This window comes from Cricetulus griseus, chromosome 7, assembly GCF_003668045.3.
Source record: "Cricetulus griseus strain 17A/GY chromosome 7, alternate assembly CriGri-PICRH-1.0, whole genome shotgun sequence".
Lineage (NCBI taxonomy): Eukaryota > Metazoa > Chordata > Mammalia > Rodentia > Cricetidae > Cricetulus > Cricetulus griseus.
The window spans coordinates 36373342-36445430 of NC_048600.1; the positions used below are offsets into that span (position 1 = coordinate 36373342).

Sequence of the window (72089 nt, forward strand, 5' to 3'; positions counted from 1 at the left end):
GCTCTCCAGCCCAAGTTTAATTATCTTAAACACCATTTTCCTCATCCAAAAATGGAGGCAGTGGGAACCAGAAAATAGGATTGCTAACGGGCAGATTATGAAATTCACATAAAAACATATAGGGGGCTGGAAACATGGCTCAGAGGTTAAGAGCAGTGACTGCTCATCCAGAGGTCCTGAATTCAATTCCCAGCAATTACATGGTGACTCACAACCATCTATAATGAGATCTGGCGCCCTCTTCTGGCCTACAAGGATACATGCAGACAGACACTGTATGCCTAATAAATAAATCTTAAAAAAAAACAAAAAAAAAACAAAAAACAAAAACATACAACAGCCAGCAAATCTATGTTCAGTAAAATGCTGGTAATGGTAGAGATAGGCTGTTTATAAAATTAGGTTTTTATAGCCTTAGTGCCTGAGCAGGCTGAAGGTAACCTAGACTCCATTGCCAGTGCCAAATTAACCAGGATGTAGCAAGACAATCTCAAAACAAAACAAAAGGGCTGGAGAGATCAGTGACTCAAGGGTTAAGAGCACTTGCTCCTCTTTCAGAAGACCAGGGCTCTGTTCTCAGCACCCTTGTCAGGCAGCTCACAGCTGCCTATAACTCCAGCTCCAGTGATCCAATTCCTTCCTCTGACCTCCATGGACACACACATACACAAGCACAGGTGCAGGCACAGACACACTTATGTCAGATATACATACAAATAAATATAAAATATTGTCAGGCCCCACCAGGTAACAACCTAGATGCCCCTCAACCAAAAAATAGATAAGGAAAATGTGCATTTACACAATGAAGTACTACTCTGCAGTAAAAAAGACAATGACATCTTGAAATTTGCAGGCAAATGGACAGAACTAGAGAACACCATCCTGAGTGAGGTAACCCAGACCCAGAAAGACAAATACGGTATGTACTCACTCAAGTGGATATTAGGCATAAAGCAAAAGATAACCAGCCTACAGTCCACAAACCCAGAGAAGCTAGGTTAGCAAAGAGGACCCAAAGAGAGACATACATGGATCCACCTAGGAAGGGGAAAAAGACAAGATCTGAGTAAATTGAGAGTGTGAGAGGAAGGGGGGATAAAAGAGGAGAGGGTAGGAAAGAAGAGGAGTGGGGAGGTGAACATGAGGGAATGGGATGGTTGAGTTTGGGGAAGGACAGAGAGAAAGAGCAAGGAAAGAGGTACCTTGATAGGGGGAGCCATTATGGGATTAGCTGGAAACCTGGCACTAGGGAAATTCCAGGAATACACAAGGATGACCCCAGATAAGCAATAGTGGAGAGGGTGCCTGAACTGGCCTTCCCCTGCAATCAGATTGAGAACTACCATATTGTCATCATCAGAACCTTCATCCAGTAACTGATGGAAGTAGATGCAGAGATCCATAATTAGCTACTAGGCCGAGCTCCTAGAGTCCAGTCAAAGAGAGGGAAGATCAATAATAGGAGCAAAGGAGTCAAGACCAGGTTCGGGAAACCCACAGAAACAGCTGACCAGAGCTAGTGGGAGCTCAATAACTCTGGACTGACAGCTGGGGAACCTGTGTAGGACCAAACTAACCCCCCTGAATGCAGGTAACAGTGGCTTGGGCAGTTTGTGGGGTCACTGGCAGTGGGACTAGGATCTATCCCTAGTGCATGAACTGGCTTTTTGGAGCCCATTTCCTATGGAGAGATACCTAGACACAGTGGGGAGGGCCTTGGTCCTGCCTCAACGTGGTGATAGGACAGACTTCGTTGATTCCCCATGGATGGTCTTACCCTCTCTGAGGAGCAAAGGGTGGGTGGGGTGAGGGGAAGGTTGGGGGAGTGGGACGAGGGGAGAGAGGGGAACTGTGATTAGTAGAAAAGCTTTACTATCACACAAAACAGTACTATCACGCTCCAAAGAAATCCAGGACAAGTCTCACTCACTACCTCCCAGCACTTCTCACCCCACCACTACCCTAAACCTCTTCAACCCAGAAACTGGTCTTCACTTCCTTTCCCCCAGCTTTGGATTCCTATATAACTCAGCCATTTTGGCTACAGGCTCTTTGTTCCCATTTTCTCTCTTGGTCCTCTTGGCCCCATATTTCTTCTCTCTTCTTCCCCAACCCTCATGGTCAGGTTCAGTCTGGACACTCTCAGAGGCCTCTAGTTATACTCTCCCTCATATCTACAATAAAACCCTTCTCAACCGTGCCTAGGAGCTGTCACGTCCTTATTTTCATTCAAATACAACCAAACACACTTACTCCCTTAGGTCACAAGACTAACAGGGTCACTACTTCTCAAACTGAGTAAAGAGTTGGATGCAGTCACTTTTACAACACGGCATGAGGTAGGACCACGGCTGGTCCCTCGGAGGGTGAGGGACAAACAGAGACCTACAGACAGAACTTAAGTGGAGTTTTATTGGGGAGGGAAGGGAGTGAGGGAAGGGAAAGAGAAGGGGAGAGAGAAGAAAGAGAAAGAGACAGAAAAGAGAGGGAGGAGAGACAGAACAGATCTGTCTGCCTCAGCGAGATGGTAGAAAGAGAAAGAGCAGGTGGGTGGAGTCTTAAGAAACAGTTGCACCTTCGTGCAGACTATATAGTGATGTAGCAGCTATAGGATCCTGGGCTGGCCAGAGTTCTGCCTGAGTGCATCCTGCCAGGTGACAGGGGGCAGGCCAGAATAATGCCTGAATCCTAACAGTCACCATGACAATTGTGTGACTGCAGCATGACAAATGCTATGACAGAAAGGACCGGGGTGTTGGGAGCAGGGAAAAGTTCCTGGAGGAATCAGGGTGGTTAATACACATTATATTAGTATACTGTTGCATGCTGTTGGAGCTGCAGAAGCTGGCTCTGCAAGTACCTTTGCCTCCACCACTCACTGTAGCCATGATGTGTGGCCTTCTCAGGGTACCACTTGTTGGGGACCCAAAGGAATGGGATACTTAATCATCTACTGGAAGCTACAGAACTATGAGCCCAAATAAACCTTTTATGATCCACTCACAGTCTCTGGTGTTTTGGTGTAGTCCCTGGAAGCTGATTGATACACCTGTTAGCCAGAACCACTGAGGTTCATGTTCCTCTTCTACGTTCCCAGAGAGGGTAAGGCATAACCCCTCAGCAGTCTTCCCATTCTAGGCTCAGAACTATGTTGTTGTTACATTCAATAGTTAAGAGTGGAGGAGGTTTCTTGATGGGACAAGATTGTCATAGAATAGAATTAAACACATCCCAGAGAAGTGAGGGTCTTGTTTTAGATGGTTGATAGTATGCACGATGCTGGGGATTTAATCATAAAGAAAACAAGCATAGCTCCAGAGTCTTGGGGCTCAAAGTCCTTCCTCCATGTTTTAAAATTGAAGTATAGTTTATGTACAATTCACTGAAAAATTTAAAATGACGTGTGTGTGTGTGTGTGTGTGTGTGTGTGTGTGTGTGTGTGTGTGTGTGTGTAGGGGGTGAGAACACATGCCACAAAACTTGTGCAGAGGTCAGAGGACAACTTGCAGAAGTTGCTTTCCCCTTCCCATCATGTAGGTCCTGGAAACTGAAAGTGGGTTGTCAGGCTTGATGGCAAGTGTTTGTATCCATTGAGCCACCTCACTGGCCCTAATTCAGTTTTACTAGAGTGCTCTCTGGGACTTGACAGACATGAATAACTGTACACTCTCCTCCACAATCAGACACAGAGCACTCGATCACTCCATTCCATCTCCACTTTCTCACCCTCCTGACCATTTTTAATCCACCTTCTCCTATTCGCCATGTCAGCAAGACTGACAAAAGGCCTTTTTTATTCATTCTTAAAACTGTGGGTTGTGAGAGTTTGACTTCTTCCTTTCCGATTTGTATTCCCTTGATCTCCTTTTGTTGTCTTATTGCTCTAGCTAGAACTTCAAGGACAAGAGGTATGGAGAGAGTGGACAGCCTTGTCTTGTACCTGATTTTATGATAGTCTACATAAGTTACCCAAAAAACTCAACCAGGGAACTCCTACAGCTGATAAACACCTTCAGCAAAGTGGCAGGATACAAGATTAACTCAAAAAAATCTGTAGCCCTACTATATACAGATGACACATTGGTGGAGAAAGAAATCAGAGAAGCATCACCCTTTACAATTGCCACAAACAACATAAAATACCTTAGAGTAACACTAACCAAAAAAGTGAAAGACCTGTACAGTAAGAATTTTGAGTCTCTAAAAAAAGAAATTGAAGAAGATACCCGAAAATGGAAAGATCTCCCATGCTCTTGGATAGGCAGGATCAACATAGTAAAAATGGCAATCTTACCAAAAGCAATCTACAGATTCAATGCAATCCCCATCAAAATCCCAAAACATTTCTTCACTGACCTTGAAAGAACAATTCTCAACTTTATATGGAGAAACAAAAGACCCAGGATAGCCAAAACAACACTGCACAATAGAGGAACTTCTGGAGGCATCACCATCCCTAACTTTAAGCTCTATTACAGAGCTATAGTCCTGAAAACAGCTTGGTATTGGCACAAAAATAGACAGGTAGACCAATGGAATAGAGTTGAAAACCCTGAAATTAACCCACACACCTACGAACACCTGATTTTTGACAAACAATCCAAATATATACGCTGGAACAAAGAGAACATCTTCAACAAATGGGGCTGGCATAACTGGATGCAAACATGTGTGACTACAGATAGACCCAAGCCTTTTGCCCTGCACAAAACTTAAGTCAAAATGGATCAAAGACCTCAACATAAACCCAGCCACACTGAACCTACTAGAAGATAAAGTGGGAAGTACCCAATGAATTAATCGGTACAGGAGACCGCTTCCTGAACTTAACACCAGTAACACAGACACTGAGATCAACAATTAATAAATGGGACCTCCTGAAACTGAGAAGCTTCTGTAAGGCAAAGGACATAGTCAGCAAGACAAAACGACAGCCCACAGACTGGGAAAAGATATTCACCAACACCACATCTGACAGAGGGCTGATCTCCAAAATATACAAAGAACTCATGAAGCTATTCTCGAAAACACCAAAAAATCCAATTAAAAAAATGGGGTACAGAACTATATAGGCAATTCTCAATAGAGGAATCTAAAATGGCTGAAAGACACATAAGAAAGTGTTCAACATCTTTAGCCATCAGGGAAATGCAAACCAAAACAACTCTGAGATACCATCTTACTCCTGTCAGAATGGCTAAAATCAAAAATACCAATGACAGTTTATGCTGGAGAGGATGTGGAGAAAGGGGAACACTTCTCCACTGCTGGTGGGAGTGCCAACTTGTACAGCCACTTTGGAAATCAGTATGGCGACTCCTCAAGAAAATGGGAATGAGTCTACCACAAGATCCAGCAATTCCACTCCTAGGCATATACCCAAAAGAAGCACATTCATATAACAAGGACATCTGTTCAACCATGTTCATACCAGCATTATTTGTAATAGCCAGAAACTGGAAGCAGCCTAGATGCCCCTCAACTGAAGAATGGATACAGAAAATGTGGTACATTTACACAATAGAGTACTACTCAGCAGAAAAAAAACAATGGAATCTTGAAATTTGCAGGAAAATGGATGGAACTAGAAGAAACCATTCTGAGAGAGGTAACCCAATCACAAAAAGACAAACATGATATGTACTCACTCATATGTGGACCTGCTTTATGATACGTAGTAGTGACTGTGCTTTATCAGAGCTGTTTTTAATGATGTTGCTCAGAACGGTTTCCTTCCAAATGATGATTGAGAAGCTAATTAAAAAAAAATGGTGCCAGGTACCACAAGAGTAACAGAACTGTGCTGTTTTTCTGGGATTTTGTTTTTTACTTTTTTTTTTAAATGGAGAGTGCTGGATGTCTCTACAATTTTGTTCAAGTGACTGCAGAACCTGGAAAAGCTGTTGCTGCTATTGATGCATAACATACTGCCATTATTGGTCATTTTATATAAATATAAATATATATATATACATATATAATTTGAATTTTTGGAAACTTTAGCTGTGCTGTCAACTTTGGAGAAAAGTATCCCAGTTTACCGTGTTGAGTTGGCATTGTACAAAAATTAACAGCCATATTGGTCTAGAAATGTTGAACTTAATTTTTTTTCATTTGTACAGAGGTAACGCACTGTATTAAATATATAAGGTCTTAAAAAAAAGAAGGGATTTTGAGGGCCCATCCCTTGTGAAGGGATGCTCTCTTGACCTGGACACATGGGGTAGGGCCTAGCCCTGGCCCAAGATGATGTGGTAGACTTTGGGGAGCCCCTTTTGAGGGCCTTACCCTGCCTGGGGAGTGGAGGGGGGATGGCTAAGGGCAGGTGGGGTGTTGGGGGAGAGGGGAGGGAGAGGGAGAAGGGATTGATGTCTGAAGCAAGCTTGTTCCTAATTTGAACTAATAAAATAAAGTAAAATAAAACTGTGGATTGTGAAACTGGCTTGTCTTTGATGACCTGTTTTACCTTCCCCACTCCACGTTAGGTTTTGTAATCTAAATGCTCACACTTAGTCCAGTGCCACCAAGATGCTTCCCGATGTGTAAACACACCTGCTGAGCAACACTCTGTGCTATGTACAGGCCATTTTAAAATATGTGATGCTCAAGCTATTCTTATGTCGCTTGTAGAATGCTTGCCTAGAATGCATGAAGCCCTGAGCTCAAACTTTAGCACAAAATGCAATAGCATAGGCTCAACATTTAGGACAGCCACAGAGGAGAATCACAAGTTCAAGGTCATCCTCAGCCACATAGGCAGTTTGAGGCCAGCCGGGGTACATGGAACCTTGTCTCAAAACAAAACAAAAACGCATATAGCTGAAGTGACTTTATGTTCACCTTCCTGCCTCGACCTCCGAAGTGCTGGATTGCAGGTCTGATTGAGCCATTTTGATGTTATCTTGGGAAAAATGAAAGAAGTTGGCTCAGCTGATTCAGCTCTAGAAAGGCCGACTTCGTTGTTCCAGAATGACAGACACCCACCATTTCTTTCAACCCCAAACCTTTGGGCTGTCAAACAAAAACAAACAAAAAAAAGGAAGAAAAAAAAGTCCATATTTGTATTTTCTGTTTGATTATGTGCATCTGTGTTTGTGTGCGTGGGTTCCAGTGGAGGACAGAGGAATCAGATCTCCTTGAGCTAGAATTACATGCAGTTGTGACTTGGGTACTGGGAACTCGGGCCCTTTGGAAGGGTACTATGTGCTCTTAATCGCTAAGCAGTCTTTTCAGACCCTAAACGCACTTCCCTTTTTGTTGATTGCTTTTTATTTGGATCAGGGCCTCCAACCACCTGGAGAAAGAGGACTTGGCACCAAGACCCTCTCCCCCGCTTTATGACACCAGCATTGAGTCACAGAGGCCCTGTGGCTCCTGGCTTCTGGGATGCCCTGGCCATTTGGGCGGAGTTTTGCCCGCGTGGGGCTGATGGGTAAAGATGGAATTTCTTGGAACCACTCAGACAGCCAGTTACTGTGCCCCCAAAAAAGAATGTGGTTTGCAGGTGCTGCCTCCTGCTGGGCAGAGCCCTGTGGTACAGGAGTGCTACCAACCCTATTATCTGCCCGGGTACCGCTACCTGAATGCGTGGAGGCCCAGCATCTTCTACAAGATCGCCACCAACCAGTCATGCCCAGAGGAATGCCAAGGTGTCCGGCGTCCACCCACCATCCTGCCCTCGCTCCGCTCCGCGCTCTTCTGTCGCTACACCGCTCGTGACTGGGATCGCGCCAACGAGCTGCAACTCAGGGGCGCAGAGGCCTCAAGGCTCTGGGCCGGCCGGCTGACAGAAGACACCATGCGGATCATTCAGGAAAAGGAACAGCTGACACACCAGATGCAGGATGGGACCTCTCGGAACCTGAGCCAGAGGGTAGCCGACATCGGTTTCTGGAAGTCGGAGTTGGGCTTTGAGCTGGAAAGGCTTCTGAAAGAGAACAGCGGCATGGACACCCTCAAGAGGCGCTTGGAATGCGCAGCCCAGGAGATGAACTGCCCCCTGGAGGTGAGTAGGAGAAGGAGACACTGCTTCCCCTGTTGTCAATGAGTCAAGGTGATAGGCACCATGCAGGTGGATTGAGTTGCATTGTCTTTTATGATATGATTTTTAAGGTGAAAATGATTGGAGCCTGGATAGATGGCTCAGGGGTAAGAGCATAGGTTATTCTTGCTGAGGACCTACAGATTCAGTTCCTAGCACCCACGTGGCAGCAGCTCACAGTGGCCTATAACTGTAGTTCCAGTGGATCAGTCACCCTCTTCTGGCCTCCCAAGGCACCGTGTGGCTTGTGGCATACAGACATGGAAGCTACAAAATATGGGAGTTTCCCATATGAATGAATTTCTCTTCTTCTTAGGTGCGTTAGTCAGTGTTCTCTAGTGGAGCAGACCATTAGAATGAATATAGACCACAAAGGGATTTATTGGATTGGCTTACACAATTCATGCTGGGAGCTAAAGCAATGGCTGCCTGAGGGAGCTGAGAGCCCCGTGGCTGTCCAGTGCAATCGGTTGGATATCTTAGCAACCCCAAGCTGGTGGATGCCCTGGGGAGTTGCAGGCCTCCAGTCCATGTTGGAAGGCTGAAGAAGCTGAGTTCTGATGCCGGCAAAGGACAGTAGCAACAGCAGCTACAAAGACATAGATGGACTTACCAGCAAGGAGTGAAGGCAGGCAGGCAAAAGCTGTCCTGCTTTCTTCCCAACCCTCTTTGTATGTGGGCTTTCAGCCAGGTGCTGCCCACTCTGGGGGAAGGGTTCCCCTTCTGTTAATATTCTCACACACCTTTCCAGAGCCTCTCAATTGATGACAGAGCCAGCTGACAAGCAGCATCAATCACTAGGGGTCCCATCAAGATGCCGTGTGCCTGCATATGCTTACACGTGCACAGACACACACAAACACACCACACACAAACACACCACACACACACACACACACAGAGACACACACACACACACTGTGGCCATTAGGACATTTACGATAACATCTCCCAACCGACGTCATAATTGTCTTTTAATGCTGTGTATATGTGTGTACATGCGTATGTTTGGTTGTGTGTACAACACATGGAGACCAGAGGTCTCCATCAGAAGCCAGACATCAGGTCTCTTCTCCAATTGCTCCCCCCTCCCATTTATTTTCTGAGGGGGTGGCTCACCTGCTGGCCTCTTTGGATCTTCATCTTTGCCTCCACAGCTTTGAGATTATAGCATTGCGACTGTGCCAGGCTGAATTCTGATCAGAACCTGTGTCTTCTGGCTTGCACAGTAACCTCGTGACTACCCTGTCTCCTCAGCCTCTAGTGCCTGGTTTTCTGTGTCTCCAGGGATTAGGCTCCACCAGGACAGAGAACCTCTGCCTTCTCATTGATGTGTTCAGAAGTGGTACCTACCTTCTGCTTGCCCAGGTGTCTGTTTGTGTCCTCAGCTACCTATATCTGTACCAACTGACTGCTGTCTAGCCAATGCTTTGGATACACTCCCATGCTAAGATTGAGTATGGTACTTAGCACTCATATGAGTGTGTGTGTGTGTGTGTGTGTGTGTGTGTGTGTGTGTGTGTGTTGCTATTGGTGATTGAACTCAGGGATTCATATGTACTGGTCAAGTATAGCTACCACTGAGCTGTGGTCTCTTGTCTTTGCTACTTACTATTCAATTGCTGTGAAGAAATACCATGATCAAGGCAACTCTTACTTTAAAAAAAAAAACAGTTATTTGGGGCTTGCTTACAGTTACATGATCATCATGGTGGAAGGCAGACAGGCATAGATAGCACTGGGACAGTAGCTGAGAGCTTTACATCCTTATTTGTAGGCAGCAGGTAGAGTGTGACATTGGACCTGGTGTGGGCTTTTGAAACCTCAAAGCCCACTCCAGTGACATACATCCTCCAACAAGGACACACTTCCTAACCCTAAACCATCATTCTAGTCTTCCTGTAAACCACCTGCCCTCATGCCTCCTCTCCCAAGTCTCAGGACATAGTAGAAATACAGATCACACACACACACACACACACACACACACACACGCAAATCTAGCATATAACAGAGAACATCTATTTGAGTCTTGCTTATTTCACTTACCATGATTTCTAGTCCCATCCATAATTTTATTTTTTCTTTAGGCTGCATAAAATTCCACTGTGGAATATACCACATTTTCTTTATCTAGGCTAGTTCCATTTCTTAGCTGTTGTGAACAATGCAGCTGTAAACATGGAGATGTGGGTATCTCTGTGGGATGCTAACTTAAAAGTCCTCCAAGTACATACTAAGTGTCGTATAGCTGGATCACATGTTAGTTCCATTTTCAGGTTTTGTTATGTTGTTGTTGGTGTGTGTGTGTGTGTGTGTGTGTGTATGCACGTGCGCGTGCGCGCAGGAGTCAATGAACACTTTTGAATACGTATCCTCATGTGAAGATTCCTGCCTTCTCCTTGGCCTCCGAGACTCCTAGTCCTGCATAGGTTAGGATGACTTTGGGCTGCATGTAATAGATGCTCTGCAGCTGTGGTCGAGCCACAGTTTGTGTTTCTGTCATGATGGCTACAAAGACAAATGTAGACCCAGCGCTCTGCCAGGGACAAGGCTCTTCTCTCTCTACTCTGCCATCCACAGCATGTGGCTCTTGGTCCTAATGCTTAAAAGGAGGGGTCAGATTTTGGGTGACAAGCTCCTGCATGCAGGGAACATTTGATATTCTCATTTGAGGCAGCAAGAGGGGGTAGGACAAAGAACAAGCTGTCAACTGGGTCTCATACTAGCAAGGAATAGCTGTATTTCCAGAATCCCATGTTTTCCTTTTTAGCCTATTTACTGGAACTCACAGAAACCTCCTGGCTGCAGAGGAGTCTTGGTCAGAGAATGTTTCTCTCTAGACCCTGGAGAGAGTTTGAAAGGGATTAAGTGGTTGTTGGGTAGGGACTATGCCTGCCTCCTGCTGTGGGTAGTAATAGCATGCAGGAGGCTGCTGCCCCTGACAGCTGTGTCTGTACCAATGTTGAGACATGGACAGAAAAGGTTATAGCATAGTTTACCACTCTGGAACTCAAAAATACATTTGGGGTGTGTTCTGCTGACCACCTCCCCCATTGCTCTTTACCAAGAAGTTGGTCAGAGATACTTCATTCTCTCCACTCGTCTGGTAGCCAGCTCTGCCTGTGCACAGGTGAGTCAGGAACCAGACACACCCGAATTCTACATGCTTCTTCCTGTCACCTGGGCTACCACAGTCCAGGTTGTGTCTCAGCAGCAGAAATGGTCTTTTTCCAGACTCCTTACCCCCAGCAGCCAAATATCAAACTAGATTGCACCCTTTTCTACTGGTTCCTAGATGGCTTCCTTAAATTTAATGTCTTTGGGGGGGATATTTTATGGGGTGCTTTCTTAGTTAGTTAGGGTTTCTATTGCTGTGAAGAGACACCATGACCATGGAAACTCTCATAAAGGAAAATATTAATGAGATTGGCTTATAGTTCAGAGTTTTAGTGCATTATCATGGCAAGAAGCATGGCAGCATGCAGGTAGACATGGTGCTGGAGAAGGAACTGAGAGTTCTATATCTTGGTTTGCAGGCAGCAGGAAAAAAACTGTCAGCCACTGAGCCTGGGCCTGAGTATCTGAGACCTCAAAGCCCACCCCCACAGTGACATGCTTCCTCCAAGTCCACACCTCCTGATTAGTATATGAGGGCCATTCCTTTTCAAACCACCACATTTCACTCCCTGGCCCCCAAAGCCTTGTAGCCATATCATAATGCAAAAATGCATTCAGTCCAACTTCTAAAGTCCCCACAGTCTATAACAGTTTCAACCCTGTTAAAAAGTCCAAAGTCCAATATCTCTTCTGAGACTCGTGGCAATCTTTTACCGTAATTCCCTATAAAATTGAAAATCAGATCACATACTTTCAACATACAATGGCACAGGATGTACATTACTGTTCCAAATAGGAGGAAAGGAGTATAGCAAGGAAGACAAAAACAAAACAAAACAAAACAAAACAAACAAAAAAAAACAGTTGGGTAAATTGCAAACTCTGTATCTCCATGCCTGATGTCAAAATCCTCTTCAGATCTCAAATTCCCTTCAGCTTTGTTGACGGCAACACACTTCTTTCTCTTGGGCTGGTTACCCTGGCTGTTAACAGCTCTCTTTAGCAGGTATCCCATGGCTCTGGCATCTCCAATATTTTTGGTTCCCCAAGGCAATCCATGCTTCACCTTTGCAGCTTCATGCAATGACTTCTCTAGGGTTCCATGCAAGGACACCTCTGACACATGCCTAACCTCAGCAGCTTTCCTTAGTTGAAGAGGAATATTCTATAAACCCTTTCTTCTATACTTGACTCTAAAGCCAGAACCACATGGCTGAAGTTGCCAAGTTCAACTACTTGCTGGGGCTGGAACATGGTGGGATCTTGTTCAATTACACCTTCATCAGTTTTCTGTCCTTCACTGCCTAAGCTTGGTCATCCTGGAACTCACTCTGTAGACAAGGCTGTCCTTGAACTCAGAAATTTTCATGTCTCTGTCTCCTGAGTGCAGGGATTAAAGTTGTGTATGGCATGTCTGAACCTAAACTTTCCTCTAATTTCTTTTCACAAGTTGGAAGCTTTGCTGGGTAGGATCTTGCCCTGAGGTCACCACTCCCTTTATTCCATTTAACATCAAGGTTTGTCTTAATCTGTTTATCTCCTTGAACACAGGATTTAGCTCCATTGCACTTCCTGGTGCCCCTTTTCTCCTCAATTGGTACATTTTTGTTGTTATTTTTGCTTACTCAGCTTGCTCCTTTTCATTGTAGATATGCATAAGAATGAACCCTAATAACCACGTGAGATTTTCTCTGTCAAAGCAATTAATCCAAAACTCTTCAGTTTAGCCTCAGACAGACTTTTTGGACAACAGTAGAAAGCAGTCATAGTATTCACAAGTACATAGTATCACAAGAACAGTCTCTAGCCTACATACTAATATTCTTCTCCTCTGAAACCTCTTGAGCCAGCCCCTCATAGTCTAAATCACACTCAGCACCACTGTCTTGCATATTCCTCCTAATATGGCCCATTAAACAGTGCTTAAAGCATTCCACTGCCTTTCTAATCCAAAGTCCCAAGCTCCATATTCCTTCCAGCAAAACCATGGTTAGGCCTCTCACAGCGATACCCCAGTCCCTGATACCAACTTCTGTCTTAGAGTTTCTATTGCTGTGAAGAGACACTATGACCACAGCAACTCTTATAAAGGAAAACAGTTCATTGGGCCAGCTTACAGTTCAGAGGTTTAGTCCATTATCATCATGGCAAGAAGCATGGCAGTGTGCAAGCAGACATGATGCAGGAGACGGAGCTGAGAGTTCTACATCTTGATTCTCAGGTGACAGGAAAAGAACTGTCAGCCACTGAGCCTGGGCTTGAGCATCTGACCTCAAAGCCCACCCCCCACAGTGACACACTTCCTCTAACAAGGCCATATCTCCTAAGTGTGCCACTTCCTATGGGCCAAGCATTCAAACACATGAGTCTATGGGGAGGGGGCATTCTTATTCTAACCACCACAGGTGCTATTTCATGTAGCCTAGGCTGACCTCAAAATCACTATGTAGCCCAGGATGACCTTGAACACTTGATTTCCCTGCCTTCACCTCTTAAGCACTGAGATTATAGACGTTCACCACCATATTAGGTTTATGCTGTAATTGGGAACTGTGAACTCTACAATGGAACTATATCCCCAGGCCCATTTTAACATCTTAACTCCTGAATCCCCTTCCTTCAAAACTTGTATTAAAATCTGGCATTCTTCTCTCCATTCCAACCCAATTTTCTTGTTCCTCTGACCTCAGGGCCTTTGCACCTGCAGATGTCTCTTCATCGCTCCTGTTCATCATCCTTTTCACCTTTCATGTCACTACCTGCCTTTTCCTTCCTGACCGCCCACTGGGTATGCCCCACCCACTAAGGTCACCTTATTATCATTGCATCCCCCATCGAAGTCTCTGTGTACACATGCACATGTGTGTATTCATGAATGTGCATGCGGAGGTTAAAGGACAACTTGCAAGGGTTGCCTCTATCCTTCCACTACACGGTTCCTGGGGATTACATCTGGTCATTAGCCTTGGCAGTAAGTGTCTTTATCCACTGAACCATCTCAGATTTCTTTAGGACTGTTCTCTTTGCTCTCCAGAGTGCTGACTGTTTTGTGGAAGGACTGTCAGTGTAGTCACTGTTCTCAATCGAGCAGAGCTCAGACGAGGACCTCCAAGTTCCTGGGCAGCAAGGCTGTATCTCCCTCCTTTCTGAGATTTTTGGTGCCTTGCTCCTGGAAACCTCTGTTCCCTACTTGGGCCTGTTGGCCTTTATGATGTCACAGGCATGCTGGTGGCGGATCACCACTGTTCCTCAGTCCCATAAGATCATCCATAAGCAAACAGTTCATTCTCCTACCTTCTCTTGTGCTCAGATCCCCAAGATAGCTGGAAAGAATGCCAAGGACTGTGGCAATACTGTCTCTGTCTCACAGGGCCCCTCCCCCTTGCTGAAGCTTGCCTTTTACTTGAACAGCACCAAAGAAAGATGTACACAGGTAGTTGCAGGGACTATCTTAGTTACTGTTCTACTGTTCTGTAGAGATACCATGACCAAAGCAACTCTTATGAAAGAAAGAATTTAATTGGGAGCTTGCTTACAGTCTCACAGGGGTAGTCCATGATCTTCATGGTGGCAAGCAGACAGGCATGGTGCAAAAGCAGTAGCTGGGAGTTTTACATCCTGATCCACGGGCAGCATCTGAGAGAGTGTCAGCCTGGGGAGGGCTTTTGAAACCCACCCCTAGTGACTCTCCAACAAGGCCACACTTCCTAATCTTTCCTAAATAGTTCACCAACTGGAGACTAAGCAAGCACATATATGAACCTGGAAGTGGGGGGGGCATTCTCATTCAAACCAACATAGGGCCCATTGACAAATTATATTCGCAAGCTATGACACAATTCCTTCTAAGAGTAGCTGAGGAAGGGGTTTGTTTTGGCTCACAGTTTGAGGGTGCAGTCCATTGTGGTGGGGAGGGCAGGTGGCAGGAGCGTGAGGCAGCTGGTCACATGGCATCCACAGTCAGGATGCTGAGATGATGAGCGCTGGTGCTCAGCTCCCTTCTCCTTTTTATTCAGTCTGAGACCTCAGCTCAGGAGATGGTAATATCTGCTCTCAGAGCTGACAGTGATGATGATCCATCACAGACAGGGTTCTACATGAGGTCTTCACACTTGTTGGTAGACATAATCTGCTAACCAACCTGACTGGTGAGATAATGCACCAACACAGAGGATCTGAGAGGTTACCCACCCTGACCAAGTACACACAATAAGAAGTGGCTAAGCCTGAATTTGACCCAAAGAAATAGCCTAACAAGGAGGATAACAGCTGACACATCGTATCTTAAATGATAGCTTTGCTTTATTATAGAGACTGTAGGAAGGGGTGTTACTCCTGTGATCAAACACCCATCAATATCAGCTCATGGTGTCATTGGGTTTTAACCATGATTGATTGGCCCCGTGTACCTGATCCAAATACCATAGCAGTGGGAATGTGTGGCAGAGACTGTTCACTTCCTAGCAGACAGGAAGTAAAGAAAAAACACAGGAAGAGACCAGGGCTTGAGAGAGATATTTCTTGAGGTGGTTTGAAAGAAAATAGCCCCAAAGGGAGGGGCACTATTAGGAGTAGGTGTGGTCTTGTTGGAGGAAGTGTATTACTCTGGAGGTGGGCTTTGAGGTTTCATATATGCTCAAGATACCACCCACTGTCTGAATTCACTTCTTGTTGCCTGTGAAAGATGTAGAACTCTCAGCTACCTCTCCAGCATCATGTCTGCTTGCATGGCACCATACTCCCAGCCACTATGTTCCCCTCCATGATGATAATGGACTAAACTTCTGAAACTGTAAGCTGCCACCTCAATTAAATGTTTTCCTTGTCATAGTTGCCATGGTGATGTTTTTTCACAGCAATAGAAACTCTAAGATAGAAGTTGGTACCAGGGACTAGGTATTGCTGTGATAGGCCTGACCATGTTTTGTTTGAAGGGATTTGGACTTTGGGAATTTGGGCTTGGAAAGCAGTGGAATGCTTTAACTGCTGCTTAATGGACCATCCTAGTAGGAGCATAGAAGACAGGGATGCTATGAGTGATTTGATGAACTGTGGCAGGCTGGCTCTAGAAGTTTTAGAGAAGAATTGTAATTTGTGGCCTAGAGATCAATTTTGTGATATTTTGGTGAAGAAAATGGCTGATTTTTAGCCCTTGTCCAAAGAGTCTGTCTGAGGCAAAAGGCAGAGGAAATCTCAAAACAGCCTAGTATACACTGTCATGTGGTTGTTACTGGTCACTCGATAATACAAATTTATAATGAAAAGAAGCAAGAAAATGTAAAATTTGAAGAGAGAAGAAGCATCAGAAAGTGGAATGGAGCTAAGGCCTGTATTCAAGGAGATAAACAGATTAAGAAATAGAATAAAGGGAGTGGTGACCTCAAGGCAAAATCCCACCCAGCTAAATTTCCAACTTGTGAAAAAGAATTAAAGAAAGTTTAGAGCCAAGTGTGGTGGTGTTTGCCTTTAATCCCAGCACTGGGAAGGCAGAGGCTGGTGGATCCCTGAGTTTGAGGAAAGCATGGTCTACAGAACAAGCTTCAGGACAGCCAAGCTTGGGCAGTGAAGGTAACCATCAAAAGCAGAAAGTTGGTGAAGATGTAATTGAATGAGGAGACCATGTTCCAGCCCCAGCAAGCAGCAGAACTTGGCAGCTTCAGCCATGTGATTCTGGCTTTAAAGATAGAAGAAAGGGATTGTGGAATTTATTTCCACAACCAAGAAAAACCTCGGAGGCCAGGCATGTGTCAGAGGTATGCCTGAATGAAGGCCTAGAGAGGCCATTGCATGAAGCTGTGAAGGTGAAGCCTGGATTGCCTTGGAGACCCCAAGATGTTAGAGATGCCAGAGTCATGCTGAGGAGAGCTGCTAACAGGAAGTGGAACCAGCCCAACACAAAGAAGTGTTGCAGTCAACAAAGCTGAGAGGAGTTGGAGATCTGAAGAGCATTTTGACATGAGACATGGAGATGCAGAGTTTAGAGTTTGCCCAGCTGGTTTTTGGTCTTACTTTGTTCCAGTATTTCCTTTCTATGCTCCCTTCCCTATGTTTTGGAACAGTAATGTATATCCTGTGCCATTATATGTTGAAAGTATGTGATCTGTGTTTTGATTTTACAAGTTACTTACGAGTTTGTGCGAATCTCAGTAGAGACTTTGGACTGTAGACTTTTAAATAAGTTTGGGACTGTTATAGACTTTGGGGGCTTTTGAAGTTTACTGAATGCATTTTTGCATTATGATTTGGCTACAAACCTTTGGGGGTCAGGGAATGGAATGTGGTGATTTGAAAGAAAATGGCCCCCAAAGGGAGGGGCATTATTAGGAGGTGTGGCCTTGTTGGAGTAGCCCTGGCCTTGTTGGAGGAAGTGTGTCACTGTGGAGGTGGACTTTATGGTCTCATATATGCTCAAGATACTGCCCAGTGTCTGAGTTCACTTCTTGTTGCCTGTGAAAAATGTAGAACTCTCAGCTACCTCTCCAGCACTATGTCTGCCTGCACACTGCCATACTCCTAGCCACCATTCTCCTTGCCATGATAATAATGGACTAAACCTCTGAAACTGTAAGCTGCCATTTCAATTAAGTGTTTTCCTTTATAAGAGTCGTTGTGGTCATCATGTCTCTTCGTAGCAATAGAAATCCTAACTAAGACATTCCTGGTGACTTACTTCCTCCCCCTAGACCTCACATCTGACCTGATGAGGTCCATGTCCTCCTGAGCTAATCACCTCTGGAATTACTTTCAAGGGCACATCCAGAGGGATCTCCTGTATCTATTATCTATCTATCTATCTATCTTTCTATCTATCTATCTATCTTCTATCTATCATCTACCTACTATCTATCATCTATACCTACCATCTATTATCTAGCTATCTATCATCTGTCTATCTAGATACCGCACCTAGTTTTTAGGTGTTTCTTGGTCATGGGCATGCAGTGGCCCTGGCACACAATAACAGTGATGAGGTCCCATGCACACGCATGTACCTCATAGAACAGAGCTGATGAGGCATAGGTTCTGACTCACCTACACTCAGGTTCTACTCAGGTCTCCACAAGACACTTTCCCATTGTTCTAATAGGTGGCCCTGGAGTGTCTGTACAATCGGGAGAAAAGGATTGGAATTGACCTGGTCCATGACAACGTGGAGAAAAACCTTCTCCAGGTAAGGTGTCACCTGGGAGTGGGTGAGGGAACAGCTGGGAGTGGGTGAGGGGCAGCTGGGAGTGTGGGGGGGGACAGCTGACTAAATCAGAAGGCTCTGGGTGGCCTGTCTGGAGCAAAAGTTACATGTGATGCCCATGGAGTTGGGGCTCAGAGAAGACTAGTGGGGCACTTAGGAATGGGAGAAGTAGAACTAGAATGGGCTTATTTAGTCTCAGTCTTATTATTTTCAAAATGACCATATGGATGGCACAATGATGATAAAAGTAAAGGTCCATGTATATTTACTTTTGCTCATTTATGCAGGATCTCATGTATCCCAGGATATTCTCAAATTCACTAAGTAGCTGAGGATGACTTTGAACCCCTGATCCTCCTGCTTCTACCTTCTGAGTGCTAGAATTACAGACATGCACCATCACATCCAGTTTATACAGTACTGGAATCCAACTGAAGGCTTCATGTATGCTAGGCAAGCCCGACTCCAGATCCTAAAGACAGTGTTTATTAAGCACGTACTATATACTGTATGTGTATACCACTTCAGGTGCACCGTTTAACTTAATGATAAAGTAATCTGTGAGCACACTGCACGTAGTCGGGCAATAAATTTTATTTTAATTTTTAAGTACATGAAAAGAAAAGAATCCAGGTACAGTGTCGCATGTCTGTAGTACCAGCTACTCAGAGGGTTGAGGCTGAGGGATCACTAAACCAAGGCCTGCATGGGCTGTAAAATGGGTTCAAGGCTAGTCTGGGAAAACCAGTGAACTCTTGTTTCAAAATAAGAAGAGGGGATGAAATAGCTCAGTGGTAGAATTGTCTGCCTAGCTCATGAGAAAGGGGAATGGGAGGAAGAGAGAAAAGAGGGAGGAGAGAGAGGATGGAAGGGGAGAAAGGAAAAAAGAAAGACAAGGAATGAGGAAAGAGATGGGGAAGGAGGAGGAGAGAGGAAAGAGAGGAAAGCAGAAGAGAAGAAGAAAAAAACTAGGCATGGTGGCTCATGCCTGCAACCTCAGCACTGGGGAGGTTGAGGCAGGAGGATCTTAAATTCAAAGCCTCTGGCATCTACTTTTAGCATCAGTGGTCTAGGGATCCCCACTCTGGCATTTCCTGCATGAGGGCTCTGACCCACGAATTTCCAACCTTGTCAGCTCTTTCTGACTTTTTTTTTTTTTTTTCATTTTAGGAAGTGGATTTACTTAAGTGTTGCCAAGAGCAGATGAGAAAACTAGCCAAACGAATCGATTTCCAGATACGGTAAGGAAGCCTTTTCCCTTTGGGATTGCCTGTAGGTTCCCAGGTTTCTGGAAGACAGCCAGATGGATCCACTTGTCCCTGAGTAGCTTATGGTGTGCTGTTAGATGTTCAACACCAGCTCTGTGGGGTGGTAAGGGGGCGGGGTCTTGATTTGTCAGTGCTCCTGTCAATGGATCGGTCTATCAGGGATGCTCATCTGCTCTCTGGAGCTAGCTCATCCTCGGTGGTTGTTGGCACTGACAGAAGGCATCAGCCTCCCGACACCCAAGCTTAGCTATGGCTTCCCCAGGCCAGGTCTGAACTTTGGAAGAGCAGCCCGTGGTGACATTAGGCAATAAGGCAAGGGACTGGGACATCTCCAGAAGGGTGCTCGTGGACGCCTGAGCAGCGTCTTCAAAAGGCACCAGCTTTTGTTCTTAGATCATGATGTAAACAGGTTTCATGCCAAGCCGGGGGCTCCTCTGGTAATTAAAGGGAGGTCTGTGCTTTGCCAGGCTTGGGGCCCCTAGCTGAGCCCCTGGGCCCCTTGGCTCCCATGAGACAGCTTCTCCCCATGGCGCTGGAGCTTGGTGTTTACCCTTCCTTGTCCCGGGGCACGCCGTTCTGCTGGTTTTTCTTCTTTGCTCGTTCTTGTCACAGAGGGCACAGCCGGGGCTGCCTTTTTTAATATGGCCAGCAGGGTGGCCTGTAGTGTGGGAATGCTCAGACCTAGTTTGCTGGGAGGCTCCACAGCTGACCAGACCTGCTCAGGTGGCCACAGGTGAGGGCTTGTGGTTTTCTGGGCACAACTGAGATTTGCTTCTGGAAAGAGGGGTGTTCTCATGGCATGGGAACCCCAAAAGAATATGAAAGGTTCCTCTTGACTGGGGAGGAGCCAAGCTTCGGCCCTTCTGGTGGCCTCTCCCTCCTCCTCAGACCTTGTCAGCACCAGGCGGTGGTGCTAGCTGCACCCTGAGGTTCCACTGACCCTGATGCTCTGAGCTTCTGGCTTTTGTTACACCCCAGTTTATCAGCTAAGACAGAGTCCTATTTGGTTATCCTGGCTCAATGTGGAAGGCCCCAGCGTGGATCCTGGTGAGGTGTACTGACTGACAGGATTTTCTGTGTGTCCTCACCAGTGACCACCCACTATTGGGGACTTCTATTTTCTTCCTTGAGTCATTAGAGGACCACCACCACCCCCTCCAACAGCAACCATATCCACAGGGGAGGGGGAAAGGAGAGAAGGGGAGGAGGAAGGAGAGGAGGGAAACCAAGGAGAGAGGAGACACAGAAGGTTCTAGATGGAGAAACCAGAAGAGACAATGATTAAGATGAGAGAGAGAGACACACGGGGAGGGGGAAGAAAGGGATGGAGGAGAGCCCTTCTTCGTAGCTGGTCTCTGGATGAAGGCTTAAGTGAAGTCATTGCCTTACCAAGACACATGTGCTGACCCTGCCTGAGTATTATTAGCAAGAACTCACCTTCTCCCAACAGAGAACATAGGGAGAGAGGTTCAGGCTTAGAGGCTTCTTAGATGCGAGCTAGCAATTAGTGTCTACTTGGTATATTTAGCTCTGAAACAGCCTTCTATTAATAGCCAAGAATTTTTAAAGACCAGAATCTGAATTCCCCTTTCAAAATGCATTCATTCTTATTTTAGATGTCATTTGAAAGGAAGGAAAATAGTAAATAAGGGATCAGGTACTTGGTATTTGATGAGAATTGTGAAACTGTGGCCTTGGCTGATCGTCTTAGCTTTGATTCCAGTAGTCCAGGCTCAAGTCCCTGTCTCACCCCTTGTCCTCTTCACCTGATCCTGTCTCTGACTCCACCCAGCTCCCCCTCTACCCACACCCTTCCTCCCCCAAAATACTGACTCTGAGCTGGTCCTTGGTCCCCCAAAACCTCGTTATTTCTACCTTTTCTGATTTTGTGTTAACTTGAAATTATAAATCATGTCTATAGCTTTGTCCATAGTAACTATTCGTACTTGATAGGATGAGCACACCTGGCTCAGAAGCCTCCATATCTATTCTCTCTACCTGCTTTAATGATTCCCTCCACTGTATTACCTCCTGTCCTTTTAAAGCTCCCTTACCATGTTCATCATGTTTCGTTTTTTTGCTGTACCTAGTTATATAAATTTTAGCTACTTGAAGGCAGTGAGTGGTTTTCTCTGCACTTTAACCCTTGTGTTCAGAACTGCCTTCCATGTCACAGTGATGTGTTTGTGAGGGAAGGGACTCCATCTAGACTTTGTCTAAAGATGGTTTGGTATCTTCTAAATCTGCTCTGCCATCTGTTCTTATAAATGCAGGGCTTTTTAAAGACTTATTTTTATTTTGTGTATATGAGTGTTTGCCCGAATGTACATACGTGTACCAGGTGTGTGCCTGGTGTCTGCAGAGGCAGAAGGCGGCATCAGATCCCATGGAACTGGAACTACAGGTCATTGTGAGCTGCCATGTGGGTGCCGGGAACTGAACTCATTCTTTGGTGAGTGTTTTTTACTGCCAGGAAGCTCCATATTCTCTGTGACTGGTTGATGGGTGCAACTGAGATGCCATGTCATTCAGAGTCTGAGGTAGTGACTACTTTCCTTTTATAATAAGTGCTGGCCCATCCTATTTCTTTCCAATTTGTATTGTGTGTGTGTGTGCGCGCGTGCGTGCGTGTGTGTGTGTGTGTGTGTGTGTGTGTGTGTGTGTGTATGTGTGTGTGTGTGAAAGCGTGCATGTCATTTGGACATCAGAGGACGGCTTTCAGGAAGCAGTTCTCTACTTCCATTGTGACTTCAGGGTCAAACTCAGGCCATCATGCTTGAGTGGCAAGCTCCTCTACCTCCTGAGCCATCTTGTTGGCCTGGCACATCTCTGTTTTACAGACAACAGGTGTGTTTGTCCTGGAGTGAGCCCTAGTGGCTCTGAGTAGGAGGTGTTGATGCCAAGTGGAAATAGAGCAGCCTCTGGGTGTGTACAGAGCACTGTCCTGGGACTCTGTGGACTGGGCTTGCAGCCTGGGCTTTGCCTTTACCTGATGCATGATGATGACCATGGGTGGAGGATGCGGGGTGACCACACATTGCTTCTCCCCACAGAGATAACCGAGATGCTCAGCATGCCCTCGAGCGGGACGTCGAGGACAAGTGCTCTGCCCAGTGTATTGACGAGAAGTGCTATAATCTAAGGAACACATCTGATAGCATCAGCTTCTACCACGGCATGGAGAAGCTTGATGGAACGTAAGTACCCAGCTCTCCTTGTCTTTGGTCAGGTCCAATGGGAGTAAAGGGCAAGGGGTATAAAGGGTGTTGTGTGCCAGTCAAGTGGTGTTTGCATAGGATCCTCTGTTGCAAGGGCAAGAGTCAAGCAGAGACTGCAAGGGAAGGTTCTGGCAGTAAGAGGGAGGCAGGGAGTGGGAGCTAGACACTGGTCTGTGTCTAGGGGGTCTGTGCACTTGCCTTGCAGCTCTGGCTCTGCATCCACCGGCTGTGTGGCCTTGTGACAAAGGCACTGAGTACAAGTCCACATTGCCATCTTTTAATCCTTTTTCCACCCTTCTCAAGATCCAAATCATGTGATTGGCTTAGCTGGGAGTCCCAGGGCCACTGCCACAGTGCTAGGGCATGCTGTGAATACTTCCATTGGCAGTTAGACCAAAGCGTAAAACATAATCGCTGTCACCAATAGGAGCAGGAATTCCATTCAGTAGTGCTACAGACCAGCTGCAGCCTGTGTTCAGGTCCTAAGACAGGGAAGGGGCATCACCAGATGAATTTTATACAAGTGGCTGGTCCAGAATAGTTCCAGATGTCTTTATTTATACATCAAAAAAGCATGTTTTTCCATATTAACAAACAAGTTTTTCCCATCCTCAAATGTTAACCTCCCAGCAAAAACAAACATATCAAGTATGTTTTTTCTCAACTTTTACATCAAATCATCTTTGAACTCAAAACAACACTTAACATTTTGCTACCTTGGCCAAATACTGAGCCAGGTACACCCTTTCTTTACAAAGCTAAAGGTGATAAACATAGGCACACATTTTCAAGAACAATAATCTCATTCAAAACATATTTACAGAAATAGGAGTGATCTGATCCTGTCAGCACTGAATTAGAACATCTTCCAGGGTCTGAAGTGACAGCTGGAATCCCCAGACAAGAAACCTGAGAAGCATCAGCTCCCAAAGAATTTAGGGGAAAATATTAGAGAAAAAATAGGGTTTCCAGGAATGATCACATTTTTCCCATGCATAATTGACAATGACACTAAAAACACCAAGAGGATCATCAATATTACTAGAGAAAAGAGAATGTGCAAGCCACGCAGTCCCAGCAATATTCTGCGTGGTCCCAAAGTCCACTGGTCCTTGCCAAGTGAGACTGTCTCTGAGGGCTTTTGTCCCATCTGGAGACCCATTAGAAAAGCAATGATATATTGGCCTGATACTAGGCCACACAGCTCCCAACATAGTAGTGTCCACCAGCACTGGGATTTGTAGGAGAGAGTAGGTTTTGGGGGCCTGTAAATAAGTTTCAGAACTTAACTAGCAGGTATGAAGCCCAACTTTAGTTCTCAGCACTAACACACACACGCACATTCTCTCTCTCTCTCTCCCTCTCCCTCTCCCTCTCTCTCTCTCTCTCTCTCTCTCTCTCTCTCTCTCTCTCTCTCTCTCTTCCTCCCTCCCTCCTCCCCCCCTCTCATGCACACACATGTGTGAGTGTGTTAATTTTGTGGCCAGGCTGGCTGTGCTTGCTGCGTTCCAGCCTCCACGGGCACACTGTGGTAAGTTAAGGCAGGTTAAACTCTTTGGTACACATTTCTGTATCAATGCCATGGTGGAAAATAGTGTCTACTCCCTTGAGTGTCTGTGAGGAAGAAAAGATGGACACAGGATGTGGGGAACACAGAACACAGTGTTTGATGGGAACAGATGACACTGATTGGAGGATGCAGCCGTACAGCATATTTTTTTTCACCCTGGCAGCTATGAATAGCACAGGTGCCTATAGTATTCGTGGCACTCTGGAGGGCATGCCACCATATCACGGAGGGTCAGATAGAATGAAACATGCTTTCCTTATCCACAGGCTGGGGTCTGAGGAGAAGAGGGTCGGGAGAGACGCTTCTGGGTCTATCTTGGTTCTAACCCTACACTATTTTTCATCTCTAGCAGATAGAATTGTATTGGGCATTATTGTAGATACTGAGTTATTTACAGAAGAAAAATAAAAGGATGAAAGGAAGGGAGGGAAGGAAGAGGGAAGAGAGAGAGGAAGGGAAAAAGCCCCTGGATAGGCTCTCTGGACCAAACTGACATCATCTTCTGCCCAATGGTAAGGAGCTTTTTTAGGATGTCTGGTTGTGTTACTTCTTAGGGACTTCCCTCCTCTTTCCAGCAAGGTTGAGGCCTTGGAATAGTGAGGCAGGAATTTAGGCTCTGCACCTGTAGCCACAGTTGCCTGTCTGTACAGGGAGACCAAGGGGGTCCCTCCACCTGTACAAACTTCTCCCCTTAAACCTGGCTGCCAAGCTGCTCACTGCTGGGAGAGGCTGCTTTATCTTCATCCCTCTGGACTCTCAGAGTTGTTCCTTGTGACCAATAATTGCTCCCCAGATGTGCAAACTCGGGACTTTGTTTTCCAGGTTTGAGGCATAGTGAAGAGAGGACATTCAGTGACTGAATGGATTGTAGTGTCTGTTCCGTGCGGTTCACGGCAGCTTGGGTTAACAGATGATGATGGTTATGATGATGACAATGACGGTGGTGCTAACCACAGTGCTACTGGTGATGATGGTGGTGGTGGTGACCTTTGCTATGTTTGAGTTTGTGTCAAGAGCTTGACATACTACATCTTATGAATAATAATCACTTGACAAGTGCTTGCCGTGTGTCTGGTTGTTTGATATCGATTTCACCCTGGGCATAGGCACTATAATTATCCCCATTTTATGAAACAAATGCTCAGAGAGATGAAGCAATTGACCTAAACTTGCACAGCAGCTGGCAGAACTGAGCTTTGAGTCCACCTTGGACATGAAGTCTAGATGTTGCGCCAGTGATGATTTCCTGCCTCTGCATCGAAGCCCGCCCTCCCTTCTGCCTTTATAGGATATGGGCTCCAGGGAAGGACGTCCCTGCTACTGAGGCACACCAGCTATGAGGAGGCAAGCCACCTTTTGTGACTTCCCCCAGGGAGAGGGGGATGAAGCTGCTGTTTTGTCTGGGGATAGCTCAGCTGCCTGCTACGGGGGAAGGCAGGGGCATGGCATGGCATTTGCTGGTGACAGTGATTAAGATTCATTTGGCAGGAGTGCATTCTCTTAGTATACACTCACAGGGAGTTTTGTTGTTTGGTTGGTTCATGGAGACAGGATCTCCCAGTCCAGCCCTTGAAGATTCACGGGTTATTTTCTCACACACCCCTCCTCGTGTGTGGAAACGTAGGGAGACCAGGTGCTACATATCATAGGCTCTTGTTTAGTCTTCAGTTTTGGTCTTTTTGAGACAACAATTCCCCTGCCTCAGTCTCCTAGGATTCCAGGGTGTTTTAAGACAAGAGTTTCTCTGTGTAGCCCTGGTTGTCCTAGAGCTCATTCTGTAAACCAGGCTGGCCTTGAACACACAGAGATCTGCCTGACTCTGTCTCAATTGAACTGGGATTAAAGTTGTGCACTACCTAACACCTGGCTAGACAGCTGTTTTTCAAATACATTTGTACATACTTACAATAAGAATTGGCTTATAAATGAGGCACAAGCATAAAGATATTAACAATAACTAATGAAATAGAATAATCACAACAATATGGTATAGTGAGTATACTGAATTTGGGCTATTGAGGTGGCTCAGGGGTGAGACTCCTGCCTGCAAGCCTGATGACCCGAGTTTGACCTCCGGGACCCACACTGTGGAAGGAGAGAATCAGTTTCCTCAGACTGTGCCCTGACTCCACACGCACATGCTCACACTAAATAAATATAAATAAATAAATAAATGTAATTAAAAAGTGTTAATAAATAAAATAAAGCTTATGACTTGTTTATTTCTGGAAGTTTCCACGTGATGATGTTTCAGACCTGACTATCTCACCATCACCTGTTTCTAACTCCCTTCCAGGCTCACACCTGAGTGTGTGAGCATCCACTCTGTTTACTGTCCTTTTTATCCTCTGGACAGGAGTTGACCCAGGGACCTGGATGCTGTCATTTTTATTCACAGCTCCATTGCTGATGCCTAGAAAAGTCCTGGCCCATGGTGGACTTTGAAAACACAATGCTTAGAACAGAGGTGTGGCTCAGCAGCAGAATGCTTGCCTAGCATGTGTGATGCTCTGGGCTTTGTCCTGGCACTGCAAAACAAAAACCAGAAAGCAACAAAAATAAACCAAAACAAGAAATCCACCAACTAAACCCCATACGTGTGGAGAGAATGGTTAGTTAGTGGCATAGTGGGTGCTTATCATTGAGTTGGGGGCACTTGAGCCAGTCTGGGCCCTACTGCCTACTTCTTAGATTGGTTATGTCTTTGGTGGAGGTGGGAGGGCAAACCACCACTTGCCCTACCCACTCTTGAGTGCCTTATTGAAAATGTTGTAGCCCCTCCTGGCTTCATTTGGTGCCCTATAAAATGAGGGATGGATTGGGGCAGCTCAACATGTTCCTCTGGCCTCAGGGACATTTGTGGTCATTGAGGCTGTGTGTGGGAGCTCCTGGAAGGGCAAGAGTGAAGGTCAGGTTTACCCCCAGTGCTTGGGAACATGAAAGAATCACACACCAGGATTGAGGATGCCCCGGATGCAGAAAGCTCCAAGACCTGTTAGCATCTCCTCAGCTCCCCACCTGACTTCAGCTTGCCTTTGGACTTTTGCAGGGTCACTGTTCCTGAAACTTGGGCCAAATACAGCAACAACAACATCAGGCACGCTCAGAACATGCGGGCCAACTCCATCCGACTTCGAGAGGAGGCAGAGCACCTGTTCGAGTCCTTGTCAGACCAGATGTGGAGGCAATTCACTAACACCAACCTAGCCTTCAATGCCCGCATTGCCGAGGAGACAGAGGTGAAGAACAAGCTGCAGATGCAGCTGGCTAAGGTAAGCAGGTGCTGCATCCAGGTGCACTGCCCACCAAAGGTGCAGAAACAGTCCCATCTCTCTTGTAGGCTGCAGCCTGTGAACTTCCCATGTGGTTGTAGTATCCTGAGTCATTGATGATGGAATTGGAGTTTGGCCTGGCTGTTGGCATGGCACCTAAGACACTGCTATGGCTCCTGCACCCTTCCTTCCCGATCTGAATACCATGTAGCTGAGTTTGACTGGAACAACATTGTCCCTGTGGGTCCCAACACATCCTGTCTGCCATAGCAGCACCTTTGAAAAGACAACGTTGGGCTTTCAGTAGCATGACATCCCCCTGTAGAGGGGTGGGGTGCTTTCTGAGTTAAAGTTTTTCCCAGTTTTGTCCACTACCTCCTCCTCTTCCAAGATAGCACTCTAATTGGGGCACAACATGTCGGTTCACACCTCTGGGGTATCCTTCCTGCATGGACTTGATTTCCCCTTCACACAACTGCAGGCTGTACACTGGCTGCTGGAGGCCACACTGGGCATTAGGAATGAAGTGGGTAGCACTTCCAAACATGCTGCTATCTGCAGGTGACTTACAGGCAATTTGGGGAGCAGTGGGATCTACACAGAGTGATTTAGGGGTGTCAGTCTTGTTGCAGGGTGCAGGGAAGTCAGAGGGATGAGCCTTGAATTTGTTTGCAAAGTGGCCCTTTTGTTGTGTACCTCTTTGCTGGTGGTGTAGGGGGCTACAGACAGAGCTTGGTGGGAGTTACTAGAGCAATTTATGCCAACCCACATCTGAATGTTTTTGGCCCAGGTGTGCAGACAAAATGAGTTTCTAGAAAATAATTGCAAGTGGTAATGAGGGAAGCATCAGGGAATGAGTCTGAAGTGGGGGCCCTCCATGAATGCAAGAGACAGGTAGGGATGTTTACAGCAAAAACAGACTGAGGGGTTAAGGGGACGGCCCAGTTGGCAAAGCATTTGCTGTGTAAGTGAGAGTCTGAGTTTAGTCTCCAGGACCACATGGAAAGACAGACTCAGCAGTGTGTGGCTGCGATGTCAACACTAGGAAAGCAGAGAGAGGGTATCTGGGTTCACTAGCCAACCAGTGTGGCCAAATTATTTAGCTCTGGGTTCAGTGAGAGACCCTGCCTCAAAAGTTAATGTGCAGAGCGATTGGGGACAACACCTGACATCCACCTCTGGCCTCCATATGTGGTTGAATTCAACAGGACGTTGCAAAAGGGAAGCCATTGGTGTCGGGTTTTGTACTCACTTGGGAATGATCCACTGCTCTGACACTGCTTTGGCTCCCTGTGTCACTCAAGACCATCTGGATGTTAGCACACAGGCCTGCCACATTCTGCCTCCCATCATCTCTCTGACCTCATTCCCTGCTGTTATCAACTGCAGCCCCTCCCAAGTCCCCAGTGTTCTCCAGACACATTTGCTTACCACCTGCCTCAGGACCTTTGCATGTTCTGTCCTCTGCCTGGAGTACTCCTCTCCAGGTATTCTCTTGGCCAACCTCCTAAAATGCCCTTTAACTCTTGCCTCAAATATCACTTATCATCAAAACCTACCCTGAACATACAAATCCCTCCCTGCTGTAACCCCCTGCTGAGGGAGGCAGAGACAGGAGGAAATGTGGTGCTTTCTGGATGTCATCTCAGTGCTGAGTTCAGTGAAAGACTGTGTCAGGGGAATGAGGTGGACAGTGATAGAGCAGGACGCCCAGTTTCCTCCTCTGGCCTTTGTGCCTGCCTACACATTCAAGCACACACAAATGGATAGGGAGTCAAGTAGGCCACGATGGGTAAAAAAGAAAGAATTCTAGAAGATGCACAGGATGACACTGGAGGAAGAACAGGCTAGCACTCAAGTCCTAGAAGGACCTGAGTAAGGCTATGGCTTCCTCTGAGCCATTGGGAGCCTGCAGAGGAAGTCAAGGGGAAAATGTTGGATCTAGACTCACTCTGGTAGAGGAAGCCTTCACAGGTCAAGAACAGACATATAGGATCATCGGGAGGCTCTGGAAGATATTGGTGAGAAAGAATAGCTGCCCACACACAAGGGATGACATGGGAGACAACTGGGGACAGGGAGGCTTAGATGCTTGAGAAGGCAGAGCTGGCACAGCCCCACCCTCCATTCTCATAGACCATCTCCCTATGAACCTTCAGTTTTCCTGGAGAGCCAGATAATGAATAGTTTCAGGTCTGTGGACCATAACAGTTGCTGTCACAGCTACTCCATCCTGAGGGTGTGTAAGAAGGCAGCTATGGATAACACGTACACAAATGAACATGGCTGTTTTCCAATAAAACATTATTTACAAAGTGGGGCAGTGGACCAAGTTTGGCTAACAGGCTGCACTTCTGTCCATACCCTGGAACTTATCTCAAGAAGCACTTCCTCCTTCCTGACCTCCTACAATCACTTGTCCTTGGATTATTACTGAACTTCGGACTTCTTTGCTTTTTAATTTAATATCAGAGTTTAGTATTTCTAATTTACTCTAAAGTCACTGAAGCAAAAATTATGATGTAACATTATTTAACAAAGCAAGATGCAATTGAGATTGTCATTCATTGCTTTCTCCTCCCTACACCATTTGTGATTGTGGACTTGCAATCTGAGTGCTTGGGTACAAACCCCTTATAGGCTTAGACAATTTTTTAAAATTTATTTCATTTATTATATTGCTCTCCTCTCCCTCTCTGTGTGTATGTGCAATATATATATATATATATATATATATATATATATATATGCGTGTGTGTGTGTGTGTGTGTGTGTGTGTGTGTGTGTGTGTGTGTACATGCATGTGTGTACAAGTGTGTGTGTGTTGATGCATGTGCACCTGTGGAGGTTCTTTTGGGACCTGTGGATTGAAATCAGGTCACCAGGTTTTTGTGACAATGCCTTCACTTGCTAAGCCACCTTGATGCCCCGAACCTGTGACATGCCCTGGGGCTTATAGGAGGATATTTAGGCTTTAGGCTAACTTCTGGGCCAGTCCTAGGACAGGGACTAGAGACCATCTGGATGGAAACAGTTGCTGGCCCCAGAGCTGGGAAGGACACTGCCTAGGTGGTCCTGGGATCCTATGTGTAAACAGTTCCCTCTTCAACGTCCAGTTGTCCACTTGAGTGTGTTAGGGTGAAACTCAGTGCAGGGTAAGAGGAACAGATCCCACAGATGTGCCATGAGGAGGATGTTGGGGGGGCACAGGGACCCTGCTATAGAAAGAGCCTGCTTGACACTAGGCACGATGGCACATTCCATTGTGTGGTGCCTGAGTGATCTCAGCACTCAGGAAGTGGAGTCAAAAGGATCAAAGATTCAAGGTCATCCTTGGGTAACACAGGGAGGCTAGCCTGGGCTAATGAGACTGTCTTCACAACAGAAACAAAAAGTGCTTCTTATAAAGGTGTGGGAGGCTTTATACATCAAGACATTTGATGTATTCTGCCAAGGGACTGCAATCGGTGAGCTGAACAGCAAGAGCATGGCCCTTTCCACCTTCTAGCAGCCCTCTCAAGGTGTAGGCAGGCACGGTACCCAGCTAGAGTTCCAGCAGCACACAGCCTTTGTCTCATTTTATGCATTGTTAATGTTCTTTCTACACACAGCAATGCTGTTTGATTTATACCAAGGATAGTGATAAAAAAAAGTTTCAGTTTAAAATAAAGGCTTTTTTTTTTCTTTCTAAAGTGAATTGAGCTAAGTGTGGAGACTCACACCTGTAACCCCAGTGCATGGGAGACTGAGGCAGATGGATTGCTGTGAGTTGAAGCCCCGCTTGGGATACATACAGAGTGAGATCCTTTTTCAAAACAACAAAACCCACAAAAACAAAACACTTGGGCTAAGGAGATAGAGGCTGTCTAGTCTGATGACCTGAGTTCCATCTACAGGGCCCACATGGTGGAAGAAAGAACTGATCTTAGATGCTGCCTTCCGATCTCCACTTGAGCTGGCTGTGGCACATGCATTTGTACCACACACACACAAATAAATGTGATTAAAAAGATAATAAAGACCCAAAACAAAAAAAACTAACAATAATGACATATAAAATAAAATGAATGGATTTGGAGAACAATTAAACTAATCCTGCTATAACTTGTACACAGTGAGGCAAAAATGAAGGAGCAATTGTGGTGTGAGAGGTGGAACTGAGCCACACAGACTTGCACACTGTGCAATCCCTCTGGGTGGCTCTGGCTGAGCCAGTGGAGGAGCCTGGGAATCTGCATCTTAATGAGTTCTTGCACTGCCCCCACCACGACTGCTCTGGCTGGGAACATTGAGAGCAGTGTGTGCTGACCTGGGTGAACATCTGGGCAAAGCAGCTGTCTTCTTCCCTCCCTTCACCTTCCTCTCTTTTCCTTGAGGGACCAGGCCAGGCCACCTTGTCATGTGCAGACTAACTTGTGCAGAGATGTGAAATGCCCCTGTGGGGTTCTGCTGAACATTGCAGTCTTTGGATCCATGCATCACCTCCCCCTTGCTGTGGTCAGAGGTGTGGCATCGGGAGGTAGGCACCAAGGGGAGCCAGGCATACCAGCAGCCCAGCCTTCATCAAGCCATCAGAGATCAGACTGTTTCTCTGCTGGCTGTTAAGACTCCCTCCATGCAGACAACGCTGCAGATTGACTATAGTCAGGGGACACAAAGGAGACACAGACAAATGGCTGTGACCATCGCTAAGATGAGCCATGCAATGGCCAGGGAAAAAAAGAAATGATATTTTCTTTTCTCTTTGAGATATACTGTATAGCCTCGGCTGCCTAGAACTTTCTATGTAGCCCAGGCTGGCCTTAAACTATGATCGTCCTGCTTCAGATTCCCAAATGCTAAGATTCTGGGCATGCACCACAGACAGGCTTGTGTGACTCTTTCTGTTTTCCTTTAATTTGGAGGATTTCAATATAAACACTATATTTACATCATTCTCCCCTCTCCCTAAGGTGATTATTTTCCAAAGCCCATTACAGCTCTAGCTGCTGAATCACACCATCTCTAGTCAGAATTTGCTTTGCAAAGTCCCCACCCAGCTGCATGCCCACACCTGCGTTTGGATGTCTTCTCTCTCTCTCTCTCTCTCTCTCTCTCTCTCTCTCTCTCTCTCTCTCTCTCTCCTTCAACCTCTCTGTCTCTTTCTCTGTCTCTCTCTTGTGTGTGTGTGTGTGTGTGTGTGTGTGTGTGTGTGTGTGTGTGTGTGTGTGTGGTGTGTGTAGAGTTTGTGTGGTATGTACATGTGGGGGATGTATGTATGTATGTGTTTTGTATGTATGCATGTGTGTGAGAGTGTATGCAGATGGACACATATATGTGCATGTGTAAGCTGGAGGTCATCATCAGGTGTCTTCCTCAATCACTCTCCACCTTCTATTTTGAGACAGGACATCCCATCAAACCCAGAGCTCCCCTATTCAGTTAGACTGGTTAGCTAGCAAGCCTTGGGGTCTCTGTTTCCTCAGCTTTGGCGTTACAGTCATTCCTATGTTTTTGCTCGGATGCTGGGGAGTCCAAACTCAGGTCCTCGTGCCGGTGGGCAAGCACTTCACATGCTGAGCCACCCCAAACTTGCATTTAGATTTCTGAGAGACCTCATCTACTTAACAGGCTCCAGACCCATTTCCAGGACTTTCACCCTCTTGCTCACTCCATTGAGACCCTTCCCCATCTTAGTGTAGTAGCTCTAAGTTCCAGATGGTTCCAGGAGTTTCCTGGGGCTTCAACTTCCAAGAGCTCAGATGCAAACTTTAGAGTCCTTCTGGCTACCTCTGTCTCCCACGCTGCCAAACTCCATCTCACTCAGGCACACAATATCCCTACCCTGACAGAAAGGACCACCGCCCTGTTTTGCCAGGGTTGTTGCTGTGATCTCCTATCTCCCCCATGTACTTCTGAGCTCAGTCCCCTTTGTGTTTCAAACCTTAGAGTCCACTGATTAATTGGCTACTAGTTGGAGGGCCTTGAAGCCTTGAGTAGATGGCTATATAGAAGAGAGAAAATGTTCAGCTGTGCTAGATGCTGAGGGAAGGCTGGGGGTGTAGTTCAGTTGGTACAATGCCTGCCTACCATGTATCAAGTTCTGGGTTCAACCACCAGTGCTGTATAAACTGGGCACCGTGGCACAATTCCAGCAGTCAGGAGGTAGAAGGGAGGGAATGAGGGAGGAAGAAAGGAAGAAAGGCAAGGAAAGAGAGAAGGGAGAGGGAGAGAGGGAGGGAGGGAGGGAGGGGGAGGGAGGGAGAGGAGGGAGGGAGGGAGGGAGGGAGGGATGGAGAAAATTAGGAGTCATGAAATGAGTGTAACCAGACCACAGAGGGGGTTGTGAATTTAAACCCTAAAAGGCTTCCTTTTCTGCTGAAGTCCTTGGCATTTTGACTTTCAAATGGCTGTTAATATCAGCAAAACAAACTCCTTGCAGGGGAGCTGGGCAGGAAAGTGGGGAGTCTGAGGGATAACAGTCTAGCTGCTGACCTCTGTGGATGGGGCATGCGTTTGTGCTTCACAAGTAGCCAGATCCCTTCCAGCACTGGGGTGAAGGGCCAAGCTACTGACGGCTCTTTTCTAAATCTGGCCAAGTCCTGGGAAGCAGAGCTGCTGGCCTGTGCCTGCCTGGCCTCTAAACACCACACTCAGTATGAGATGAAGAGTCTTAGGTCTAAGCATGTGGGAAGGGCTGGAGAGGTGGCTTAGTGGCTCAGAATATGGTCTGCTCTGCCAGGGAACTTGGATTCAAGTTGCGGCACCCACATTGGTGCTTCACAAATGTCTGTAACTCTGGTCTTAATGGATCTTGGTGCCCTCCTCTGGCCTCTTCAGGCACTACAAACATGTGGTGCACAGACATCCCATCAGGCAAAATACCCATGCACACACACACACACACACAAAGTTTAAAAAATAAATAAATAAAAATGTAGAAAGGCAAACCTGTGTTGGGACAAGCAGAATGATCAAAGCATGTAGCATCTGACTCAATTCAGGTCCAACTAAGGGATTATTGGAAATTAGTTTATCCACTGAGGTGGCTCAGTGAATAAACATTATGCAAGAATGAGGTTTGGTTCAGATCTGCAGCGCCACAGAACAGCATGGCAGGCACAGTGGTCCAGCTGTAATCCCAACACTTGGGAAGCAGAGACAGGATCTCCAAAGCAAGCCCGCTGTCTAGACTAGCTGGAACTGGAGAACTCTGGCTTTCACAAGCAACCCCGCCTGAATGAAGTGGAGAGCAATCAAAGCAGGCACCTGGCATGAATTTCAGGCACCCCCATATACACCCCCCCACACATGCCCCGCACATGTGTGGATGAGTATTCACACATGTAAACACACACCATGTGCACATATACATGCCAAAACAGAGGAGGAGAGCGGCCCTTGTCAGAGGACGAGAAGAGAATAATCTTACCAGCTGTGCAGAGTAGGAATGCAAGAGAAGGAGGCAGATGACAAGCAGGCAGGTGACAGATGGCATGCGTCCTCCTATCTATGTGTTGGAGGAATAAAGATGGACAGCTCTACCTCCAAGGGTCTCTTTGAGTTGATGTCTTTTCTATTCTGTGAAGAGACACTATAACCAAAGCAACTTGTAAAAGGAAGCATTTAATTGGGTGGGAGCATGATGGCAGGCAGAAAGATGTGGCTCTGGGAAGTAGCTAAGAGCTTACAGCCTGATCTGCAAATTAGAGGCAATGGGGGGGGGCTGGCATGGGCTTTTGAAACCTCAAAGCCCAACCCCAGTGACACACCTCCTCCAACAAGACCATATTTAATCCTTTCTAAATAGTGCGCCAACTGGGAACCAAACATTCACATAAGAGTCTATGGAGGCCATTCTTGTTCAAAGCACCACACTGGTCAGGGGTGGCCTGCTATAGTCCTTTCAAACATTCCCAGGGATGTAGCTCAGTTGGTAGAGGGCTTGCCTAGTGTGCAAGAAACCCTGGGTTTGATCCTCAGTGCTTAGGCAAAGTGTGTGTGTGTGTGTGTGTGTGTGTGTGTGTGTGTGTGTGTGTGTGTGTGTGTTTGTGTGTGTGTGTGTGAGAGAGAGAGAGAGAGAGAGAGAGAGAGAGAGAGAGAGAGAGAGAGAGATTCCATACCTGTAATCCCAGAACTTGGGAGGATCAGAAGTTCAAGGTCATTTTCTGTTTTGTATAAGTTTGAGGCCATCTTAGGCTATTCAAAACCATATATATATATATATATATATATATATATATATATGGATAGATAGATAATGGATGGATGGATAGGTGTTTGGGTGAGACAGAGAGAGACAGAGAAGGGAGGAGACAAGAGAAAGAAGAATGTTGTGTTAAGGAAATTCTCTTGAAGACTTCAGATAGTGGGTTTCCATGAATATTTTCAGAGCAGTAGAAAGTACCCCTATCCCCTTTCTCTTGTTTTTATATTTATATATTGAAGGGGCACGTTTATGGAGGTTAGAGAAAAACTTGTGGGTATCAGTTCTCTCCTTGCATCATGCAGGTCCTCAGGCTTGGTTGCAAGCACCCTTACCTGCTAAACCACCTTTAGGTCCCCACCCCAATTCATTTCCAAATTCTACCAGTGATTTCAGGTCTCTGTTAACAGCTCATGTTTCTGTTTCTCTGGCATTGATCAGGGCTTTCTCAGAAGTATCCATCTGAGCAGTCATTTACAACCCAAATTTACTCCTGACAGTGTTTGTCAAAGCTTGGAGACATTTCGCCTTGTCACAACTGCTGGGATGACATCCAGCTAGCCCCATAGGCCCTCCTGTCTGTCTCACTCAGCATGGGGTTACAGAAAGCATAGGACTATACCTTTCTGTATGGGCTTTGAGGATTTGAAATCAGGTCCTTGGACTTACGCAGCAAGTGCCAATGAGCCACCTTACCTCCCTACCCCTGAATGGACACATTTAATTGCTCAAGTTGGAAGACCTTGGTACAGGACCAATCATGTCCTAAGTTTCTTGCAGAGTTCCTAAGCCCTTCTCTCTCCACTGTTTACTCCCACACTTGAGTGAAGTTGAAAATGTCCCACTATTTGACCACCACTCCCAATTATTCCAGGTTTCTTTCACCTTTCTGAAGCTGGGGAGTCTGCCTGGATCAAACCAGGCATTTCCTTGAAAACCCCTGGCTTCATGCAAGTTGGAAAACAATAAATTTGCAAGGTTGCATAAAGCAGGTGGGAGCCGAAAGCCAGCTGGAGCTAAATCCACCGCTGTCTCCACATTAAAACTCAGTTCCTGGCCTTGGAGGCTTGTTCTGCTGTCACAAGACAAGATGCAGCCAGAGAGCTTTAGGAGACAGGTGGCTCTGCCACACACTTCCCACCCCCTTCAAAGCCAGCACTGTGGTGGTATAGACTCCAGCTGGGAGGACAGTGTCCCCAGAGCAGAGATGGAACCTGAGGCTTTGTGGGGCTCTGCAAGCACTCTGCTGCCATCAAATTACAGTTTTTGACATCACCATTCCCACTTGTGGGGAGCTTGCTGACAGCTGGTCTCCTATAGGGTGCTGGTGGGTCTTCCTGCTGGGAACAGGGAGAAAACAAAGACCCCTTAGCCTTGTCACTGTTGCCAAGGTGCAGACAGAGAAACTGAGGCTGGGAGAGGTTCATGTTTTGCCAAAATCACATACAGCAGAAGTGGTTCTGTTTAGGTATAGTTTATTGGCTCCAAGGCCTCTCTTCTAGAAGGTTCCTTTGGATTTTTGTGGGCAGGCAACCAAACTGACCCCAGCCCGACCTCACTCCGCAGTCTGAGAGTTACTAATCCCTTCCCGGTTCTGCCTTTCAGATGCTCTGTTACCCTTCCTGCCTCTCTCCTTACCACACTAGTAACCAGAGATTGGCCTCAAACCACACATCAGACCTGGTTGCTGTCCTTGAACACACAGGGAATCACCTGAGGCCTTGTTAGCATGAGCTCCTGACTACAGGTCTAGGCTGGGGCAGACAGTCTGCTCTCTCCAACAGACTTTCAGAGTTCAGTGGTCTCTGGCCCACACTTGGAGTTGCAAGGCTCTAGAGCAGCAGTTCTCAACCTGTGGGTCACAAACCTCTATCTCCAAAAATATCTACATTACGATTCATAACAGTAGAGAAATGACAGTTATGAAGAAGCAACGAAAATAATAATATGGTTGGGTTCACCACAACATGAGGAACTGTATTAAAGGGTCACAGCATTAGGAAGATGACAACCACTGCTCTAGAGTAACTGTTCTCAGAATCTCAGAAACCCAAGGAGCAGCAGCTTTGTAGCATTGAGGGTGCATGACTCTTTGTCAAGGTTGTAGTGAGAGAGTTAGAAACTAATAGGCCAAGGGATAAATTCTGGCCCCATATGGTTGTATAAGTAAAGTTTTATTGGAATGCAGCCACACCCATCTCCATGTAGTCTGACAGCCCTTATACTACACAGGCCAACCTGAGCCATCTGAAGGGGCTGACTTGAAGATTTATAAAGAAAATAAAGTCAGACATGGTGGTGCATATTTGTGGCCTCAGTACCTGGAAGACTGGGGCAGGAGGATCACCATGAGATCTAGGCCAGCCCACACTAGAGAGTTGAGATGCTGTCTCAAAAAAGAAAGGCTGGCTGGGTGTTGGTGGCACATGCCTTTAATCCCAGACAGAGAAATCCTGTCTCAAAAAAAAAAAAAAAAAAAAAAAAAAAAAAAAAAGCTGGAGAGATGGTTCAGTGGGCAAAACACTTGCTGGACAAGGTCAACAGTCTGAGTTCAAGCCAGTGATCTCATGATGAAGGAGAGCACTGACCCCCAGAAATTGCCTTCTGACCTCCCTGCTTATGTGCTGTGGTTCACACTGGTGCTGCCCCAGCCCCCCAAAATAAGGTGTCAAAGGAAAGAGAGAGAAAAGGAGAAGATGCCCAGGAATGCTGGTGGTTACCTTACCTCAGGATGACGATGACTTGAACTGGAGTTTTCAGAGCACAGTGCACTATAGAGGAGTCTATGAGGCTGATTGGAGCTTTGTGATTGTGGAGAGCTGGAAGTTGCCAGCTATCTTGGGCTATCTTTAATCTCCTTAGTAGGCATCCTTTGCCCACCTCATGTCTGACCTAGCATCCTTGTAATCATCAGGGTGAAGCCTTGGGAATATACTATCCTAGCAAACCCAGCTTCTCCCAGCCCAGCCCCTAGGGTGGCCCCCAGGCAGCATCTGCAACCTAAAGGGGAGGCTTCCCCCTGCGCTGGAACCTGCCAACCTGGTGTCCCCATCAATGAATTTGACAAATGCATAGCATTCATGACTATTTACTTGTTCTGTGACTATGAAAAGTCACTTTTTCCACTGTGCAACTTGAATTCATGGTCCCAGGTCCATGGCCACTTGATTTGTGGCTCAGTAGTAAACCATCTCTTATCCCCCTACAAGTAAAAGGGTGTCACCAGTGAAAATCCCACTTTAAAGCAAGGACCTGTGGTGCAGCAGGTGTGGGCCTCAAAGCTCAAGAGAGGAAAGGACCCTCCCTTTATCTGTACTTTTATGCAGTTTGGGTTTTGATGGATGAGATGAGGCCCACTCACACTGGGCATGGCCCACTAACCCTGGTGGAACTGTCTTCTAGGACCACTCACAGACATATCCTGCCATGTTTTTACCAGCTCTCTGAACACCCTCAGTCTAGGCCCATCACCCTAAGAATTAAACCACCTCGAATACTGTCTGTCTCACTCTGCTGACCCGAGTGAGTTATTGTAATTCTGCCAGTCTGACAAACAAAAGAAAGTATACCCTGAAGGATCTGGCAACTAGGAAGGGTTCTGCAGATGTTGAGTGCAGATCACATTAGGCTCAGAGAGGCTGGGAACCTCACAGGGTCACACAGCAGGTAAGAACAGTAGCTAGGCTATGAAGCTGTGTGTGACTGCAACACCTTGCAACTTCAGGGACACGGTGTGATCTGCCTTCTGATACCGTTTAGGACACTCCCTTCCTGGGCTCCTTGTTTTGAGTTGCAGGTAGCCTGCCTTGTGGGGATGCAGAGGGTTGAAGCAGGGCCCCTCTTTCTCTCACACCACCCAACTGAATTCCCGCTCCCAGCCAGAGCCAGGAAGGTCTTGGCAGCTGCCTGACCCAGTGTGCCAGGGCTCCTCCCATGGGGTGACCCCTGGGCCCAATCCCCAGAGGCCCCGCCCAGTCTCTGGGATGAGCCAAACTGTGCCCTAGAGGCTCTTTCCCCAGCTTTGTGGGAACAGAAAGATGAATATTCCAGGGAAGCCCCTCAGAGCCTGGGGCAAAGATGCCAGTCAACCAGTGTGTGTGTGTGTGTGTGTGTGTGTGTGTGTGTGTGTGTGTGTGTGTAGAAAAACCAAATTGGGGTGGGGGTAGCAACTGGTGGGCACCTATCCTCAGAGTGTGGCTGTAAACTCAGTGGGCCTTGCCACGTCTGTGTCTGAAAGAAAGGGACTCACACATGTTAAACTTTTGAAGCTTTGTTTAAGGGGTGCAGAGGAGCCACAGCCTAAAGGAGGTAAAGTGATCCTGTGTGTGTTTGTTCTTGTTGAACCCAGCTTTCAGAACAGTGCAGGCAGGACCTGGATTTGTGGGTCCTCTGGAGCGCTGCGATTGCAGCTCCGCACCATGCTCTGCTGCACCAGGCACCATGCCACAGCCTGCTGCATTTGATATGAATGTGGGGGGATGTCACAGCTCTGGGGACAGGTGGTTCGCTTCAGAGGAGGTAGAGTGTTTGAGACACTCACTTTGGGTGTACGTGTGCACGTTACATATATTTAGTAAGTACCTGCAATCTGAGGCTCTGCACTCAGGAGCATGTGCCAGCTTGCCTGGGCTCTCCTCTCTAGAGGCCTCCTGGGTTCCCAGGGGTGCCTGGGGTGTCTGCGGAGTCTGAGCCACTGGAGAAAGAGCACCACTCTGGGCATCCATTTTCAGAGTTGTCTGTACATTTCCCCCAGAAACCTGCAAGCCCTGGGCAGGGCCAGCAGCTCCCTTGCAGGACCGCCTGTGAGTCCCCATTCATAAATCTTAAAAAAAAAAAAAAAAAAAAAAAAAAAAAAAAAAGTGATTCACTCTACCCAGCTTGGGACTCCTTGCTGGGACAGACAGCCTGGGCTAACCACCACATTTCCACCAGCAGTGAAGAAGCAATTAACACAGACCCTTATAGCTTACATCTTTATCACCTCCTCACCCCCTCCCCCAGGGTTCTGCACCTTCTAAGTCTCCCTGGGGGGTTCTTGAAGTCTCACACCCACAAGGTCTCCAGAACAAACCAATATTCAGCCAGGAAAGCCAGGACTGACTTTTAACCTTTGAACAGTATTTTCCCCCCTTGAACTGTAGGTTCTTTTTCAAAGGAAATTTTCATTTACATGTATTTTGTGTGTATGTGTGTACGTGCCATGGTGTATGTGTAGAGATGGGAGGATGTGGGGGAGCAAGTTCCCTTTGGACACAGAGTCTCAGGGTTAGAGTGTGTGTGTGTGTGTGTGTGTGTGTGTGTGTGTGTGTGTGTGTGTGTATGGCAGCAATGGTTTTACCTGCCAAGTTCTTGTCTATTTTTGAGTCCGGGTCTGGTGTAGCCCAGGTTGGCCTCAATGAGTACTGGGGTGACAGGAATGTGCCACAACTCTTGGGACTGTGGACTATGGGAGGTTTTGTTTTGTTTTGTTTTTCTTTTGGTCCTGGTGTGTTTACTATTGGTACGTGCTCTTGGCATGCACTGATTGCATGCCAAGGTGTGAAGCACCTCGCTCACATCTTTGCTCATTTTGTAGCCCCAGCTCTCTCTCCATGTTCCAGTATGCCCATTTTGATTATTGATATGTGAGTTTCCATTTAATGTGTCATTACAAATATGCATGATATTTACATGTTTGGGTTAGTAATGATCTCAAAGCAGGATTGGGCTGTTGTCATTAGTTACCTTTAACAATACCTGACAGAAGCAGCTCTCTCACAAGGAAGGCCACATCAGGACCCCCTTCTGCTCTGGTTGATGGCCCTGATGGCTTCCTCTTCAGCAGGAAAACCATTCCACACTGCTGCCTACCTTCCAGCCTTTGGGGATTACAGTTCACAGACTTCCGGAGGCCCTGTCTCCCACTGAGGATTCTGGAGACACACAGGCTTCCAGAGCTTGGGGAGGGGTTGTGCCTCAGTGGAACTTGTGGAACTTTTATTCTCCCTTTGGATCAAGACAACCCAGCTATGAGTGATAGGCTAGATAAGAGGCTGTAGAGAACAATTTTTGGCAGCAGGAACACCCACCTGGGCCTAGGTAGATGTGCCCTGGGCATGAATCATCAGTGGGCTGCAGCAGAAGGTTCTGGAAATCCCCAATGTTCTGGAAAACACACAGACAGGTCTGATCAAGACATGCAACCAGCAGGGGGAAATGCATGGGAAGAAATGAGGGACCAAGGGCTCCAGGCTGGAGCCTGAGAAAGGGCAGGAGGGGATAGGAGGAAAGCGATTCTACATACCCTTCTGTCCCTCACACCTATGTGTCACCACTGTTGGACTCTGTTCCTGCCTTATTTATGTACACATGAAAAGGCCCCAGCTTCAGTCACCCCAGCCACTTTTACTGATTTTTGCCATACCTGTCTGTATTGTTAACCACTGTGTACCCTCAACCTTTAAACTAATAATTTACTTAAAAGCAACAGTTAATAGGCCAGGCATACTAGCACATTATAATCCTAGCTCTCTGAAGGCTGAGGCAGGAGAATTGTTTTGAGTTTGAGGGAAGCCTGGACTACATAGTGAGATTGTCTTTAAGAGGACAGGTGAGGAAGACCCCCATATAGTGGCAAGAATATGGCTGTAACCATCCCTGCAGAGGCTGATGCAAGAGGCCGTGAACCAGAGGCTAACCTTGGCTGTATACTAGGACCTTGCTTAAAATAAAAACAGACAGGAGGGAATCATTGGCGACAATTCTAGACTTCCAGACCCATTCTCCTACCTTTAGTCTGCATACTGAGTGGAGGTCTCAAACTTAGCAAATTAAAACACAGGCCACCTTGTTACATCCGAATGTTATTTTTGAGTGTCATTTTTGAGTGTCAAAGTATTCTGGGCAATCACTGGGGCATGTCTTGGACTGTTTAGGCTGTTGTTATAAGGTAGCATAGACTGGGTCTTTTATAAATAGTGGATTTTACACAGGTGCAGTGGTACATGCTCATATTCCCAGACTTTGGGAGGCTAAACCAGGAGGACTATGAGCTCCAGGCTAGCCCAGTATACATAGTAAGACCATATGTGAGAACAAAACAAAGAAACAAAATCATACCCAAATGATCAAAGTTACAGTTTATGAGGCCTATATCAGAAAGCCAGCTTGGCCAATGTCTGGCAGATTAGAAAACTGTTGTTTCTTGCATGATAGAAAGGTGACCTAGTCAATCTCCAAATGTCTCACCTTCCACAGCCAGCACACATGAGAGGGTTTCCATGTATATACACCCTTTGGAGAGTGGCAACAGTCAGTCACTCTGCTGCAAGACACACACTATTGTGTATCTAGAATTCAGATGTAACCAGGTGTCCTGTGCTTAGCTGGCAATCTTCTGATGATGTCAGCTCCCAGTATTGAGTCCCTCTGTCTATGTCTTCTAGACCCCCACAATTTGGACGATGGGACTCTCCCAGAAAGCAGTATTTTATTAGTGGTTTCTCTGGCAGAATAAGAATAGTAAACAGCCCTTTACTAGTTGGCCTTATTTCAAGATGGCCACACACAAAGCCAACATCTATTTACAGTAAAGTTGGATCAAGCAGGGTCAAATAATGTCCTGGTTGAGACTAGTGGCAGAGATGCCCTGTTTATTTTTCTTTAAGGATTATTGAATCTCTGACCATATGAAATCGAACTCTTTGTGATGATTGGTAATTACAGAACATTCTGGAAATAAAGCCATCATGGAGAGCATTACTTTTAGGCTTGGCAGGAATAGAACACATGCATCTTTGGTATTGGGTAATTCGAGGGCTGGAGTGGGTGTCAGAACAACCCATCCCCAAAGAGCCTTCTCATAGGAGAGGGCCCATGGGAAATAGCTGCACTTAGGCCTAGGACTGCTGGTGACTGAGGGTGGATGGTGGTTGTTTCTACCATTGGGGAGATTGCAGGTACTACCATCTGCTCAGTCCAAGCCAGGCTGGTATGCCTATTCTTTATTACCACTCATTAGCTGACATTATTTTTATTTGTGTATTAATTTTTAGCTGGTCTCAAATTTACTTTGTAGCTAAGGATGTCCTTGAGCTTCTGATCTTCTTGCCTCCATCTCCTGAGTTACAGGAGTGTGCTCGCACACCATTTTAGGTGATACTGGGGATGGAAGCCCGGGCTCTGCACATACATTTCCAGTTCTGTTCTTTTACTTTTTTCATTGTGGAAATTTTCAAACACATAGAAGTTTTAGAAAGACATAAAATGACTTCCATGAACCCAGCATCAATGTCAGCTCTTCAACAATATTTTCCTATGTGGCCTTTTTAAAATGTTTTCACACATGCAGGGCAAGCACTCTAGCATGGAGCTATACCCCAGCCTTTCTACTGAGGTGTAACAGTCTGGTGAAAAAAACTGAGCAGCCTGAGCTTTGATGAGATGTCTCCAGTTTCACACCTCTGAAACCTCTACACACATCAGGACCCTCCTGACTCTTGCTGAGATCCACATTGTCACAGAGAGGAACAATGGCAGCATTATATGAGGAAAGCTGTTTCTATGAACAGATTTTAGAAAACACCCCCTCGACACACACACACACACACACACACACACACACACACACAACACACACACACACACACACACACACACACACACACACACACACACACACACACACACACACACACACACACACACACACACACACACACACACACACACACACACACACAGACACACACACACACACACACACACACACAGACACACACACACACAGACACACACACACACACACACACACACACACACACACATTCTTCCTTCCCTCGTCTCTCCTTTCTTCCTTTTCCTTTTCTTCCTTCCTCCTCCCCTCCCCCTCCCTTCTTCCCTCCCTCATTCCCCCTTCTTCTCTTCCCATTGAACAATGATTGGCTCACTCTAGCAGAGTTTCAAAACCAGAATTTGTCTTGGTACTGACCCAGCACCAGCACTCAATATCATGGTGACAAGCAATAGTGACAACAGTTTCTCAAGGTCATCCTAGTCACATTCCCTGCTCCAAAGGTGTTCAGGGTTGGGGAAGGAAGAATTTAGTCTAGGCTAAAGGCCCCTGAGGTGACTTCAGCTCCCTGCCTTCCCCAAGAGGAGGAGGAGGTGAGAAAATTCTGGGGGATGTGACAGTTTCCTGGTCCCCACAGGTACTGCAGGAGATCTTCCAGGTAGAGAACACCATTATGTTGCTGGAGAGAGCCATCATGGCCAAGGAGTGCCCACTGAAGGTGGCCCAGACCAGACTGTCGTGCAGGACCCATCGGCCCAACGTGGAACTCTGCAGGGGCATAACACAGTTCAAGTGAGTGGAGGTGGGGTGGGACTCCTGGGGTCCAGGAAGAGAGGAGTGGGATCTCAAAAACATCACTGTTACAGGAGTTGTGGGTGTCAGGGCCTGGGCTGACCCTGGCAGTTCTAACAAGCTAGGTTTGTCTACTCATCTAACAGGCCAGTTAGACAGGAGATTTATGAAGTGTGGTCCATTTCCACCCCTCCTCAGTCCATCTTCAGGGTCCTGACGTGAGGTTTAGGTTTAAATAGAGTACAAGAGGACTGCATAGCAGCCCTGGTCTTGGCCAGGTATCACCCATCACTGAGCTCTCATCTCTCTTGCAAGGTGGTCTGATAAGATTATTAGAACTGTGTGAACTCTCCTGTACTCCTGTCTTCAGCCTTTTCCTTCCCTCATCATGAACACATGCTGGGAGGGGCGAGTTCAGTTTCTTGGGAATTGTGTGGTAGCCAAAGTGAGGGATGCAGCATCTCTTTAGAATGTCTTCAGTCCTGCCTGGGTGGTTGCAGTAGGAACCCTGGGTCTGAGAACCAGTTCCTGCTTCTTGAGCCAGGACACCCAGTCTCAGATCTCAGCTGTGAGCTGGATGGAGATCTAAGTTCTGGGTTCCACTCCCCTCTCCCCTCCTCCCCCCTCTCTGAAGTTCCCACCCCTACCACCCCATCTCTGCTCAGGAAACCCTCCTGCTTCCTCTGAAAGGCCAAGAAGACATTAGCAGCAGAGACAGACATAGCTCTGGCCTCTGGTTCCCTCAGCGTCTCTCACTCCAGGATCTGATGGGAAGGGTACCTGCTTTCATCCCTGTTCATCTCTGACCTCTGATCTCTGTCTTTGCAAAGATCCCAAGTCTTTCCAGGCTGGTTAGATCCCACCTACCCTGCTAGCTAAGTAGACTTGCTTCTCTGGCAGCAGGAGAGGAGATCCATGAGGCACTGCATCTGGTCCCCAGCACCCAGAAACTTCACAGAATGCTCAGGAGGTGGAGGCAGGAGAACCTGATGTTCAGGGTCATCCTTGGCTACATAAGAGTTTGAGGCCAGCCTAGGCTACATGAGACCTTGTCTTTAAAAGGTTTTAAAATTCAATTTCAAATGTATACTATGAATTGAATGAATGGAGGGTTTTATTTATTTTTATCAGCTTCTGAATCAAGAGGTCGCATTTCAAGTGTTCTTCAGCTCCACATGGCTCCTGGGCTTGTCATGCACAGAGTGACTAATTCAGAGTCCCTTTTTCAGTACTGTTGTAGAACTTTTCCTCCTTGGTCCCCACATGGCTCATTCATTCTAATCCTTTTTTTTTTTCTGTACACCAAACTTCCCCCTAAGAGCCCCTTCCAGTACTTTTGGAAAATTCTGCAGAGGCAGAGCCTGGGGAGATGGGGTAAGGCCTGGGACAATATGGGGCCTGGCCTCAGATGTCTCTGAGGCACACAGCCCCTTACAGGGGTCTTTTCACCATGCTGCTGTGAATCTTCAGTGCCTGCATCAGTTGGCAGTGGCTGTGGGTTGCTGGGAGGGGCTGTCTTTCAAGACAGGTGGCTTCCATTGGCTAGGAGCCATACTTCTCTGAGATGTGAACCTATGAGCCAAAAGGAGCTAGCACAGCATGGATGTATGTTCCAGCTGGAAAAGAGACCTGAGCAAAAGCCTCCATGCACCTGACCTCTTATTTAAATGAGGCTAGCCCTTGTGTGTTATTAGTAGAAATCATGTTTTCAAAGTAACAATCCTCATTTAAAATCTATCTGACATGGCTAAGTGGTGGTGGCACACACCTTTAATCCCAGTACTTGGGAGGCAGGTGGATCTTTGTATTAAAGGCCAGCCTGGTCTACAGAGCGAGTTCCAAGACAGCCGGGGCTACACAGAGAAACCCCTTCTTGAAAACTCTAAACCAAAACAAAAAACAATACACTTGACAGAGCAGGACTCATGCCTATCATCTCAGGACTTAGGAGGGGAAGAAAGGAGGATGAGGTGTCTGTCACTCTTTGGCTGTGTAGAGATTTGGGGGTCAGCGTGGACTATGTGAGACCAGGACAGGAAAGGGAAGAAGTGGAGGTGGGAGGACGGCAAGGCAAAACAAGTCACATAATAGGCCAGGTATGCTTGAGTGGCTTAGACGGGAAGGCAGCTTGAGTTGGAGACGTCACTATGGCGAGCATAATGACACCATCTTAGAGACAAAAACATACATGGATTACACTGAACAGTTTTCATAGTGTTTCCATGCCACCGTTCGTCTTTCTCTCTTTTGGGCCACGATGGACAGCGTTGCTGAGGACAGTTGGTGTGAACACCTTTTTTCAGTTCAGGTGGGAGAAGCGGGGGCGGGACTGCCAGCCCGAGGTGGCGCGGGGGTGGGGGGCGCAAAGCTTCTGCCCTCTGTCCCAGCTGTTGCCTCCTCCATGCTTTGTCAGCCTGGGCGACTCTCCCAAGGGTGCTCGACCACCTGTCCTACCCTCCAGGGCTGAGGTCTGCATTGTTGTGGCCACCCCAGGCATCTTTCCCATCTCAGAGGGGATGGCTGTGCTGAAAGGAGTATCACAGAGGTCTCTCTCTCTGTCCCACCCCAGGCTCGAGAACGAGGTCTTCACCATAGACGACACCCTACAGACGCTCAGATTGAGGCTTCGGGAGACGCAAGACACGATGCAGCTGCTGATGATGACCAAGTCGCGTCTGGAGCACGAGCTGGCCATCAAAGCCAACACCTTATGCATCGACAAGGACAAGTGCATGCGCATGCGCAAGACCTTCCCCAGCACGCCCCGCCTGACAGGCTACTCTTGCACTGGCGCTGGCTCAGGATCTTGCACCCACCTCGTCTCTCTCAACCAGGCTCCCTCTTGGGGCGGCTCAGCTTCTTTTGGAGGCTCCTCCTCTTCCGGGTCTGGGTCCGGTTCCTATTCAGGCTCTTACTTTGCGCCGGTGTGATAAATGTCCTAACGTTGGAAAAAGCTGAGAAAGAAATAAAAGAGTCGTTTTCTCCCTTTCCTGTCTTCATGAAAATGTGATGATACAGAACCGAAGTAAATCAAAGCTATTAGAGCTAGTTACTAGGGTTGATGGCTTGGTGGGAGGTTCTAGGAGATAGGACGGGAGTCCTCAAGGACTCCCAAGGTATGCAAGAGCCTTCCTTCCTCCTCCCATTTCTCTCCTCTGTCCCTCTCTCTGTCCTTTCTTTCCTCACTATTTAAGAATTGAGAATATGAGCTGGGTATCGATCAGGTTCGGTAGTGACTTACTTGTCTATCATGCTTAAGGTTCGTTTCCCAGTAGTTTCAGACCTTCGTTTGCCAGGACCTACGTTAAAATGCTAGATGAGACAGAGCACATCACTAGAACCAGCCTCACATAGCTGGAAAGGAGGAAGAAACAGTACAGCCAGGAAACACACAGACCAGCTAGCCTGAGTAGTAGGCTGTGCTGTGCAACAAAAAAAGACTCAGGGCTGAAGAGCTGGCTCAGCAGCTAAGAACACTTACTGTTCTTGTAGAGGATTCCCAGGATCCACATGGTGGTTCACAACCATCTATAACTCCAAATGCTGCCAGTCACCCAGTTGACCTGAGTTTTCTTTCTTTTCCTTGCCACAGTCTCACTGTGTAGCCTGGGCTGGTCTTTAACTCACAGATGCCCCTGCCTGTGACTCCCAATGCTGAGACAAAAGGCTGTGCCACCACACTCAGCTCTCTGATTACTTCCATCTTAGATGTTATAGAGAATTTGCCAAAATCTAGAAGTTAATATCCACACATTTCAACAAACTAAATTCTAGAGTTTATTAGATCACACAGGTTTTTTTTTTTTTTTTTTTTCATCCACTTCCTCTTTCTGGTCCAGAATCCAATCCACTTCCACTGGGTTAGAATTCTCCCCCCCTCCACCTCTCCCTCCCTCTCTCTCTCTCTCTCTCTCTCTCTCTCTCTCTCTCTCTCTCTCTCTCTTTCTGCTAGTTTCCCATCTTCCCATGTTTTTCATGATCATGACAAAGTTTTATTGTTTTGTTCTTTGAGACAGGGGTCTTGATATGTGGCCCGTGCTAGACTCAAACTTTGTTGATCTAGTCTCTGCCACCTGAGAGTGTGTGTGTGTGTGTGTGTGTGTGTGTGTGTGTGTGTGTGTGTGTGTGTGTATACACACGATACCCTTTGGCTCCCCTAAAAAATTCATTCCTCAGTTTAGCACTAGCTAGCGGCATGGACTGTGTTTTTGCACTGCACCTTGAGTTCCAGTCTGATGTTGTTTCCTAGAGATTATTGCTCAGATTAGGAGCCAAGAGTTCTTTAGTGCATTGGTTCTCAACCTGTGAGTCACGACCCCTTTGTCAAACCTCTATCTCCAAAAATATTTACATCATGATTCATAATAGTAGCTAAATTACAGTTATGAAGTAGCAACAAAGTAATTTTATGGTTGGGTCACTACAACATGAGGAACTGAGGTAAGAACCACTTCTCTAGTGGATAATGGGGAAGAAACCACAGTGTGGGGCTTGTGCATAGGAGTTTGAGAAACAGGTGCTTAGGAGGCTTTGGATGAACTTGGGAAAAGACCAAGCAGAGGGAATCAGGGTACCTGAGACTTCTGTCATCTTTAGACCTCAGTCCCTGCACAGAGTGGTGTGTCATAAATGCTTCACTGGGTGAGTAGCAAGTGGCCAGTAAGTGTATACATATACATAGGACTCCATTCTGCATTTGGTAGATAATACCTGAGTATAAGTGTGGTTGTATTGAGGGTAGGGAAAGCCCACCTGCCAAATACCCCAGAAGGCCCAATTGATGGTGGACCCCCACCACACACACACACACACACACACACACACACACACACACACACTGTGGCTAGCATACTGCTAACCAGTTATATAGGGTGGTACCCCTGATACAGACAGGGCCCATGGCAGGAAATCTTAGAAACAACCCCAAAGCTGGCCCCATGCCTGGCCCAAGAACAGGCTGACAAGCTATAGAGGAATTCTCAGCTGACTCACTTTCCGAGTTGGCTCAGGAGGGATGCTGTGTAGCTGGCTCCAAGAAACACCAGTCTCTAAGGAGTGTGTGTGTGTGTGTGTGTGTGTGTGTGTGTGTGTGTGTGTGTGTGTTGGGGGGTGCATACCACAACATGTCAGTTCTTTCCTTCTATTATGTAGGTCCTGGGGATTGAACTCAGGAGTGGTCAGACTCAACAGCACGGGCCTTCACCTGCTGAGCCATCTCTCCAGCCCTGGGGCTCTCCTTGTAGATTGGTGTCTCTCTCACACACATCTTCTGATGTTGTGGATTTTCTTCTACCAATGACTGAATCGAAGAAAAGACATCAGGTCTGAAACTCCACGATGTGTTTCAGCCTGCTCTGCTCTAGGTAAGCCTCACCAGACCCAGTGTGAACCCAGGCCTGAATGGAATCAGTAGGTCAGAAGTCATGATGGTGTTGTCCTCTTTGTCTTTCCTAAACTTGGCCACTATTCACTCTCTTTCATTGGCCATTTAGACAAATACCTTTTATCTTTACTGGGTCAATGGGTATGAAGGAGAAAAGGGGAGCCAACCCCAACTGTGGCCTCCAGCATGCCTTACAAGGTGTACCTCTGTGGAACTGTGTGTATGTGCAAGTGTCCTCATATGAGCTGCCACACAAAGGACTGGTGAAGACAATGGCCAAGGACAGATTAAGAGGGCCTAAGTCCAGTATTTCACACAGCCATCCGAAGAACCTCAAGTGTAAAAGCAAAACAAGTTCCGGTGACTCTTAAACTGTGAGAAGGAAAGGGCAGTGGGTGGAGCTTTTGCAGACAGAAGGAGCCTGTGTCCTTCTTGAAGCCCTAACTCTTGAATCTGCAGAAAGAACTGAGCTCTCAGTAGTGCCATGCAAAAGAGCCAGTGAACACTGGTAAACTTTGGGTGTAAAACAGAAAAAAAAAAAGGTTGGCAAGATGGCTAAGCTGGCAGAGGCGCTTGCTGCCAAACCTAATGACCCAGGTTCAATCCCTGGACCCACAGGGTAGCAGTTGTCCTCTGACCAGCACACATGTGTACTCTGGCACAAACACACACGCGTGAACACACACATGCAATTAAGAAACAAAACTACAGAAATTAAAGTACAGAGATAGCAAGGAACTCACCTATAAGCACAGTAAATAAATGAAGGAGATAAGAGTTTAACCTAGATACACCAGTCCAGAATCTTAACTGCTGATCTCAGCTTCCAAAATAAAAGAAAGCTATTGTTTGCAAGGCTACTGGCAAAGGTTGTAGTTATAGTTTGTTATGAAGTTATAACCTGTACTTACACAGCCTGTGTAAAGGAGCAGGGCATCACAGCCTTATCTAACCACGGAGCTGAGAAAGTGTTTCTCCATCCTCTGGAGGCCTTAGTCATGGGCAGTGGTAACAGCCAGACAATGAGGAGAATGCCAAGGGCTAGACTCAGCCAGGTAAGGCCACACTCACCCCATGAAATGGGTGCTGCCTACTCCTTGCACAGTTCAGAAAACTGAGGCACGGGGGAGATGAGGCCACTTGCCCACTAAGACAGTGAAGATGAGCTGGACCTGGCTTCCCTTGGGTACTCCAAATGACCCCTGCTTCCAGCCACTTGGGGTACAGGCTTAGAGAGTAAAGTGCCTGCGTTGTTTAGCCTGGCCCAGAAATGTCAGTGCGTCACCATTACACAAAGTCTCAGCTGTTTGCTCCTGTGGGTCCAAAAGTGCTCTAGACAAGTGTCCCCTCACACAGGCCGGGTGGAGGGTGCAGAACACAATTGAAATTCCTAAGGGCTGCTGCAGACTCCTTCTGTTCCTCCCCTGAAGACATACAGAACATTCCTGGTCTGATATGGGAGGGGGGCTGGGCTTCCAGTCTCCAGTTGCACCTTCTTGGTATCATGTGACCTCAGACGTGCCCATGGATGGAATTCTCTGTGTCTCTGAGATATGGCCAACTCTCCTCCTCCCCACCCAGCAGTACTACTTGGCATTCTTGGCACTCCTCTGAGGGCAAGCTTGGGGTGTGGGCACCCATTGAGACAGAGCCCAGGACAGCTGAGATGGGCATGTAAGGGGCTGCTGGCCCCATCCCTTTAGCACCATTCAGCTGGTGGGTTGCAGCTGGTGACACATGTGTTCTGACAGGTGTCACGTATGCCCATGCTAGGCTCTGGTTTGGTGATGTCTGATGAAGGAGACCCATTAGCTGAGAATATGGGTGAGAGAAAATTACTTTCTTGGGTGATCTCTTTTCCACATTTGGGGTTGTCCTTACCTATCGTGGACAACCAGGCCCAACCATGTAGGGAGATTAGATTCCTTGTTCACACAATGTACCCTGCTGTCCCTCAGGGTTAGGTTCACCTGGCTCATTTTTAAATGTTTGTTTTATTTATTTACTAATGGGGGGGTGCCCATGGCTTATTTGCTGAGCAGGCCTGATGACCTGAATTCAATCCCTGGATCCTACATAAAGGTGGGAGGAAAGGACGGACTCCATAATCCTCTGACTGCCAAACTTTAATTTTATAACACACACACACACACACACACACACACACACACACACACACACACACTTAAAAAGAGAATAACATTAGTAGCTAGGTTCCTGCCCCTCCTCACTGTACACAAATAAAGTACACCCTGTACCCTCTTCCTCTGGCCCCTGCACCACGCCCTGACATGTCTTGGAGTAGAAGTTGAGAACTTGCCAGTGCCATGCCAGCCAAACCTAGCCACATGGGCACTGGGCATGGATCCCTGCACTGCCTCTTACTGAATGCCAGCCTCAGGAGGAGGGAAGCCACAGGATGTGTGAGGTGGTAGGGATAGGGTTACTGGCTGGGCCATGTGCTCAGATTGTAGAAGACCCGTGGCTCTTCTGCTCTCAGACTCTGTGCTTTCCCTGTCAGCATCTGGGCAGACAACATCTGAGTGGGAGGGGGTGGGTAGAGGGCTTGTGAGGTTCTGATCCTGCCTTCTAGTGGCAAGAAGACACTGGCATCTTGGCCATGGCATCTAATGACAGGTTCCCACTGACCACTAGGAGTGAAGAGAAGCTAAGATGCACAGCAGGTAGGAGCCATAGGCATGATGGAGCCTCCTAGCAGATGAAGCTGGGCAGACTCAAGCCTATCTGGGAATTCCCCTCCAATCTGTCTGGGTCAGGGAGTTGGCTTGAATCAGCCCAAACCTGGCAAGTAGCCTTGTAAAGGCCAAGAGACCAGCTCTCAGACCCTACCCAGGGTTCCAAAAGAGAAATGCCTCCCAGGAGTGGGGATAGAAAGATTTCTATAATAACTTTACACAGTATCTGAGGGTCATTTTCTTTATTTCTTCTTTGGTTCAAATTCTCTTGACATAATTGTCTGTACATATATTATACATATATTCATTAACAACTTGCTAGTAATAAAAAACTACAAGGAAAATTCTCAGGGACACAGGCATTCTTTGAAAATAGGTAGCAAAACTTATCAGCTAGTTTGTAGCTAACCACAGCTGCATCTGTGGGGAGATTCCAAAGGGACTGCTACAGGTTAAAAGGGAGGAAACTAAACCATTGAGAGATCTAAGGAAAAGGCAGAGAATAATGCATTATTTTACATTTAAGTGTGATTAAAATATCTGGGCATGGATAGTCAGTTAGGTGCTATTGATCTCTTGTAGGACTGTGATCTAACAAGGCCAGACACCTGCAATTTCTTAAGTAAAATCTGTGAAAGTTGCATTTGTGATCTGTCCAGAAGGACACGTGTCTGAAAACTTGCTCTGTCAGTAAGGTTAATGATAGAGAACAGCCTTTGAAGTTCTCACCATAATGTGGAGAACACAGTGAAGAGAGAAATCATCTTTCTGATCACCCACAAATATATGTGCCCGTAAGATTGAGATGTAATCATGAGATTACATCTACACATTATATGAAAATGCATGGTAATGGGTGGTATCATAGCCATTACTGCACAACCGAAATTACAGATGAAAGGAACAGTTTTCATAGTCAGAGATCAGTAAGCCTTGCTGACAGGTTGCCCCATCAGAGAATAATTCCTCTGGTGGGTTGACATCTGAATTATCAATTGCTATAAGCTGTAATTGCATCATGGCCCATAACATCTCATGATAAATGCCCTGTCAGAGCCTGAGGTTCAAAGCTGGTCTCTTTCAATGAAAGACCTTTTCATAAGCAATCATAGCAGCTTCTTGTGCAGGACTCACTAGCTTTAGCTCTGACCTGATCCTCCAGCTCCAGTTCCTCTGGGCTCTACTTATTCCACCACACCCTCAGCGCATGCTGTTCTCTCTACCAGTAACACTGGTCCTGCCCACAGCCGCCTGCTTAGCTCCCAGTCAGTTACTCCAGCACAGTTATCCCCTGGCCTAACTCTGGAGTTCCCTCCATGTTTTTCCTTCTCAGTGTGCACCTAGTATAATTCCTTACAAACGTTATCGCAGCTGCCTCAACAATAGAATCATGTGAAGTACTTGAAATATATATATATGACCTGCCTCAGCTACATAGTGAGCCTGAGGCCAGCCTGGCCTACATGAGACCCAGGCTCAAACACCAAACCAACCAAACACATGCAATGCTCTTGAGCCTTCCCCAGCTGTTGTTGGAAACTCCAGGACAATGGTCAGATTCAGTTAGCCTGCCCTCTGAGTGCCTTGAGACTGGGGCCATCTTTTTCTTTCACTTTGCAATCTCACCTCCTGTATAGCTCCTAGAGATCTGGAGGGAGGAATGAGAGGGACCTCACCCTATAGCCCAAACTGGCTTCAAAATCACTATGTAGCCTAGGCTGTCCTGGGCTCACTCTGCAGTTCAGGCAAAACCTGAACTCACTATATAGCCTGGGATAGCATTTGGTTGAAGCAATCCTCCTGCCTCAAGTTCCACATGCTGGCATTATGGCCATGTACTCTGGCCAGACAGTCCAGGACATTCTTGTTAGATGAACGATGTTCCAGGATGAATGACATCATGTACTACGTAATTTTACAGTGGTTCTAGGTGATTTCATTACCTTGCCCACAGGAGACAAACATCCCACAAGAATGCAGGATGGAGAGAGGATGTCCCTTGGAACTGGAACTGGGAAAGGGACCAGGACATTAACAAAACCCAATTAAGGCTCTAGGCAAAGGTGGGGCTGGGAACTCTCCCTAGGGGATGGGCACTGTATTGAAGCCAAAGGCAAATGTCCCCTAATTCTGTGGAGGTTTGGAAACTACTTACTCAGGGGAACCAAGCTCACAGAAAGTAGAGTGGATACCTTCCCCCCCTACCCTGCATCTCCATAGTGATCACAACGATGAGGGACAATTCAAGCATCCCATCATGCTAGGTACCACCGGAAGCCCTGCATACATAGTGCAACAAACAGTAGTCCTGAGTACTTCTCTCCTGCATGGACTTCCACCTGCACCCCCCCTCCCCAGCTACTTACTCCAGGTGTGTGCTGCAGGTGCTCCTGCTCTTTCCAGCCTGGTATGGTTTTCAAACAGTTCACCTCTCCACAAAGGCACTTCCCCAACCCAGACTTCCGCAAACACTGCAAAGGCCGGGAGGACAGGAGTGGAGTAGCAGGCTCCTCTGCCATAGAAAACACAGCAAGGGAGGGGACAACAGAGGGAACAAATGCCTCTAACCCAGCTCTCCTATCCCTTGACACCCTATCCCCAGGCTTGGCACCCACAAGAATGCTGCTTGCCTCTTTGGATCTTGGACTTGGCTGCAAGCCTGCCTGCTTGCCCGCCTGGAGTTTACTATGCAGGGGTCAGCAGTGGACAGAAAGGGAGGGAAGGGCCAAGGGTTCCCCATGCTGAGTGAGTGGATACTGTCTTTGCCATCGAAAGCCACCCAGTCTACACTCAGACACTTGGAGCCACCAGGGTCCCTCATCCTACGGTATGCAAGAATGGGTTTACAGAGGAAGAGGTGATACCATGTGGCCCTTGTCCCCTATTATCACAGGCTCCACCCCCAGGGGTCAGAAGGGACTGTTTTAGGCTGGGTGGGCTGACACTGATGGTTTGTTTGCCGCCCACAGGCCTAGGCTGCTGAACACCCTGAGGCTACTCCCTAACACAAATGCCTGTGTCAGGCACCTCCCCTCACATCCCTGTGGCCACTGTGTGCATGCCCCCAAGGGCATGGGCCCCCAGGGAGTGACTTTTAGGGGAGGGTGGGGAGGGACCAGCATGAGCTAGAACCCCTGGACTTTGCCAGGCCTGATAAACAAGAGTGCCTTCGAGGTAAGGAAAGCAGAGGCTCTGCCAGCCCCACCCCCTGGGGCAGGGTGCTGGCCAAGTGAGGTGGCAAAAGGGTGAGGGTATGGGCAGGCCTAAACATATCCTCACTGGTTCTCTGGAGCAGGTCCCAGAGCACAGACTCTCAGTCCATTCTGCTCTTGAGAGGTTGTGCAAAACCTGCTCCAAGACTAAGAGAAAGCAGGCAGTGGACAGCACTGAGCAGGTGTGGCTCTTCTGCTGCTGTGTTTGTCACTCAGCCTGGTGCTGGCAGCACAACGTACTGATGCTGACACTGTTTGCTCACTGCAGCCGTTCATTTCCCCAGCACCCAGGGTTCTGTGAGCTGGGACTGCCCTCAGTCTAGTTGTCCAAACATACTGGACTATGTATGTACCACCATGTGTGTACCACCATGCTGGGCTACAGGTGTGTACCACCATGCTGGATTGCAAGTGTAATACCACCATGCTGGGCTATATGTGTGTACCACCATGCTGGGCTACAGGTGTGTACCACCATGCTGGATTACAGGTGTGTACCACTGTGCTTTCTTATGGTGTTCTGTGGGTAAGATAGAGCCTTGTTGTACATGATAGTCAAGCAATCTACCAACTGTGTTTTTTTTTTTTTTATTATTTTGAGACAGTGTCTTACTGTATAGCCCAGTGTGGCTTTGAACTCATGGTAATCCTCATCTCTATTGGCCTCCATGAAGCATCCCCCTTCCACACACATAGTAAATGAAAATACCGTATAAAGTGGGGCAAAATCAGGTGTGGTGGCCCACAATCCCAGTTCTCAGGAGGCTGAGGTGCACTACAAAAAGTGTTGGGGTTCTGACCTTGTCCACTGGCTCCTCCTTAGTTCATCCTCCACTTCCCAGGAGGACTCAGAGAGTAAGTAGGAGGAGGCCTCACGGTGCCCACCTAGTGGTATGGCATGCTACGGGCAGGGCATCCAATGTCTGCTATCCAAGTCCAGCTTTCTGTGGAATGCAGTTGGCTTGTGCTTTCTAACTCTCTGCATTGTCAGGATTTTCCCTATTGGTCCAGGGCTTGACCTTGGGTCTTTGACAGGGGTCCAGAATGTTGTTTTGGAGACCCTCCTGGCAGGAGCCCCACAAGACAAGACTCCTCTTAGGGAGCCACTTTCTGTTTATAAACAATGTCCCTTGCTGTTGGCATGCTTCCTTCTTCCCACCCTCTTGGATCCTGTCCCCTTTGGCAGAACAAAGAAACCTGGGCAAGGATCCCTGGGCCCCAGAAGCAGGCAGTACTCCCGATCAGATAGATACAACGCTAGCTGGTCTTTGAAGAGGAGATGCACTAGAACACAGGGCAGGGGATCCATTTTTGGAAAATCCTTATTTTTGGTAAGTACCCTGCCAACTGAGGTATCATTGCAGCCCTAGGATAGGCAGGAGGGCTCCATGCAGAGGTAGTAGCAGATGCAGGTTAGATGGCTGATGACGAATATGTTTCTCTCTGAGGCAGCTCCAGGCACTGTCAGTGCAAAGCTTAGGAAAGGGGCAGTCTTGGCAGAGACACCAGGAAGGTCAGGAGTGTCTCCTCTCTTCCAATGGAGTAAGAGAATGGTGACCAACAAAAGCCCTAAGATTTACTGTGAGGAAGGTAGTGTCCAGCCAGCTTGCTCTCAGTCTTTGCCATACCTCCAGCTCACCCACAGCCCATTCTTCCCCTTCCTCTGGGAAGCCTACCCCTCCTCCATCTATTGTTCAACAGAGACCCTGAACCCTTTGGCCTCCTGACTCTTAGCTTTGAACAATTGCTCCTGCAAATGTGGGTCTGGAGCATACATGGTTTGGAGCATAGTTTCAGGAAGGCTGCATCCTGACCACACCAAGCAGGATGCCATGCCCTGCATGAGTGCTGTGGACCTGCCTGAGCAGTGCAGGGTCAGGCCTGGATGAACCCATTTGCTAGAGGGCTGAGCAAAGACTAAAATCTCCCCTGGCTGAGCCTTCAGAGGGAGGAGGGACCTGGGGATACAGAAAGGGGAACACAGGGCACTCAAAAGTGACTGAATTGAAAGTAACTTGCGGTATGGAATGATGGAATGTTCCACTTGAAGCTGCCTGGGCCAAAAAAAAAAAAAAAAAAAAAAAAAAGTCAACTAAGAAAGGATTGACATTTACCCAGGACTCTGAACTTCACCATATTGATTCACTGAGTCTTTAAATTTGTATAAAGTGTTTCCATGTTTGTGAATGTGTATGCATATGCATGTAGAGGTCAGAGGTCAGTGTTAGGTGTCTTCTTCAATCACTCTTCACCTTGTCTTTTTGAGACAAGGTCTCTCTCTGTGTCAGCTAGGCTAACTGGCTAGTGATCCCCAGGAATCTCCTGTCTCCACCTACCAGCACTGGGATTACAAGTGTATGGAGTTTTTGTGTGTTTTTAAGTAGGTTCTGGAAATCTGAACTCAGGCCCCCATGCTTGTGTGGCAAACTCGTCACCAGTTAAATTGTCTCTTCAGCTCCCAATTCACTCAGTCTTCATAGCAGCCATTTTAGGTAGGAATTACTTCTATTTCTGTTTTACAGATGAGGAAACAAGGCTCCAAAGTCTGAGTCACTTACCTGAGTCATGGCTCAACTCCTCAAGAGCCAAGGGGAGCTCGTCACAGAGGAGCACACAGGGAACCTCCCTATGGCCTAGAGATGGTCATTCCATCAGGCCTGAGACAGTCACATCTTAAGAATGTGAGGTCTGAGGCTGGATCAAGGCTTAGTGCCTGTTGCTCTGTCAGAGGACCTGAGTTTTGTTTCCAGCACCCACTTCTGGCAGTTCACAATCAGTTATAACTCTAGTTCCAGGATATCCGATGCCTCCCTCAGGCCTGTGTGGTCACCTGGACTCATGCACAGAGACTCACATGCAAATTAATATGTTATATATAAATATTATATATTAAATACACACATATGTATGTAATGAAGATACCAGTACCTCCAGACTCTTTACACAAAACTTAAAGGTTTTTGTCTTAGTTTTCTATTGCTGTGAAGAGACACCATGACTACGGCAGCCTTCTTCTTCTTCTTCTTCTTCTTCTTCTTCTTCTTCTTCTTCTTCTTCTTCTTCTTCTTCTTCTTCTTCTTCTTTTCTCCTCCTCCTCCTTCTCTTCCTCCTCCCTCTCCTCCTCCTCCTCCTCCTTCTTCTTGAGCTATATATTTTCCCCACTCCCTTCCCTCCTCTCCTCTCCCCTTCTACCTCCCTCTGCCCCCTCATGCTCCCAATTTACTCAGGAGATCTTGTCTTTTCCCCCCTTCCAAGGTGGATCTATGCATGTCTCTCTTAAGGGCCTCTTTGTTACCTAGGTTCTCTGGGGTTGTGGCCTGGTTGTCCTTTGCTTTATGTCTAATATCCACTTATTTGTCTTTCTGGGTCTGGGTTACCTTACTTAGGATGGCGTTCTCTAGTTCTGTCCATCTGCCTGCAAATTTCAAGATGTCGTTGGTTTTTTGTGTGTGTGTGTGTTTTTTTTTTAAACCATTGAGTGGTACTCCATGGTGTAAATGTACCACATTTTCCTTATCCATTCTTCAACTGAAGTGCATCTAGGTTGTTTCCAGGTTCTGGGTATTATAAATAATGTTGCTATGGAAATAGTTGAGCAAATGTCCTTGTGGTGTGAGTGAGCATCCTTTGTGTATATGGACTACGGCAACTCTTAAAAAGGAAAACATTTCATTGGGGTGGCTTACATTTTCAGAGGTTTGGTGCATTATCAGCATTATCAGTACAACATGGTGGCGTGTAGGTAGACATGATGCTGGAGAAGGAACTGAGAGTTCTGCATCTTGATCCTCAGGCAACAGGAAGTGTTCTGAGACACTGGGTGTGGCTTGAGCATATATGAGATCTCAAAGCCTGCCCCCACAGTGACACTCCTCCCCCAATAAGGTCACGCCTCCTCATAGTGCCACTCCCTTTGGGGGCCATTTTATTTCAAACCACCACTGACGATAATGCATAACTTGAGAGATTTGGCATATAAACCTGGCTCTGGGGCTCCCTCTTTCCGATTCAGAAGTACTGATGTTTGAGTTCACATCCTCATATCCCAGTAAGGCAGCACTCATCCAGGGAAATAGCAGATGCCTCATCAGTGGCTGTTGCATCTGTCTCCTGCTGGCTACACACTACCTCGGTCTCACACACCATAGAGGATACTTTCTCTATAGACCCAGACACAGAAAATAGGGTCAGATAGGCTGCTAGGATGGCTGGCTGGGTAAAGACAATTGCTCACAAGCCTGACGACCTGAGTTTGGTCTTTGTGGCTTACATGGCAGGACAAAAACAACCCCACAACTACACAGTATGACATAGCATATGCACACACATTGAATAAATAAATATATAAAATATTTAAAAAGAAGAAGGGGAGATTATGATTAGAAAGCCCTGTAGAAATGGAGCCTAACAGATTGTTTTTAAACCTACATGGACTTATGGTCACACGATAGATTGTATTTGGAAAATCTATGTATTTTCATGTGTGGATTGTCATTGTGTCTATCACTTGGGAAACTAGTTAATGTGCAGCTTCTCAGGCCCTTTCTTCTGGGGGTCTAAAGCAGGATCTGCCCTGAGGGCCAGGAATTTGTCCTAGAAGCATCCCCCCCCCCTTTTCTAAGATTCTTTCCCTGGACTCAAATGCACTGTGCCATACCAAACAGTCTCCTGAACCACACTTTAGGAATGGGACTTTTGTCCCTGGACACTCAGGATAACTGTGGTGCCCTAACAGGTGATGCTAGACTGACGGTGCAAGGGCCCAGGCCTTGCCCATGATTCCTGTTGACCACGGTCAAATCTTCCCAAAGTGCACTCATTTCGAAGATCTTCCATCTGGGCCTGATGGCTCATTCCTGTAATCCCACATTCCAGAAGTGGAGACAGGATTGCCCATGAGCTTCGGGCTAGCCTGAGCTGCACAGTGAGATCATGTCTCTTTCTGGAGGGTTCAGCCAAGGCTCAAACATCTGGCTTTCTGTCCTAGCTGTTTTAAGGACAGCTGCTCAGCCTCTCCCTGTTGCTGATGGTGCCAGGCCTGAGTGAAACCTGTTTCCCTGCTTATCACACAGGTTTGAAAGAAATGACTTGGGCTGGGCTTGGTGTCAGAGGAGGGAAATTAAAATTCACTTTTCCTAAGAGCCCAGCCATAGCTCACCCTGGCACTCCATCACTCCCACACAGCACAAAGGGTTGGTTTGTGATGGTGTGCAGAAACACACACAGCCTTGCTGTGGCTGAGTGAACTCACAGGCAGCTGAAGAAAGGAACAAAATCACTGGACAAAATGCACTGGATTTGCAAAGAGGAATCACATTGGGTGTGTGACTTGGAGATTCAATCTCAAACACTCAGAGAGTGGCAGAGCAGGACTCACATGGGCCACACCCTTGTTGTTTATTGTGTTATTCTCCTGTGATCATCATGGGTCACCAGATAAAGCCACCAAATGAAGAGCTGGCATCTGGGTACAGGATTAGGCCTCTAATTGCAGAAGAACTGAAAGGGTCATTGTTTGTGTGTGAGACAGTATCTTGCTGTGTAGTTCAGGCTAGTCTCCTGAGTGACTTGAAATCCTCCTGAGTGCCAAGATTGCAGTTGTGTGCCAGCATGCTTGAGTGGAAGTGAAGACTTCATGGGGCTACCTTCCCCTACGCTCTCTCTGATCCCAGTCACTCTTGTGGTCCACCATCAATCCCACAAACACATTGAATTTCTTCACTTTCTTAGTATTTTTACATTTTATTTTAGTGTGTGTATGTGTGTATCCGCAAGCATGCCCACTCATGTTTATGTGTGCACACGAATGCAGTTGCCTTCGGAGTTCAGAAGAGAGTGTTGGCTCCCCCAGAGGTTCAGTTAACAGTTGAGAGTCACTGAGCCAGGTTCTGGTAACCACTCAAGCCCTCTGCAATAGTAAGCGCTCATAACCTCTGAGCCATCTCTCCAGGCACAATTCTTCACATTAAGGTCAGGGACCTGCCCCTATGAGACCAGATGTGGCAGCCTGGGAAAAATCCGGCCACAGCCCTCTTCAGCTTGACCCTAGAACAACAAAAGGATAGACGCATGTTAGAATGTTTAGGTTCCAGGGAAATGCAAGTCCCTTTTTCTCCCATACAACTGCACACGTTTATAGTTCTACCTAGTCCCTGCGGCTGTGCCCTTTGGCACATGGGCTAAGCTGGGCTGAGTCATGTGGTATGGAACTTTTCACCATCTCCTGAAAACGTGTCAGAAAAACCTGTTGTTCAAGGGACTGGAAGGCTCTTTCCTTTACCCTGCTCCATCCCCATCTACATGGAATCCATCTCTTTGGGTTTCAAAGGGAAGGCTCATTCTCCCTTCCAACCCCATTAATGCCATCTTGGATATGATGCTAATGCCCTCCCACCCCCCATGAGGCTTTCCTAACGATGATCATTTTGAAGGGTATTTTTTGTGTCAGTTCCTTTCTGGGCCTTCATTTATTACTTCTGACATTTAGGATTCATATGCTCAAATCACAGTATGTCTTGACAAAGCCCTGAGGGCTGGCTGGGCATGTGGCTCAGTTGGTAAGAGCACTTGTCCAGCATGCATGAGGCCTTGGGTTTGGTACTCATCACCAAATAAAACTGGGTATGTTGGTGGATGGCCTGTAATCCAGCACTCAGAAGGTTAAAGGAGGAGGAGAAGAAATTCAGTGTCATCCTTAGCTATATAGTGAGACTATTCAAGGCTACACAAGACCCTATCACAAAACAAACAAACAAACAAACAAACAAACAGAAATACCCAAGGGGGTGGATATTGAAATGGATCTATCTCATGCATGAGGAAACAGGGTGCATAAGAGTTCCTTTGGAGTAGCTTCTGGGATTTACATTTAGACTCTTTAATGTCCTAGTGAGTTTTATTTCATAGGATCCTGATCTTCTTGACACCCAACCTCGGTCAAACAGGTAGGTATGTCCCAGTTATTCTGGAAAGCTTTTGGCCTTTCTGAAGAAGGCCTGGCTGTTCAATAGGGGACACTCAACCGCACACAGCTACTGAGTACATTTGGATTTGACTTGGACTCTGAGTGTTAAACCAACACCAGGTTTTCAAGTGTTATTGTCAGATAAAAAGGGAAATATTTCTGCACTTTTTTCATCCTGTAATACAGTTAGAATATGGTGAGTTAAAGAAAACACATTGAAATTCATTTCACATCTTAATATATAGCCCAGATTGGCCTTGGACTTGCTGTATAGCCTAGGCTGGCCCAGAACCCTTGATCATCCTGCCTTTGGATCCCAAGAACAGGAATTGAAAACTTCGTATCCATTAACCTATTTACTGTGACTATTAGAAAATGCAAAACCGCGTTGGTGGCGCACGCCTTTAATCCCAGCACCGGGAGGCAGAGGTTCCAGGCCAACCTGGTCTCCAGAGTGAGTGCCAGGATAGGCTCCAAAGCTACACAGAGGAAACCCTGTCTCGAAAAAACCAAAAAAAAAAAAAAAAAAAAAAAAGAAAAGGAAAATGTACCACTTGATTCGTGATGAGTGCTTTCTTCCTATTGACACCAATTGCTCTCTTGCACCATGGACCTCTGTATGGGAAACTTTCCTAACTGTAATCCTAGCTGCCTTGAAGTTACATACTGCATGGGAGGAAGGGACAGGTGACTTGTCTTCTTTTGCACAGAGACCATGTAAATGGAGTTCTTAATTGGTCTAAGTAATAAAAACCCAGATATAGAGGAAAATGCTGAGAGATCAGAGAGAAGGAGCAAACCACCACCACACCTTACCTCCTTAGCATCTCATCAGACAAGAGAGCTAGTTCCTGTTTCTGCCTGCTTATATCCTGTTTCTACCCAGCTACCTCACTTCCTGTCTGTACAGACCTCCAGACCTCTATGGTTAGCTAGTGGCAAGTTCCATTTTCTGACACCCAGACAGGCTTTATTTGTACAAGCAAGATATCACCACAAGTCCAGGTTAGAAAGACAAAACCTACACTGTCTTTGGCCATCACTTAACAAGAAGGGAACAGGGGTTTGGGGCTATGAGCCAGTAGTAGAATGCTTGCCTAGAGTGTGTGAAGCAAGAACAAAAATAAAAATAAACAAAAGAGAGGCTCCAGCCACTATAACAAGTTTCTATGATCTAAGTGACATTTAGTTCTGCTGTTCAACCCAGTACTGGCACTGTAGGAAATTCTCTGTTCTTGTCTCTTCACAAGGAAGAATTCAGTCAGAAAGCAGATAGTGTAAGGAGTTTCTTTAACCAAGTGCTCCAGAAAGACTGGAGTGGGCTGCTCCACGGTAGGAGTAGCACACTGGGCTCTGTGTTGTGAGTGTGGGTTAGAAAGATGTCCATGAATATTTATTAGGTGGGTGGCATATTCATGAGGTAAAGTAACTCTTTTCTCCTCCCAAATCATGGTGGACTGGATCACCAGTTTAGAGTATTCCTTCCCATGATTCTTCAGGAAAGCCCACAAGGAGGGTCAAAACTGCAATGTAAATGATGCCATGTTCACTGAGGATGCAGACTGTTGACTAGAGCACACGTGTGGGCAAATGTCCTGGAACCTTAGTTTCTGACGTGGTGGGAACAGCTAGTCTGCAGCATCAAGGTGTTTAACCACAAAGGGGCATTCTGACCATTGACAGACACAGCTACCAAGGTGCAACTGGGTTTTCTTGGTTAACTTGTACTCAGGTCCTCTTTGAGGCTTTTTTGTTGTTGTTGTTTTGGTTTGTTTGTTTTGAGACAGGGTTTGTCTCTGTAACAACTCTGGCTGTTCTAGAACTCACTCTGTAGGCCATGCTAGCCTCCAACTCAGAGATCTGCCTGCCTCTGCTTCCTGAGTGCTGGAATAAAAGGTGTGTGCCACCATGCCTGGCCTATTTGAGACTTTTCATCCATGATTGATCTCATTGCTGTCTGATATATTCACAAATACATAAATATACACAGAGAGATGTATATAGGTGTAATTATACATTATGGATTGTGTGTGTGTGTGTGTGTGTGCGTGTGTGTGTGTGTGTGTGTGTGTGTGTGTGTGTGTGTTGTGTGTGTGTGTGGTGTATGCATGCGTGCTCATGTTAATATGTGGATATGTTTGCTCATACATGCCTCTGTGAAGGCCAGATGTGAACACTGTATGTCTTCCTTTATCACAGTTCACCTTTAAAAAGAAATTCATTTTTATGAGTGTCTGCATGTGTGCATGTTGTCTTAGTCATTTTTATTTTGCTGTGAAGAGAAACCATGACCATGGCAGCTTGTAGAAGATAACACTTCATTGGGGCTGGCTTACAGCTTCACAGAGTTAGTCTATTATCATGGCAGGGAGCATGATGGCTGGCAGACAGACATGAAGGCAGGGTGTTAGAACAGCAGCTGAGAGCTACATCTTGATCTGTGGACAGCACGCAGAGACAGAGGGAGAGAGAGGCGGGTGTGGATGTTTGAAACCTCAAAACCCACCCCCAGTGACACACCTCCTCCAACAAGGCCACACCTCCTAATCTTTCCCAAATAGTTCCATTAGGTAGGGACCAAGCATTCAAACATATGAGCCTATAGGAGTCATTCTCATTCAAACTACCACATATGTGTACCATGTGCATGCCTGGTGTCCAGGGAAGCCAGAAGAGGATATTGGGTACCCTAAAACTGGAGTTACACATGGTTGTGAGCCACCATGTGGATGCTGGGAACCAAATTCAGGCTCTGTGTAAGAACAGCAAGTGATTTTAACCACTGAGCCCAAGTCCTCCATCTTGTTTTATTTATTTATTAACAAACCTGAAGCTCACTGATGGATGGGCTTGAAGTCCAGGACTCCTGTCCCTACCTCTCAGTGCTGAGATTACAGTTGTGTACCACCATACACCACTTTTTACACAGGGGTTGGGGATCCGAACTTGGCTCTTCATGCTTATGCAGAGAACACTACCCACTAAGCTATCTCCCCTGTGTGCTATTGTTTTTTACATTGAAGCAAGCATGCAGGCACACACACACACACACACACACACACACACAGAGAGAGAGAGAGAGAGAGAGAGAGAGAGAGAGAGAGAGAGAGAGAGAGAGAGAGAGAGCACTGAATTCAGGGTGCAGGGACATGTGGGAGATAGCTAGAGGTGACACTGTGGCTATTCTTTAGGGAATGCTTAGCAAGCATACTACTGTCCTTTAGACACGTGAGCTTGGCTGGGACTGTTCCCAAAAATCCAGCTGCCTCTGCTACCATATTCACCAAAGGACAAGCCAGTATGAAGCACTGGGGCTGGAAAACTGAGTTCTGAATTCTTCTACACTAGCAAATACAAGGTCACATGACAGTCGCCTTCGGAAATCTTCAGAGACAGAAAGATGCTTCAAGATGAGTGGCTACATTATGTGAGATGCCTTTCTAGTCTACACAGAGGGAAACAGAAGCACAGAGAGGTTGAATGACTCCACCAAAGGCAGCACAGCCTAAAATAGAGGAAAGACTCAAACACATCACCTTCACAGAAAGCCAAGATGCCTTGCAGGAGGAGGGTCTGCTTAAGAAGAGGGACTGGAAGAAGGAGAGGGCCCTTGGAGGATGAGGCACTGGTGAGGAGGGAGGGGCCGGGAAACCAGGCAGGGAGGTTGCAGCCTCCAGCCTGCTTCTGCTGGCCGCCCTCCACCTAGTTATGGGGTTCCAGGGTTCAGAGTACAACAGATGTGGATTGGGGTTCTCTCAAAGCAGACCCTGAAGGGCTCTGGGAGGAGCACATGTGATCTGTTCCTCTGGGTGAGCCTTCTGTCTTTCATACGTCCCCAGCAGAGCTCTGGATCTGGGTGTCCTCGGAGCCAGCTGACATTGACTATAAGCAGCGACATTCCAAACCTGGAGGAATGTAACAATGCAAGCCTGAGATGAAGCTGGGGAGTGGGCGGTCTCAGGAGTCTAGCCAAGGTCTGCTGGGGTACATGTCCTCAGCAAATATTTTCAGTGCCTACTGTATGGGGGACACCTTACTGTGTGCAGGAGTTGCGGCTGAGGCATTCCTGAACACTAACCCTGAAGTGGGCCCACTCTCCAATGAATAGAGATGCTTTTGCCCTCCCTGCCCTATCCTCCACTCCCTCCTTTTGGGCTCCTCGGGACCTGGGAGGGGCAGGGCCAGGCAATCTGAGCTGCTATCTCTTGAATGTTGGGCTGGGACAGTATCCCCACCCCACCCCTGTCATCACCTCATGCCTGGCCTTCTGAGGCCAGCTGTCCCCAGGCTAGGTCCACAGACTTGGGGCCCTTGACACTGCCCCTTGCTTTTAGAGTGCATTCCTCTCCAGCTGGAATCTGCACCAGGAACAAGACAAACATCTCCAGAGAAGTGTAGGCCAAAGTGGCATGGTGATGACAGGTGTGGCCTTGAGTCAAGCAAATCTTCCCCCTCCCACAGTGAGGTGATCCTGAACAAGAGAAGGTCCAGGGCCCAAGGCCCAGGTCTAGGGTAGGTCTTCACTGCCGCCTTGCTCAATGGCTTTATGGTTCAAGGACCCTCCCATTCCTGATTCCCAGCCTTGTCATTTTACTGTCAGGGGACACTGCTATATAGCAGGCATTTGCCTTGGTGCCCCCTGCACCCTCTGCTCCAACACTTGGTCTAGGAGCAAGCAGCTGGGCCGTGTAGCAGTCAACACTCATACACCCATCTGTGACTCTATCTGTCCATCTCTTTGTTGTTCTTCACCAAGAGCCAAGTTGACCTGGAGAACAAATGATTAGGAACCTTCATGGCACCTGGGAATGCAGGCTCCTGCCTGCTCCTAGCACTTAGGAGGCTCAGGCAGAGGGATTGTGAGGTCCAGACCAGCCTAGGCTACAGAGTAAATGCTGTCTCAAAAGAAAAGAATTAAAAAAAAAAAAAAGGAAGAAAGAAATGATCACTGTGATTGGCTGTTGTAGTGGGGCACCTTCGTGGGATTGGCTGATATAGTGTGGTACAGGCACCATGATGGCTCTTGCCTAGTAAGGAAGTGCTACTTTGTGAAGAACTAACATTAAACAAGGACAGATGGGTCTCTAGCCCTTCCCTACAAATGTTCTTTAAAAACTCCAAGCTAGGAACTTTCCAACAGGAAGCAGTTTTCAGAGCTGGATCCATCTGGGCCACTGGGCCTCACCTCTTTCCTTTTGTCTCTCAGACCTTGAAAAGCACTGGGGAACCTACTAGACCTTCTCCCCAACCCCCACCCATTATAGTGTAGGTGTGTCCCTGTTGAAGTCCTGGGCATCCCAGCATGCCTCAGTAGAGCCAAGCATCCTGGATTGGATCACAAAGGGGATGTCCCAGAAGAGCACTAAGTGTCTGCTTGCCAGTGACTTTGTCCAGAGTGCTTCCTGCTGGGAGACATCCCTGTGTCTCTCCACAATGTTAGTATGCATTGGACTGAGGCAGAGACAGAAAGCTACCACAGATGAAAGAGCTCCTGCAGGATGAGAGGTTTGAGTAATTGGTAAAGTGCTTCCTGGTGTGCATGAGACCCTGGGTTCCATCCCCAGCGCTGCACAAACTGGTGTAGCGGCACACACCTGTAATCCAAGTACCCAGCAAGTGGAGGCAGGCAGATCATAAATTCAATGTCACACTCTAATACATTTTTTTTGAGATCAGCCTGGGCTATGCAAGACACTGTCTTAAAAAAATAAATCAAATCAAACTCAGAAAAGAGTCACTGGGTGGTAAGAGATAGTAATGAACCCAGGTGGCGAGTTGCTGGAGGCTCACAAGGCTGAATGATGGAGGTGTAGCACTGTGGGAAAGACACGGGCCTAGGTCCAGGTGGACCTCAGACAGACAAAGGCAATTTAAGCAGAGGGACATTGCTGATCTGAAGCCCCAGGGATGTATCGAGTTCATCACTTGGTGGTTACATGTGCACAGGGTAGTCAGATGATAGGTCTGTGGGCCACTGTCATCAAACCGTGAATGAGATCACTACTAACCTTGTCAGATTTGCATGTTTAATATGTTCCCAGGAACGGTTTTTCCAATGGGGTTTTATTTTATTTTAATTTTTAAAAATTTTGGAATCAGCTGGGCAGTGGTGGCACATGCCTTTAATCCCAGCACTTGGGAGGCAGAGGCAAGAGGCCTCTGTGAATTAGAGGTCAGCCTGCCCTACAAAGCAAGTTCTAAGCCAGATAGGACTTACACAGAGAAACACTGTCTCAAAAAAAAAAAAAAATTCAGAATCATTCGTGCATCAGTCCCTCCTTTCCACAGTGTTACATCCTGGGGATTGAACTTAGGTTTCAGGCTTGGTGGCGAACACATTTCCCCACTAAGGCATCTTGCCAGCCCTGATAGGGTTTTGCTAAGTCTTAGTACCAATATGCCACCTGTGGTGGTTTGAAAGAAAATGGCTCCAAAGGGAGTGGCACTCTTAGAAGATGTGGCCTTGTTAGAATAAGTGTGTCACTGTGGGGGTCTCTTTTCTCAGGCTTCATTCAGTGTGTTGCCAAGATGTAGAACTCTCAGCTTCAGCACCACATCTGCCTGCATGCCGCCATGCTCCCCATCCTGATGATAATGGACTGAACCTCTGAAACTGTAAGTGAGCCTCCCCAGTTAAACATTTTTATATAAGAGTTGCCATGGTCATGGTGTCTCCAATCCACTTTGTCCTCTTTTTACTTTTGGAATAGACTCTCAATTTGTGCCTTATGTAACAGTGTCCTATGGGGTAAAAACCTCCATCTTGTAGGAAGACTCCTTCAAAAACAGTGTTTCTCAACATGTGGGTTGTAACCATTTGGGGGCTGAATGACCTATTCACAGGGGTTGCCTAAGACCATCAGAATACACAGGTAAATTACATTACAATTTATAACAGTAGCAAAATTACAGTTATGAGGTAGTAACAAAAATAATTTTATGTTTGGGGGTCACCACAACGTGAGGAACTGTATTAAAGGGTTGAAGAATTAGGAAGGTTGAGAACCACTGTTCTGAAGGGAAGTAAAACATCCTATCCTACAGGGAACTTTGTTGAGCTCAGGAAGTAAACAACTCAAAGGCTTCAGAAAGTTTCTGAAACTGACTAAATTCACTAAGTCCCTCCCTCTCCAAGTGTGTATGAGCAGTAAGAACTGCTGAGAGACTCTTAGACCAGCTAAGCCAAACACTTTGAAAGAGATGCTCTCTTAGTTAGGGTTTCAATTGCTGTGAAGAGACACCATGACCACAGCAACTCTTATAAGGGAAAACATTTACTTTGATCTGGCTTGCAGTTTCAGAGATTTAGTTCATTTTTGTCATGGCTGGGAAGCATGGTGGCATGCAGGCAGACATGGTGCTGAACAGGAGCTGAGAGTCTGTATTGGTAGGGAGCAGAAAAAGAACTATCAGCCACTGAGCCTAGGCTTGAGCATCTGAGACCTCAAAGCCCACCCCCACAGTGACACACTTCCTCTAGCAAGGCCACACTTACTCCAACGAGGCCACACCTCCTCATAGTGCCACTCCCCAGGAGCCTATGGGGGCTGTTTTCTTTCAAAGCCCCACAGATGCACTTCAGTCTGTGAAGCTGCCTGAAGGTGGAGTAGTGTGCTTCAGATTTCTGGCTTTTGTGGTGTTTGATGATTTTGCGATCTTTGTGTCATTTCTGCTCTGATAATTAACCCTGATAAAACTAATTGCTTCATGAAGTTGGACTTTGATAGATTCCTTTAGTATGTCACTGGGGCATACTCTCTGGGGCGAGTAGATATTTTTTTCATGTCTCCCCAGGAATGTCACACAACAGTGCCTTATGGGAGGTATTGGACAGGTTGTGGTATCTGTGTGTACCAACAAGATGCACAATTATCTTGCCTCAAGTCAAATGCTGCTTGGGAAAATAGTGTCATCCTTGGCAAGACACATCTGAAAGCCACCATTTCATATACACGGAGTAACTTACAGAGGTCACAGCGCATTCTGCACACTGGGACACTTTATTCCCAGGGAAATGCCGAGTCTTGCCCTCCACCGGTGTGGAATGGTCTGTGGCAAGAGTCTCAAATCTCTTTCTTCATTTCTCACCCATTGGCTACAGAACCCTGTGTGTATGCTATAAGCCAAAGAGGGCTCTCAGAGGCACCAGACAAGGTGGCCACAGGGGCAGTGTCAAAGAGAAGAGAAGAGAAGAGAAGAGAAGAGAAGAGAAGAGAAGAGAAGAGAAGAGAAGAGAGCGCCAACAACATATTGTCATTAATCAGTTGCCCTTCTGCACCACAGGTCTCATTTGCTTGTTTATTTTTAAGAGAGGGGCTAATGGAGTCCAAGCTGCCCTTGAACTTGCTATGTATCCAAGGATGGCCTTGACCTGATTCTCTTGCCTCTACCTCCAGAGTGCTGGGTTCAGAAGTGTGTGCCCCCACGCCCAGTTTCTGCAGTGCTGGGGATGGAATGCAGGACTTTGTCCATGTTAGGCAAACACTCTAGGCCCATTCCCAGGCCTGGTACCCAGGTCTCTTGGCTGTACTCTTGCTGTCTGTCATGTTCCCTGTGATCAACAGCTCCCTAACCATCCTCTTCTTTGACCACCCAACTCTTCCTCACTACTCTCTGCCTTCTACT

General features: G+C 46.9%; 1 protein-coding gene across 1 annotated transcript; it reads left to right on the forward strand.

The window, feature by feature from the left end:
• Window positions 1–7362: 7362 nt before the first annotated feature.
• Window positions 7363–48141, forward strand: Tekt5 (tektin 5). The gene is made up of 7 exons (XM_027423916.2): window positions 7363–8008; window positions 18252–18335; window positions 19524–19594; window positions 22675–22818; window positions 27459–27681; window positions 45055–45209; window positions 47779–48141. The coding sequence occupies exons 1-7, from the start codon at window positions 7442–7444 to the stop codon at window positions 48137–48139; spliced, it is 1605 nt and encodes a 534-aa protein (XP_027279717.1). The 5' UTR covers window positions 7363–7441; the 3' UTR covers window positions 48140–48141.
• The last annotated feature ends 23948 nt before the right edge of the window (window positions 48142–72089 follow it).

Coding starts and splice junctions, on each gene's coding strand:
- Tekt5 (XM_027423916.2), top strand. CDS start 7,442: ATGGAATTTCTTGGAACCACTCAGACAGCCAGTTACTGTGCCCCCAAA. Junction 19,595..22,674: donor CGAATCGATTTCCAGATACG/GTAAGGAAGCCT, acceptor TTCTCCCCACAG/AGATAACCGAGATGCTCAGC. Junction 45,210..47,778: donor AGGGGCATAACACAGTTCAA/GTGAGTGGAGGT, acceptor GTCCCACCCCAG/GCTCGAGAACGAGGTCTTCA.